Source organism: Carettochelys insculpta, chromosome 32 (assembly GCF_033958435.1).
Source record: "Carettochelys insculpta isolate YL-2023 chromosome 32, ASM3395843v1, whole genome shotgun sequence".
NCBI classification, from domain to species: Eukaryota; Metazoa; Chordata; order Testudines; family Carettochelyidae; genus Carettochelys; species Carettochelys insculpta.
In genome coordinates this window covers 647,681-719,769 of record NC_134168.1, presented here as the reverse complement: position 1 = coordinate 719,769, position 72,089 = coordinate 647,681, and the positions used below count along the sequence as shown (strand labels likewise).

The following is a 72,089-nucleotide window of genomic DNA, read 5'->3' as shown; positions in this document are numbered from 1 at the left end:
ATGTTATTTCATCCTTTGGCACAGAGACTGTATAGTCTGTCCAGTGTATGGGAAGGAGGGGCCTTGCTGGCATTTGATGGCCTATATCACGCTTGTAGATGAGCAGTTGTATGAGCCCTGATGGTGTGGCTGATGTGGTTAGCTCTGTTACGGTGTCACTTGCAAGGATACATGACCATGGTCAACAGTGGGGTTTCTGGCAGGGATAGGTTCCTGTGTTAGTGTTGCTGTATTGTGGTGTGTGCCTACAGGTAAGTACTTTCATGAGGGAGGTGAGTGACTGTCTGCAGGAGAGATCAGGCCTGTCCCCAAGGGTGTGTGGGACTGAGGGATTGTTTTCCAGTATAAGTTGTAGCTTGTCAATGATGCACTGGAGGGTTTAGCTGGGGGCTGTCGGTGATGATGAGGGGTGTTTTATTATTTTCATTGTTGGATCTATCTTGAAGTGACTGAATTAAAAGTACTCGTCTGGCTCTGTCAATCGGTTTCCTTACCTCCTCGGGTGAGCAATTAATTGTCAGGAATGCTTGATAAAGATCCTGTGTGTGTTCTTCTCTGTATGTGGGACTGGAGCAGATGTGGCTATAGCTGTGTGTGGACAATGGGTTGTGTGATGTGTCCTGAATGGAAGCTGGGGGAATGCAGGAAAGAGCAGAAGTCAGTAGGTGTGATGGGGTTTAGGGGTTCCCAAGCTCTGCACCCCATCCTCAGGAAGGAGTGACTCTCACTCAGCAGGAGAACAGTGGGTTTATTAGCCGAGAGCACAGAGTGTCGTACAGAGGGGTCAGTGCAGCCAGCAGAGACATCCAGTCCCATCCATGCTGGGGAGAGGAGGCCCCCAGGGACCCTGGAGCCAGGGTCTTGCCCCCTCCTTTGTCTCTGTCTCTCTCCCAGCCCAGACTCACTGCTTCCAACTCCCAATTCAACCCCCTCAGGCTCCACCTCCCCCTTTGTCTGCAGCCCAGAGGTGTCACCTGGTCACTTCAGTTACTCTCAGCAGGAGCCTCACACCCTCTGTGAACCACTAATGTAGACACACAAATCCCCCATTATATCACAGTAGGTTTCCGGCGTAAGATGGTGTTCATGTGACCCTCTTTCATTTGTACAATAGTGTCCAGGCAGTTGAACTCTTGTGTGGTCTGATCCCAGCTGAGGTTGATGATTGAGTAGAAATTCTTCAAATCACTGAGGAATCCTGCAAGAATCTTCTTCCCCTGGGTCCATGGAACTACAGAACGCTAGACATAGATGGGACCTCGAGAGGTCTTTGAGACAAGATCTCCATCCTTATGGCAAGACCAAGCACTGTCTAGACCATAGATGATGTCATCAACATAGCATACATAAAGGAGGAGTAATAGGGGACTGGAGATGAGGAAATGGTAGTCTAGGCACGGCATAAAAGTGTTGGTTTATTGTTGGGCCATGTGATGGCCTATACATGCGCTGATGGCTTGGAGGTGTAAATTGTCCCCAGATCATTCATAGTTCTGGGTGAGGACAAAGTCATGCAGCTCAGCCACCTTCAAATTCAGTAAACGTGCCAGCTAAACTCTGCATCTAAACCCCTCTCCAGCTGGTCGCAGAAGGCTCCACAAGGTTGCGTGGTGTCTGCCTCACTTCCATCTTTCAGAAATGAGCTGCAAGGCGCAGCTGTGAGGGTGTGGGGATGAGCAGCCTTTGGCTCTCGTGCGCCCATGTTCTCAGCTTCCCATTACAGGGTTTTTTGGGGCTACCTGCAGCTTTAAGAATGGCTGGACGCAGGGACCATAAAGCGCAGATTGCTGTGGACAGAACTTCCCCGGGGCAGCTGCCCGATGCCATGGAGGACTTTTCTGTTGATGGAAGGTCCCCCAGAACATCCGAACTGGCTTTCTGTTGACAGATATTTACCTCATGGGGGAATGGCAGAAAGCTGTCAACAAAAGTGCCATGTTGTGTTGATTTACTGTTGACAGAATGCCTTGGTAATGTGGATGCTTTGTGTTTTTTGTCAACAAACTCTCTAGTGTAGATATAACTTCACAGAGAAAAAAATGCGCCTCCTCTACAGCCTATGCTGAGAGCCAGGTGACTTTAACTCTAACCATAGAGGCTCCTGAAGTAACCTCCAGAGATTCCAGGTTCAATTCTGCCTGTAGCTCATTTCATTTCACCTCTGCTGCATTAGCTTCCCCATTCATGGGGTGTGTCTATCCTAGCCGACTACTTTGAAGTAGCCAACACAACCTTGAAATAGTATGTGTTGCATCTACACATGCCGTGCACTATTTTGATGTTGAAATCAACATTAGGAGATGAGATGTCGAAATCGCTATTCCTGTCCAAAGATGGGAATAGCACCCTACTTCGACATTCAGCGTCAAAGTAGGGCATGTGTAGACGATCTGCGTCCCGCTACGTCAAAATAGCGGAGTCCTCCATGGCGTCCATCAGCTGAGGGGTTGAGAGACACTCTGTCCAGCCCCTGCAGGGCTCTATGGTCGCCGTGTGCAGCCGCCGTTAGCCCAGGGCTTCTGGCTGCTGCTGCTGCTGCTGCTGCAGCTGGAGGTCCATGCTGCGTGCACGGGGTCTGCAAGTGGTTGTGGGCTCTGCAGACCTCGTGCTGTGCAGGCCAAGTGTGTCTGGGAGGGTCCCTTTAAGGAAGCAGCTTGCTGTTGCCCCGGAAGACCTACTCTGTCCTGTGACCCTGTCCGCAGGCTTTCCTAGCCCCCTTATTCCGATCGGGGCTGCTTTTGTGTGTAGATGCTCTCCTGCGGGGTTCATTTTGATGTAGCACTTTCCTATGTTGACATTCAATGTCAACGGCACCAGCCCTGGAGGATGTGTGGGTGCTACATGTTGAAATAGCTTATTTCGATTTCACTACATCGAAATAATCTATTTCAACATAGCGTCCCAGTGTAGGCATAACCATGACCTGTTGCCAGCTGCACTCTAAAACAGAGCCATCCTTCAGATTTTATGAGCTAAAATTACAGATTTTTCATTATGTTTTCTAATCTCTTTCGCTATTGGTAGATTTTTACCATCTCAGTTTATTAGGTTAGATCCTGTCTGGATCCTACTGCAGTTTTCTCCGTATTTTGCTGTCCTTCCCTCCAAAAGAAATTAATGTCTGTCCTGTTGGAGAATCTCTTCCTTTGACCTCCCTTACTCTTGTGGGGTTGGACTTGAAGACCTCCTGAGGTCCCTTCCACTCCTAGGATTCTATGAGTCTTGTGATATTCAGGAGTATAAGGGTTGACTGTGAACCTTAGGTACTTTGATTTCTCACGTCCCCCATAGGCATGCAGATCGAACCCTTGCAAATGAACCCTTACCAGGCTGATCTTCTGCATGATGAAGATATATCCTCAAGAGGGCGACAGCAATATCAATATGCAGTAGAGAAGTTAACAGGAATGGGGCTGGGGAGAGTGACAATCAGGGCAAAGTTGAAAGGTGTAAGTTTCATCTGGTAGGTGTTAGATCTCCAGAGTTTAAAGACTGGGGTGAGATCACAGACGAAACGATCAGTTTCACTTGGGCCACAGAAAGTCCATGGTGACACCAACAATACGATGGTGCTCAAAGCAGGAAATGCACAAATGAAAGAGCCACAACTTGCTAGTTATAAGGGTTGCGTACAGCAGGGGTTAAATATCACAAACTACTGCTCATAAGACGTTGCTGCCAAGTGGTTACTTTCTGTAGCTACCAGAAAACCAAAGAAATTCAATCGCACAAATTTGATTGCAACTATTTCCCTAAGAAGACTGGCCAACAGCCTGGGCAGCATGTGTAGCACGTCACCAGGCAGGACAAGCTCCCCAGGGAGAAGCTCATGGGGGTTTGCCGTTGTGGCTCAGACACAACTAGAGACACCCGTGAGGATCTACAGTTCAGGGAAATTTCTGACTCCTAGGAGGATGAATTGGTCAATGATAGTTTGATTCCCCCTTATGGTGTTTTTTGTAACGTTCATTTGATTCTGGAGGTATTAAGATTCCCATCTCACTCCTGTTTTTTTGTCCAAGAGCTGAGCAGGAAAATGATTTTCCTTGAACTTCAACTGAATCAGCAACCCTATTTCTGTACCCATGTGGCCTTTCACATGGCTTTCATATGTCTGAAAATCTAAATTCCACACGATATAATTTTATTTCTGTCCTGATAGCCCCTCTCCTCTGATGAGTAATTTCTATTTGGTTTCTTTTCGGATCCAGCTGCTAACGGGAAGAGCATTTTCAATTCACCTGAAATCCTAGGCCAGGTCTACACTAGACATTAAAGTCAATTGTAGGTACGCAATTCCAGCTACAGAAATTGCACAGATAGAATCAATGTGCCTGAACGATGTCTCTTACTCCCCGTCATAATGAGAAGAATAGGGGTCAGCTGCCAACACCAGGTAGTTTGATATCATATGTCCCTTGTAGGTGGGTGAAATTGAACCCCAGAAGATCAACCCCTACCTCCTGCCCCTCAATGTACTATGGGCATCTTCCTGCCTTTAACATTTTTGAACTTTAGCCACCGATCCGAAGTCCCAAAGGGAGCACTGTGATCACTCAGTCTGACTTCCTTTCTAAGCTAGAGCATTGATTTTTCCCGGATATTTCCTAGAGTGGACCTTATAAAAGAACATCCCTTTTCCATCTAGAAATTGTCTCTGATGTAGAATCTTCCATGAACCCTGGTCAATTGTTCCAATGGTTAATTCCACTTATTCTTAAAAAATGTCCACCTTATCTCCAAGCCTAGTTTGCCTCTCTTCATCTTTCAAACAGTGCATGGATTCAGAGTGCCCTGTCCAAGGATGAAGAGCCCAGCATTAAATTCTTGCCAGTTTGCTTTGCATTGCTCCGATCTTTAAGAGGCAGCGGGCTTTGTTGCAGGGAAAGGTTCCAGGACTGGTGTTCCTGGAGTAGAGACTGATAGCTATACTTATCTACACCCTTCTAGTTTCCATCCTGCACACATGACTAGATCCATTGTTTACAGTCAAGCTCTTAGGTACAATCACATTTGCTCTGATCCAACTGACAGACACCAAAAACTACAAGAACTTTACCAAATATTCATAAACCTGAATTACCCACCAGCAGAAGTAAAATAACAAATCGACAGGGCCAGACAAATACCCAGAGACCAGCTACTCTAAGATCGGCCCAATAAAGCCAAGAACAGAACACTACTGGTCATCACCTACAGCCCCCAACTCAGACCACTGCAACGAATTATTAAAGACCTACAACATATTCTTAATCAGGAAGCTACACTCCAGAAGGCCCTGGGTGACAGACCTGTTCTCTCCTACAGACAACCTCCCAACCTCATGAGGATCCTCACTAACAGCCACAGTCTATACCCCAGGAATACCAGTCCTGGAACCTTTCCCTGCAACAAAGCCCGCTGCCAGCTTTGTCCACATATCTTCTCTGGAAATACCATCACTGGTCCTAACCAGGTTACTCACAGAATCACGGGCACTTTCCCATGCTCTTCTAATAACATTGTATACGCTATCATGTGTCAACAATGCCCAGATGCTTTGTATATTGCACAGACTTCTAACTCCCTTAGACAAAGGGTCAACGGGCACAAAACAGACATCAAAACATTCCAGATCCACAAACCAGTTAGTCAACATTTTAATGGAATGGGGCATTCTGTCAATGACCTAAAGGTATGTGTGTTACTGAAAAGGAATTATCACACTGTTCAGGAAAGAGAAGCAGCCGAGCTGGCTTTTATATTCAAATTCAGCACATGAACACATGGTTTAAATTGTGATGGAAACTTTCTGAGTCACTATAGGGGCTCGTCTGCATACTTGGCTCAATCTAATTCTTGATCTTCCCCCCCACCCCTGCACTCTCTGATTTGCTCACCTTGATTATCTTTTCCTGACTTGTCCTCCTTGCTTACTGTTTTTAGTTCTCTGTGTCTTAAATATTGAGTCTGTTCTGGTCTGGCTATGGTCTGAAGAAGTGGGTCTGTCCCACGAAAGCTCACCTAAGAAACTATTTTGCTAGTCTTTAAAGTGCTACTTGACTGCTTTTTGTTTTGATAGTGTATAGACTAGCACAGCTTCCTCTCTGTTACCATTCTTAGATTATGTTTAGAGCTCCAGGTGCAGAGATCCAACTGATCTTTTCAGGAAGGGAATAACAAGACAATATCCTAGAGGTGCTTTGGGATGCAGATTGGAAATCAAAGCTCACTGTATTGAGATCACCAAAGAGTATCAACAATAAAAGAGACTGGCAAATGGAGTGCAAAGGCTATCATCTTATCTCAGATAATCAGAAGGAAGGGAAATAATAGATTCATAGAATTCTGGGGCTGGAAGGGACCTCAGGAGGTCACCTAGTCCAGCCCTCTGCCTAAAGCAGGATCAACCCCAACAAAATCATATCAGCCAGGACTATGTCACGTCAGGACTTAAAAACCTCTAGAGATGGAGATTCCACCACCTGTATAGGTAACATATTCCAATGCTTCACCGCCTCCTGGAGAAGCAGTGTTTCCTAATATCCAACCTACACCTCTCCCTCTTTAACTTCAGACTCGGGCTCATCTGGAAATTTATCAGCGGTGTGAAAGATAAACCTGCACAATTGAAATGAAACATCTGATTTAGAAAAGAAAAGAAAAGAAAAGCTCTGTATCCACCATATCTGGTAGAATACGATTGCTTCTTCAGTCTAAGGGGAAAGCAAACAAAAGATTATCAGTTATTGGAAATAATGTCTAAGAAAGAGCAATAAATAGCTCCCCAATACACAGTGTAGGAAAGGCCATGTTGTGTCCAACCAAAAGTCCCTGATGCTCAGTGTTCTTTCTTCCAGCCGTGGCCAGTGCCGGGTGTTTGCCAGATCCCATTCCCTGTCAGATATTCCCAATTTCTGGCAAACACACACCAGGGACACTCCCCTCATCCATCCTTGTTAATAACCATTAATGGCCTTATCCTCCATGTATTTACCTACTTTAGTGGTTCCTTGGAAACAGATTCTGTGTTTCATCATGTGCTTTTTATTACCGGTTATAACATGGAAACAAGAAATGCCTTTCTTCCCTGCATTTGTTTGTCTAGAGAACAATTATTCACATACATTCACGTTGCACCAATGTGAACGGGCCATCGCTACTCTGGTTGTAGACGCCGTTAACGTGAGCGCAACATAAGACAGTAGCTGAAGAGACAAGCAGCTATGATACATCAGGAATTGTGTAGGGGAAAAGTGAGAAACAGACTTCATATTTATTGGCTCTCATGCTACTGCAGTAACAGCCTGGATCTTCTATTTCTCTTTCAACGGTCTTGTAGTTTCATATCCGCTACATCTGAGCCGTGTCTACACGTGGCGAGTGCTATTTCGAAGTTGAAATCGACATAAGGCGGCGAGACATCGAAGTCGCTAACCACATGAGGGGATGGGAATAGCGCCCTACTTCGACATTGAACATCGAAGTAGGGAACGTGTAGCTGATCCGCGTCCCGCAACATCGAAATAGTGGGGTCCGCCATGGCGGCCATCAGCTGAGGGGTTGAGAGACTCTCTCTCCAGCCCCTGTGGGGCTCTATGGTCACCATGTCCAGCAGCCCTTAGCCCAGGGCTTCTGGCTGTTGCTGCTGCAGCTGGGGATCCATGCTGCATGCACAGGGTCTGCAACCAGTTGTCGGCTCTGTGGATCTTGTGCTGTTTAGTGCAAGTGTGTCTGGGAGGGGCCCTTTAAGGGAGCGGCTTGCTGTTGAGGCCACCCTGTGACCCTGTCTGCAGCTCTTCCTGGCACCCTTTTTTCGATGTGGGCCGCTTTGGTGTGTAGACGCTCCCCGGCAGCGCCTACTTCCATGTAGTGCTGCCCAACGTCGACGTTGAACGTCGACGGCACCAGCCGTGGAGGACGGGTGGACATTTTTCATCGAAATAGCTTATTTTGATGTCTCTACATTGAAATAAGCTGTTTCTATGTAGCATTCACTTGTAGACGTAGCTCTGGAGACATAAACCATTGCTACTTGAGTCTCTCTCAAATATTGTCCCTCTTTGTCTTTATATCTCTTCTTTTCTCTCCCATTTCTTATTTCTCTCCAGACACATTTTCCTTTCTGGGTGAAAAAAGACTGTCTTTTTTGGGGTTTTCACGCTGTTTTGCCAACATATGTTCACTTGGCTTTGGATCCAGAGCTCATTTCTGCTTATTGCCCTTCTGTAAATCCACATGAACCTGATGAAGTTTACCTTGCAGTGAGTGAGAACAGAAAAGACCCAGAGCTGCATGTCATGGGTTTTATTTATGTTTTTTTTAAACATTCTCAGATGTAGCTTCGAATCAGGCTTTTTTTTTTTTTTTGGCTGTTGTGCAGCACAGAAGAGCAAGAAAGATCTTCAGACTGTTCTCAACCTCTTTGTTGGTGTGTAATTTCCTGCTCCTCTAGAGAGACGCACACCATTTTTGATTGAGCTACTGTGCTCATAATAGCAATAACTGCTCCAGTCCAATGACATCAGAGATCCTGCAACCACAGATATGTGTCTTTCCCAATCCACTGCCTGCGCTCCTGTGTTCTCACCCGGGTTCCTCTCATTACTGATGCAGGTTTCTAGCACCATAACCAACTGCACAACCTGACCCTAAGCACTCTAAAATACTCATTCTTTTCTCTTTCTAAATATATGGAAGGAGGAAATCAAACTTCCATTACAGAATTAATCCTGTTAGGATTAGGGGATGGCCCTGACCTGCAGCCCCTTCTCTTATTGCTGTTTCTACTGATCTACATGGCGGCAGTGGCTGGGAACCTCCTCATTGTTGTGCTGGTGGTGTCTGATCAACACCTTCACACACCCATGGACAACTTGGTGGCCAGCATGTCCCGTGTGGAGATCTGCTACATCTCCACCACCCTGCCCAGACTGCTGGCCAGTCTCCTGACTGGGGACAGAACCATTTTGCTAAGGAACTGCATTGTGCAGTTTGAATTCTATGGTACCCTGTCAGCTACAGAAGCTCTGCTGCTCATGGCAATGTGCGACGATCGGTACTTAACTATTTGCCACCCACTCCGATATGCTGCTCTGATGAACGGCCGGGTTTGTTGCCACGTAGTGTCAGCGTCCTGGCTCAGCAGCACTGTGTATACCATCATGTTGTACATTTGCATTGTGCAATTAATATATTGTGGTCCCAGAGAAATTGACCATTTCTTTTGTGATTTTGGAACCATTACAAATCCGTTCTGTGGAGACACCCAGGCTCTGCAAGGGATGATATATTTTTTTCTGTTATAGTGGCACTTGCAGTCTTTCTACTGAACCTGACGTCCTACATTTGTATCATTGTGGCCATCCTGAGAATCCCATCCAGCACTGGGAGGAAGAAGGCCTTTTCCACCTGCTCCTCTGACCTCATTCTGGTCACCGTTTACTATGTGAGTGTAATGACAGTAACTATGGTTCCACTGCTCAATCCTCCAGCAATCCTCCACAAAATATTGTCCGTCTTGTATGTAGTCCTGATCCCCCTGATCAACCCTGTCGTCTACTGTATGAGAAACAAAGCATCTCTGAGAAAAGCAGTTCTCAGACTGATTGCAAATAGGCTTGGAGTATGAAAGGACAAGTTTTAGCATACGTGAAATGGAGATAAACTGATATATTTTCTGAGATATGGCCTGTTGGATTCCTGAAGAACAAGGTTACGTCCCGTTGATGGTACCTCAGTTTCTTTATTACTTGCCTTCCTTGTCGTGTTACTCTACTAATTTCTGAGCACTGACCTTTTACACAGGGGTATATTGAGTAGACATACAGAGGTGTATATCATTTGTTTTCTTATTACTGTCTTATTCATCAAGCTTTGTTTGGATGAATCGTTAATATGCGACCAAAATGATTCATGAATGTAACTCAAATTAGCTCAATATCCTTATCAAGAATTTTTGGAATTCGTTCAGAACTTATTTGGTTGACAGCAGCCTGACCCCTCTCTATTTAACCTGGTTGTTAGACTGTGGGTGTGTGGGTATGTTTTCAATATCCCTTCTCCACACAACTGAGGGGCAAGTTTTCAGTCTGCCATACTGGGTCCAAGTGCACAGGTTTATAGAACACTCTCCGTGCATTCTCTCGCTCTAATAAAAGTGGTTCCATTTTGTTGTAAAATATCATTTACAGAGGTTGGACTTTCACCTCCCACGGCCAAATATGCAGAACTACACACACGATGGCTTTTTTATCAAGGTTGGGTCTTCTATCATTAAGAAAGTGGTGGGAGCATCAGGTGTTTTCATTTCTCTTCACAGATTCACCACCAACTCCTTGTCAGCCTGAAAGTTTGTCAAAAACAAATTCATCTTTATGCAGAATTTGGTGAATTGATATTTAGGTTACAATGACCAGCTATCACATCCAGACTTTTCTGGGGCCTGCAAGTAAGCTGGGGAGCTCTGTTTGGAAATACGCTCAGGTGGGTGTGAATTATTCTGTATGAGCAAGCACTGAAAAATGCCTTTGTGTTTTAGGGAGCAGCTTGTTTTTTTCTCTCAGATGCTGTGCATCATATTCATCTGACTTGTTGGAAATAAGGCATTGTTACTGTTACATTGCAACTTTTGCCTGTATTTTACCTCTGGCTCCTATTCTTTTAACTTTAATATCCTACTTCTTCATCAGTTCCACCATCTAGAGAGTACGTTCCATCACACGGAGAGAAGAAAAACCTTTTTCCTCCAGCTTCTCCTACCTAATTTTTCTTACAGTGTTCTAGGGGACTTTTATCGTTTTTCACATGTTGACCACTCCCAACTCACTGAGAGACCTGAACAAAAAGCTGTCTGTCTTCTGTACATTTCTTATTACTCTGGTCAATCTCGGTAACAGAGAATCAAGGATGTTTTCTTTTTGTTTTGTTTTTTTCTAATAAATGAAAGAGTGCATGAACTGCCCTGAAGCTATATATCTGTATTTTAGAAGCAGGAAAGACATTAAGTTCTATTGACTGGAGTAATAATTTAATACACAGAGAAGTGTACTTTCTATTTCAGGATATATTCGTATCCCAAAATAGTAACCCCACAGCCAAACGCCACACTTAAAATAGCAGGGCAATTTTGAGTTTCATATTTCATGCCTTTGTATTTTAGGGAGCAGCCTGTTTTGTCTTTCCATTTTTTGTGCTTGTGATCTTATAGGTCTGACTTCTAGGAAGTAAAGAATTGACCCATTGGAACTTTTACCTGTATTTTTACTCTTAACTTTATCATCCCACATCTTCATCACCTCCAGCCTCCTGACAATGACATACACGACAGGGAAGTAAAACACAGCTGACTGTTCCAACCCCCTTGAGCTAATGTGTTTGCAACCACTGGTGAAATAACTGATGTACAACACAATAATTCCTTAACGTACCCTCAACTGTGTCTTCACTGACATATCCCACTGGGTAATTTATTAGGTGATGAGCTTTCATGGGACAGACCCGCTTCTGCAGACCATAGCCTTTTTGGTTCTCTGTGCCTTAAATATTGAGTCTGTTCTGGTCTGGCTATGATCTGAAGAACCGGGTCTGTCCCATGAAAGCTCATTGCCCAGTAAATTATTTTGCAGTCTTTAAAGTGCTACTGGACTGCTTTTTTGTTTTGATAGCATATAGACTTGCAGGGCTCTCTCTCTGTTCCTATATCCCACTGGGGATGGAGTGTTTGCAGGTAGGATCTCTGGGTATTAATTAACAGCAACGTCGATTCCATCACATCCTCTGAAATATTGCAAGCAAGTTTCACTCAGTTTTCAACAGCACGGTCCAGTTGTGCCCTGGTGTAACTGCTCTGTATTCCCTGGGGTTGCACCAGGAGCTTGTCTGTCAACGAGGACTTCAAGCAGGCTCTGATTACAGACAGGCCGAAGGAGTCAGTGGGAACTGCACTTTATTTACAGCGCTATTCCTGGGATGAGAATCCGGGCCACTGTGCACAATGTTCTCCAGCATTTCAACACAACGTGATAAAATACTGCTGCCTAAAGGAGAAAACGCAAGAGTTGCTACTTGCTGTTCTTCCATTGTAGCCAGTCTTGCCACAGTTACAACGCAGGACATAAAACACACAACCAGAGCTGAACAACTGGGTTCAGAGAGCTGGTTCCTTATTTCCAAATGCTCTGGAGAAGATTTTTACCAGTGTTTATTTGTATCAAGAGGCAGAGGGGAGCTTGATAAGATTTTCGGAAGGAGCATTTCCTAGTGGGCTGAGGATCTGGCCCTAGACACGAGCAGTGAAGCCTAACACTGGGTGCCTGGACATACCCTTCCCAGCGTTCCCTCATCTAATTCACCTGAGCAGCCCATTAGGGTTGGAGGTGAAGGAGGGACTCCCTTGATGTTTTTAGCGTAGTGGTTAGAGTGCTCAGCTGGGACGTCAGAGATCCCTGATTCGAGATCCTCTGCCTGCAGAGAAGAGAAAGGGGGCTTTGACCAGGACTTTGTTACTTCTGAAGAGCTTGTCCTCAGCACAGGTGATGGGATATTCTGGTGTGTTTTGGGCTTCTAAGTGGTATGTCAACATTACTTGGATGACTGACCCAGTCAGGGCCAATCTTCCAGGGTTCAGTTTTTCGCACCTGGTAGGGACATGAGAAATCGAACTATCTGGGTTAGCAGATGAGCCCTGTACTCCTCCATATCATGAGCAGTAACGGAGGTCAATGGAAGAGTCTCTCATTGACCTCCCTTTGAGAGGACGGCCAGTTAAGTTGATTGTGCATAAGTCAATTCTAGCTACGCAATTGCTGTAACTGGAATTGAGTATTTAAGATCAACTTTAATGTCTGGTGTAGATCTGGCCTCTGTCCCTCCAGTGGCAGAAGTTCCAGGGGGGAGACCTGATTGAAGAGCTGGTCAGTGAGAAAACCAGGAAGTACGAGAACGACTCTACGGTCTGCTGGTTGGTGGACACCGCTCTTAGAAGGAGAATGAACCCTTCATCACAGTGGCACATGATTTACTCCTGCACCAGAGAAGAACATTTTAGACAGTTCGGACGAGAACATTACACATGACAGGACAAGAACGGAGGTGCAGATTCCCCACTGCCAGATTCTCCTGAGAACACCACACTACAGGATCATTCCATAGACATTGTGCAAGGGAACATGACTTGTTCCCCTACCTAGAAGGACCTCTCTTTGGCATGTTATCACACCAGGCCTTCTGCTTTTGCTGAGAATTTTGCAAATTTCCTTTAGGAGGGTCAAAGAGTCTCTAACGATATTTTGTAGGTTGTTTACAAAATCTAGAATCTTAGTTCCTGCAGGAGGAGTAGCCTGTCAGCTCCATCTGGGTCTCCGGTGCTGTGGTGTCTGGGTACACAGATTGGTCCCTGGTAGGAGGCTCGGGAACCAGGTTAGATATGGCGGTCTGAGACAGTGCTGGCTGCAGTGGTTCCGCACGAGGAAGGACACCTTCGTGGAACTCGGCAGGTGACTCACCCCGAGTGCCCCTCGCCAGGACACCCACCTACAGCCCGCCGTGACTGTGCAGAAGAGGGTGGCCATTGCCTTCTGGAGACCACCCACCACACACAGCTACCGGGCTGTGAGGCAGCAGGTTGGGGTGAGCAAGGTGACCATGGACACTGCCCTCCTCCTGGTAAGAACTGCCCTGCTTGCAGGCCTGACTGTGGGAGGGGTTGGGGGGGTGTGGCTGGCAGTGGAGCAGCCATGTGCCCAGCCCTGAGGGTGCCTGCACTCCATCCCAGACAGGTGACGGTGGCCATTACCCACACGCTGCTCGGGAGGTCGGTGCACATTGGAGCCCTGGATGAGGCGGTCGTAGGGTTCCTGGACCTCAGCTTCCTGCACTGCTTTAGCACACTCCACGCAATGCACACAACTATCTATGCTCCCTACAGGGTCCCCGACCACTACGTGACCCTCGTGGGCTATCGCTCTGCCACGCTGCAGGCCCTGGGGGACCATCAGGGCCGCTTTATGGACCTCTGCGTGGGCAGCCCAGGGCTGGCCTCTGAGGCACACATGTTCCACAGCTCCGCTCTGTACGGCAGAACGGAGGCTGGGCCCTTCATCCTGCAGTGTAAGGGCTTGCTCAGGGACGTGAAAGTGCCCAAGTGTATGGTGGGCAACCTGGGTGCTCGCCCCTGTGGAGTACGCCATTGCCCACTTGTGGGCATGATTCTGGGGGCTCCTGACATTTGTGAATGTCGGGGTGGAGGACTTCCCACGGGTTGAGTTGACCTGCTGCACCGTACAGAACCTCATCGAGGGCGGGCGGGCCCTTTTCCCCAGGCCTGGCTGGAGGTGGCTGTGCCCACCTACGAAGAGCCCCCTGGGTGGCCGTGGCTGGCTCCTCATGGCTGCTAGGTGCTCTGCTACCTCAGCCCTGGCAGGCCCCCTCAATGCTCCTCCTCTCACCCTGGCTCACCCGCCCTGGAAACCGGGGATGTGAGGGTGCTGGCTCCCCAAGCAGGGTTTACGTATGTTGCTGTGTTGGCCCTTTCAGGGCACTGGGTACAGTAGCTGGCTTAGATAGTTCTTTGAATGCAATAAACAAGGCCACTGACACATCACACCATCATTGGGCTGTGCTTTTCCTTCCCATCTATGCACAAGGGTGTCCAGTCTCGTTTGAGAGTGTTGTAAAAAGGTGATGGGGATGCAGGTCTATGTGCGGGGAGGTCTGCTCAGCATGCCTGCCTGGGACCCATAAGGGTTGGGAGGGCAGCGATCCATCGACTGGCAGGATGGGAGGGTTTCTGTGGCCCTTGGGTGGTATGGCAGCCTGGGTAGGGGAGACAGTACATCGGCTGGGTGGCTGGACACAGGAGCACATGCTCCTGGTCCCCCCCAGGAACCAGGTTGGCAGATGAGGGGTTGCCCAGACACGGGGGGTCCCCACATGGGTGGAGTGTGGGTTGTGCATGGCTCCCTGGAGTCATGCAGCTGTGGCTGTAGGCATTGGCTGTCGTGAGTGTGTGTGTGCAGGCCCACATGCTGGGGAGGGACTGCTGCATGGAACTCCTTGGATCGAGGTGTGGTTGTGTGGCCCGCCTGCCAGGGGGTGGAGTTTGCTGTGAGCCCACGCCTGTCCCCCTACGTGGCCCCTTGGCGTATCAGGGCTGTGGTGTGCTGTTGAAGGGGGTGCGGGTGTCTGCCCACAGGTTGGTATGGGGAGGTGTCGGCTCCCAGCCCATGTCCCGGCTCATGCATTGGTATTGCTTTGGTGAGCCAGGATCTGTAGGACTTGCTGCCAATTTAAGAGCAGCTGGAGCACCGGGCCATAGAGCTCTGGTGGGGCTGTGTAGAACATCGCCACGCTCCCTGCAGCCACTGCCATCGAGGACTGTTCTTTCGGAAAAGGTGCTCACCAACCATCTACATGCACTTTCCTCCAGAGGACTCTTCCAGAAGAGGATTCTCTTCTTGAAAAGGGAGCAGTGTGTAGACTCCGGAAGAGTTGCCACATTCTTCTGCAAAAACGGCTTTTGTGCTTAGATGCTCCCGGGATCTTCCAGAAGAGGGCCACCTTCTTCCAGATGAATTTGCCAGCGTAGACACGGCCGCAGTGCGTGGGTTACACACTTCCCCTAGCGGTGGAAGGACATACAGGGCTTTGGTGACCTAGCGGAAATCCTGGATGATCCCCAGTTTTAACCACCTACAGACAAACTAAAACCTGGCACCTCTGGATGTTAGTGCAGGAGCTACAGATTGAATGAAAATCTGATGAGCTCTCATCCCAGGTGGTAGAGCAGACTCATTCTTTCTCTGTATAAGTGGTCTAAGTCCCACTCCCTGCAGATGCATATTTTATACCTGCTCAGGAATTCACCGTATCCGAATGGAGACAGGTTCTTTAATCCAGGGCAAAAGTGAAAGACATTTGTGTGACTAAACCCTGTCTTTATACATCTGTCATGATATGATCATCGCATAAATACGCTAGGTTTTGTGCAAAACAGGTATTTAAAGTGTTACTGGAAAAAGATGTGAACCACTGAATATGATTATCCTGTTTGTATTTATGCATCTGTTTTGTATCTGGCAGTATAACTATAGAATATATCTCCAATCCCCATCGAGCTACACCTGGATAACTCCTGCTGGACAGGGTGCTTTCAGGCTAGTCAGACTGTTGCATAGGGCCTATTTAGAGTAATGAGACATCAGGGAAAAGAGAAGGTTTTAGCAGAGGCTTTTCCCCCACTGGGTGAGCCTTCTTGATTGGACTCTGCAGAGTCTATAATTAACGCTTGCTCTGAGTCTACAAGGGAAGGTGATTAGCGCACATGACTCTGGGTTATGTGTATTTTTCCACAAATTGCTCTGGGGACCATGTACTCGAAGAAAGGGTCCCCACCCTATGTTAAATCTCCATAAGTCAAGGAGTGAAATACTCAATTCTTCTGCAATCCTTGCACAAGATGACGCCTGGAAAGATCTGAGGAACAAAGACTGAACTGGGGGAAGTGCTGGAGAAAGGGAAAAATATTTCTATCCAGTGTATGTGAACCTAAGAATCCCCAACTGCTTCAGCCATGAGCATCCGCCAGATTCCAGGTGCCATCAGTCAGGGTGAGAATCTGAATCCGGCAAGAGGATTATGCTGAGTTTGTGGATTGTTGATTTGCTAGATAATCGGCTTTGTTGTGTTTGTTATCCTTAATCCTAAAGTCAAACCCATTAAGGTTCGGTTCTGGGTCCTGTTCTGTTCAACATATTTATCAATGACCTGGATTGCACCCTCAGCAAGTTTGCGGATGACACTAAGCTAGGGGGAGAGGTAGATACACTGGAGGGTAGGGATGGGGTTTTGACTTGATCAGTGAGGTACAGCTCTGATGTTATTGACTGGGGAACAGGTGTTTAACCTGACTGCAGCTTTCCTATTGTTGGTTCATGCAGTGGTTGGTTGGAGAGCCTGCCTATACCTGTGACCAGGTGTGTCCCTACCTGTGTGAATGCTGTATGGACTATAAAACTGGGAGGCTGTCCAGAGCTTGCCACAGCAGCACTGTCGGGGAGGGAGTCCCGACAGGGTGGGTCTGAGGCTCAGTGGAACTCCAGTTCTAGGAAGACCCTCAGGGGAGCCCCTTTGAGAGGAGATTTAGGAAAACGTGCCTAAGAGAGAGCAATAAATGGTCTTCAGATTTGGAGTCAATGAAGACTAGAACTGCAGCGATTGAGATTCTACCACCAAACAGTAGAATAGTAATATTCAGCTGGTCCAAAGATCCATAAGAACATAGGAACGGCCATACTGGGTCAGACCAAGGGTCCATCCAGCCCAGTATCCTGTCTGCTGGCAGTGCCCAGTGCCAGGTGCCCCAGAGGAAGTGAACCGAAAACAATGATCAAGCGATTTGTCTCCTGCCATCTGTCTCCAGCCTTTGACTAAAGGCTAGGGGCACCATATTTTACCCTTGGCTAATAGCCATTTATGGACCTAACCTCCAAAAATTTATCAAGCTCTATTTTAAACTCTGTTAGAGTCCTGGCCTTCACAGCCTCCTCCAGCAAGGAGTTCCACAGGTTGACTGTGCGCTGAGGGAAGAAAAACTTTCTTTTATTAGTTTTGAACCTACTACCCATTAATTTCATTTGGTGTCCTCTAGTTCTTATATTATGGGAACAAGTAAATAACTTTTCAGTATTCACTTTCTCCACACCATTTCTGATTTTATATACCTCTATCATATCGCCCCTCAATCTCCTCTTTTCCAGACTGAAAAGTCCCAGTCTCTCTAGCCTCTCCTCACATGGGACCCGTTCCAAACCCTTCATCATTTCAGTTGCCCTTTTCTGAACTTTTTCTAATGCCAGTGTATCTTTTTTGAGGTGAGGAGACCACATCTGCACGCAGTACTCAAGATGTGGGCGCACCATAGTCTTATATAAGGGAAGTAAGATATTCTTTATCTTATTCTCTATCCCTTTTTGATTATTCCTAACATCCTATTTGCTTTACTGACCGCCGCTGCACACTGCGTGGATGTTTTCAGAGAACTAGCCACTATAATTCCAAGACCCCTTTCCTGATCTGTTGTAGTCAAATTTGCCCCCCATCACATTGTGTGTATAACTGGGGTTATTTTTCCCAATGTGCATTACCTTACACTTATCCACATTAAATTTCATTTACCACTTTGATGAAATTCCAGGATCCTGTCTTCTAACATTGGCCAGTGTCAAGTCTTCCAAACTGAATGAATGGCACTGGAAAACGTGGTGCAAAGACTGCAGGGTTTGGGGTTAAGGTTCAGCTGGCAATATGTCATCAGTGTGAAAGGTAAAGCAGAATAATTAAAATAAAATTCTGCTTTAAAAAATAAAAACAATATGTGCTGGGGCATCCAGCATGTCTCAAATCATAGGATTATTTGTTCATTCCAAGGGTAAAGCCAGCACATGTAGATGGGTTCCTGCAAAAGAAGCCGGGAAAATGGGTCTCCGATTCAGAATGTAAGAATGGCGATATCGTGCCGGACCAAAGGTGTCATATCTTCCCACCACGGCCTGTGCCATGTGCCTTAGAGGGCGTGAACGGAATCCATTCCTTATCATGCAGTCACAGTTTCTGGCAACCACGCAAAAGAGTCTTTTCTGTACTGTTTAATAGCCATTGACTGACCTAGCCTCCATGAATTTACCTACTTCGTTGGCTCCTTGGGTGCATGTTTTATTTTTCACCACATGCTTTCGATTAATGGTGAAAAATTGGAAACAAATGCATGGTCTTTCTTCTGCTGGTGTGCGTGTGTGTGTGTTTTTCTTGATTTAGATGTTTGTATCTTACGTTTATGTCACGTTGGGAAATCAAGAACAGATTTCTTCTCACAAACCACATGTGGCACCCTCAGCTGATCAGAGATCAGACTAAGATAAAGTTATTCAACTCTAGTGCTAAATGTATCTCACTATATGGAGCTGAAACTTGGAGAAGTAAGAGGTTTGTCAAAAAATCCAGACATTTATTACTAGCCACCTCTGTAAAACCTTCCAGACCCTTTGGCCATACAGCTTCAACCACCTAGACCTGTGGGAACTGACTCACCAACTTCCCGCTGAAGAAGAAATATGGAAGAGAATATGGTGATAGATTCCCAAAAGACATCCTGTATGGCGAGCTAGCCTCTGGCAAAAGACCTCCCGGACGCCCCCAGCTGTGCTACAAAGATGTTTTCAGGAGGGACCTCAGGGAGGTAGACATCGAGCCGGCCAGCTGAGAGGAGCTGGCAGACGATCGCAGCAGAAGGAGGCAGGAACTATACAAGGGCCATCGGAAGGGTGAGATGAGGATCAGACAGCTAGCAGAGGAGAAGCGAGCGCACAGAAAGCACAGTAAGGAACTGCCAGACACCCATAAAACATGCAACAGATACAGCAAGGACTGTCACTCTCATGTGGGTCTTCACAGTCACAGTCGATGCTGCAAATGTTGATCCCAAATGGAACTACGAAGGGCGCGATACATAGTCTACGTAGACTGAAGGATGCCTACTACTATGGTGATAGATTGCACATACCCTTAGAAAAACTACCACCAACATCACGAGGCAAGCCTTAATTTGGAACCCAAAAGGAAAACAAGGTTCCCAAGAAACACCTAGCTTACAGACCTGAAAGCAGACACTAAAAAGATGCAATACACCTAGTCAAAGCTGGAAAAGATCTTCCAAGACAGGCTGTGCTTGGCCCATTGTTGTTAACGGGCAATGATCCAAGCTGTAGGTGTGGAAGAGGATTACTTCTACTACTACAAAAGCCAATGGACCATTTCCACCCCAGTGTAGACCGACTTTATCAGGACACAAAACAAGTCAATGGGTGAGGAGATAGGCAGGTACGACACATTGGGAGGTGTGTAGGGGAAAAGCAAGAAAGAAATATAAGGTTTATTACTCTGATACTTTTGAATAGGTCTCCTACTTCTCTTTTGATGTATAAGTGGTTTAATATTCATTACGTTTGGTGAAATAAACCATCTCTATTTCCCTCGCTCAGTTTTTGTCTCATTCTGTCTCTAGATCTCTTCTTTCCCTCTTCGCTTTCTCATTTCTCTCCAGGCACATGCTCTTTTCTGGATGAAAAATGACTCTCTTCTTTTGCAACGTAAAAGAATAAATGGATGTAAATCAGACATCAGGAACGGCAACATGCAAAAACCTGGAGGAAAACACTTCAAATCCCCTTGGACACTCAGTAACAGATTTAAAGGCAGCAGTCCTACAATAACAAAAATTCAAAAACCGAATGGAGAGCGAAATCTCACAGCTGCAATTCATTTGCAAGGTTGACTCCACCAACCAAGGATTAAGCAGAGACTGGGAGTGGCTGGGCCCTTACAAAAGCAGCCTCTCTCCCGTGGAAGTTCACACCTCCACCTTAGAATCTGACAATGGGCCACATCCCCCCTGACTGATCTGACTTGTTTTTTCTCCTCTCTTGATGTACGATGCTGACAATGGGCCATTTCTACCCTGACTGAATAGACCTTGTCAGCTCTGGCCCTCCCTTTTCCTGGGACCCCACTCTTTAAATACCTCTTTGGAACCCCTCTCACCCCCATTCATGCATCTGATGAAGCGGGTCTTTGACCACGAGAGCTTATGCTCCAAAATATGTTAGTCTATAAGGTACCACAGGACTTCTTGTTGTTCATTCTCTTTTGACACTCTTTCTTGTTTAACTTATATTTCTTTCTATGAGGTTGAATACAGAGCTCATTTATGCTTATGTAAATCCACAAGACCCTGACACAGTTTACTCTGGAGTGAGTGAGATCAGACACCAGCCCATGATGTGTGTTTAGGGTTTTTTTGAATGTGTGTGTCCTTGTCTCTTCTGAGCTGCATCTTGGATATGTTGGGACAGAGAAGAGCTGGGAAGACCTTCAGAGAAACTTCAGCATCTTTGAGCTTTCGTGGGACAGACCCACTTCTTCAGACCATAGCCAGACCAGAACAGACTCAATATTTAAGGCATAGAAAACCAAAACAGTAATCATAGTTGACAAATCAGAAAAAAAAATTATCAAGGTGAGCAAATCAGAGAGCAGAGGGACGGGGGCAGCGGGGGAGAAGTCAAGAATGAGATTAAGCCAAGTCATTAATAGAATGGCCCGCTCCATGAAAATGTAGACTGACTGGTTTGTGGATCAGGAATGTTTTGATGTCTGTTTTGTGCCCATTAACTCTTTGTCTAAGAGAGTTTGAAGTTTGTCCAATATACAAAGCATCTGGGCATTGTTGGCACATGATGGCATATATGATGAGGGCTTTGTTGCAAGGAAAAGTCCCAGATACTAGTCTGTGTTTTATTGAAGAAGAATTTCCAGTCTGCTTTACAAAGAGAAGCTGCTGAACTCTCTTTCATATTCAAACTCGACACATTAACTCATGGTTTGAACAGGGTTGCAAACTTTCTGGGACATTATAGGGGCTCTTTGGCACACTTGGCCTAATCTAATTCTTGACTCCCCCTCCCCCCGTCCCCTCTGCTCTCTGATTTGCTCATCTTGATTTTTTTTTTGATTTGTCAACTTTGACTACTCTTTTGTGCCTTAAATATTGAGTCTGGTCTGGTCTGGCTGTGGTCTGAAGAAGTGGGTCTGTCCCACGAAAGCTCATCGCCTAATAAATTATTTTGTTAGTCTTTGAAGTGCTACTTGACTGCTTTTTTGTTTTGATACTATATGGACTATCATGGCTCCTTCTCTGTTACTATTCAGCATCTTTTGTTTTTTTGCTTTCAACCTCAGAAGTATAATTCCCTGTTCCTCCAGATCAATGCATACAGACTTAGATTGACCTATGATGCCACTAAGAGCAATGTAACAGAGGGGTCACTGTGAACTAGAAATGTCTTTCATTTCCAATCTATTGACTTCTGTCAGATCCTGTGGATTAGCTGATATGATGCTGATGTGATGAAGAGATTTGAAAATCCCAAGATAAAAGTATTTATTTATAGTTTAAGAGAGCTGCTGCAGTGAGGTGAGACATTTCTGTAATTTACTAAAGTTCATGCGATCTTGATTAATGTCTATTGCAAATCTCACATGAATTTTCCTCGCCTTATTGGCAAATTCACTTTCCCAGGGGACAGATGTAACAGCATGAGATTACTGACCCAGGTTTCATAGAATCATAGAATGCTAGGACTGGAAGGGACCTTGAGAGGTCATCGAGTCCAGCCCCCTGCCCTCATGGCAGGACCAAGTAATGTTTAGACCATCCCTGATAGATCTCCAGCTCTTAACTAATCTGTTCTTAAATATCGCCAGAGATGGAGATCCTTGGCAATTTATTCCACTGTTTGACCACCCTGACAGTTAGGAACTTTTTCCTAATGTCCAACCTAAACCTCCCTTGCTGCAGTTTCAGCCCACTGCCTCTTGTTCTACCCTCAGAGGCCAAGAAGAACAAGTTTTCTTCCTCCTCCATATTACACTTTTTTAGATATCTGAAAACCACTATCATGTCTCCACTCAGTCTTCTCTTTTCCAAACTAAACAAGTCCAGTTCTTTCACCCTTTCTTCACAGTTCAAGTTCTCTAATCCTTTGATCATTCTTCTTGCTCTTTTCTGGACCCTTTCCAATTTCTTCACGTCTTTCCTGAACTGCGGTGCCCAGAACTGGACACAATACTCCCAACTTAGGCCTAACCAGCGCAGAGTACAGCGGAAGAATGACTTCTCGTGTCTTGTTCACAGCACACCTGTTAAGGCATCCCAGAATCATGTTTGCTTTTTTTGCAACAGCATCGCACTGTTGACTCATGTTTCTAGCAACATAGTCACCAACATAATCTGATTGTATGTAGTCCATGAAATATTGAATGTTCTTCTATTTCTAGATACACACGATGGAGCAAGCGGAATTAAGAAATGAAACTCCCATTACAGAATTAATCCTTTTAGGATTTGGGGATGTCCCTGAACTGCAGACGCTTCTGTTCCTGCTGTTTCTAATGATCTACATTCTGGCTGTGTTTGGAAACCTCCTCATCGTTGTGCTGGTGGTGTCTGATGAGCACCTTCACTCTCCCATGTACTACTTGGTGGCCAACTTGTCTGGTGTGGAGATCAGCTATGTCTCCACCACCCTGCCCAGGCTGCTGGCCAGTCTCCTGACTGGGGACAGAAGCATTTCTCTTAAGAACTGCATCATGCAATTTGACGTCTATGGTATCCTGTCCACTTTAGAACCTCTGCTGCTCACGGCAATGTGCTACGATCGGTATTTAGCAATTTGCCATCCACTCCGATACGCTGCTCTGATGAATGGCCGGGTTTGTGGCCAGCTAGTGGCTGGGTGCTGGATAAGCAGCCTCCTGATCTGCACTATAGTACATATTTTCATGTTGCAGTTGAGTTATTGTGGTCCCAAAGAAATTGATCATTTCTTTTGTGATTTTATTCCCATTAAAGTTCCATTCTGTGGTGTCTCCCGGATTTTACACCTGCTGCCGTTTGTTTCGGGTGTCATAGTCGCAATTGTGCTCTTTCTCCTGGCCTTGACATCCTACATTTCCGTCCTTGTTGCCATCCTGAGAATCCCGTCAAGCAGAGGGAGACAAAAGGGCTTTTCCACCTGCTCCTCCCACCTCACGGTGGTCACAATTTACTATGTGAGCCTAATTACAATCTACGTGGTGCCACACTTCAACCCTCCTGCAATCCTACACAAAATATTGTCTATCTTGTATGCAGTCGTGACTCCCTTGATCAACCCTGTCATCTACTGCCTGAGAAACAAGGAGGTCAAAGAGTCCATGAGGAAAGCAATTCTGAAACTGATGGCTTTCAGAAACAAGCAAGGAGTGGCGAAGGACAAATTTTAGCATGTGGTAATATACAGATGAACCGATGTTCCACCATGTCAAATGGGACACGCTGTACCACAGCACGTCTAACTCCTTGCAGTCATTTTCACCCAGGACAGCAGCAAGGTGAACCACCACAATAGGATGAATGTACAATCTGATTCCTTCTCAATGGACTTTTCAGTGGAGGGATACAACAGACAAACAGAGTTGACCTCCTCTAGCACGGATGACAAGTGGAGAAAAGAGAGGTACAGATTCTGCAAAAAACGTCTAAAAACATTTGATCGTCACTTAGAGCCTACGAGAAACACACTGGGGTGGAGAAAACAATAGACAGTTCTGTGCATTTCCCAGTCAAGGGTTTAAGGATTTAAGGGTGACAGTTCTGAAACAAAATTTTCAAAAATGAAATGGAGAGTGAAATCTCTAAGCTGCAATTTATTTGCAAATTTGACTCCATTAACCATGGATTAAACAGAGACTGGGAGTGGCTCACAGCATACAAAAGCAGTTTCTCTGCACTGGATGCTAATAGCTCCCCATTAGACTCTGACAAAGGCTCACATCCCCCCGTCTGATCTGACTTGTTTTTTCCTCTTTTGATAATTACTGTTGAAGCTGGGCCATTTCCACCTCGCTGAATAGACCTTGTCAGCTCTGGCCCTCCCTCTGACTGGGACCCCACTCTTTAAACACCTCTCTGAAACCATCCCCCCACTCATGCATCTGATGAAGCAGGTGTTTGCCCATGAAAGCTCATGCTCCAAAATATCTGTTAGTCTATAAGGTGCCACAAGACTTCTTGTTGTTCTCCCTTATAACGTCCCTTCCCCAGGGCAGGGGACCATTCCCAAAATCAGGCTTCTCATGTGATCCAAGACTTGGGCCAAGCTTAACCTCAAACCCAAGCCGTTGAGCTACCCAGCAAAACCTCAGCTGCATGCAAGGCCTTCTGTGTGCTAAGCTAAGGTCAGTCAGGAGGTGCTGGCCTTTCAAAAGCAGACGTGCTCCTGCTGTCAGCATGTGAGGTCTTCTCATAAGGGACCCCAGCTAGTGCAGAGAAGGCTCAGCTGCAGCTCCAGGGTTTAGACACGCCTTCAAAACCGCAATGCCCTACTCTGCTGAGCTCCACGCAACGTCTGGGCTTGAGCTATTGTGCTGAAAATAGTATCGTGGCCCCGACTGCCCCGACTGGCTGCCCCATCCCGGTCCCATCTGAGGTCATAGCATGGACCACATATGCAAGTGGTCCCCCCGAGCCGCTCTCTGGCCTGCTGTCTTCTCACGGCTAGTTGTATCCTGCTAACGAGAGCAAAGCTAGCTGAAGCTGGGAATTCACAGCTGTCGGGGAGACCAGGGCTTGGCAACCTGCAGCCGCATGAGGCTCATTAAGGAAATACGTACAGCTCCGAGCACTGCGGCCGATGATTCCACTTGTGGCTCCAGAGGCTGCCGCCACTTGAACAAAAAAACAAAAGTCAGTTGGTTTAATGAGCAGATCATTCCTGCCATTAAACTGAATTTAGTTGTTTTTGTTGTTGTTTTTTGTTCATCTGTTTGGTTTTTTTTGATGAAGCAGCGGCAGCCTCTGGAGCTGCTCAACGCTCTGCGGTGGCAGGGAGCCCTGAAGAGGTCGGCTGGCAAGGCAGGGAGACCCAGAGGAGAAAGCCTGCAGAGCAGGGACGGACCCCCCCGTGCACCTGCCAGAGAGCTGTGGGGAGGGGAAGCTGAGCCTGCCGGAGCCACGCTGAGAAGGGGGAAGCAGTGGGGGAGAGGCAGCCGCTGGGAAGGTGCAGCAGCAGCCCATGTAGCATATGCTCTGAGGCAGGTTGAACTCAGAGATGTGGGGTGTGCTTTGGGACTGAAGGAGTTAAACCTGGAAACGGAGGAGGGGGCTGTCTGGGGCTCAAGGGGTTAAACCTGGAGATGTGGAGATGAGTTTGTGGGATGGGGGATAAAGCTCAGGGAAGGGGATAGCAACTTTCTAAGTGGTACAGCTCCTTGTGCATACACTGTTCTGACAATACAGCAAACGAAAAGCAGGCTTTGATGTTATTATCTTTTACGTACTTATTAAGGACGCTGGTACTCACACGCATTTTAAAAAAACGTGCTGGCTCAAGCAATTGTTTCACTGAGGGAACAATTTCAGGAATTAAAGTGTTTGGATGAAACCTGTTGCTTTTTGCACAAAGTATCCAAACTGAAAAAAACGACTCTGATAATAATTTGCTCAAGTGTCACAAAGACCTTGAACTATTGCTGTCTGAGTTTCAAGAGCACTGAGAAAGTGACATTGACCGATTAAGCCTGTTTACTGAACTTAAAACGTTGTCACGAATAATCCCCAATCATTGATACAGCTCTGGATGCCTTGTGATAGATTTGTGAGAACCATTTCATAGAAATTATGCCAAATATTTATATTGTGCTGAGAATTTCATCGACTGTGCCCATCAGTGAAGCTATTGGTGAATGCAGTTTTTTCCCGCTTAAAACTTACGAATGTTCAACAATGTCACAAGGAAAGCTGGTTGATCTTGTTACTACTGCAATTGAAAACCCCATTGCATCATCCCTGGATTATTCCAGTTCAATCCCCAATTTTGCGAGTTGTAAAGCAAGAAAAAATCAACCTCAGGTTGTTATAAATGAAACAAAATTCCAAACGAGATAGTACACTCAGAAGAATGGCTTTTAGTTTGAAATCAAGTTTGCAGCTAATAAATTTCTCTGCGTTTTTGCTTCATAAAAAGTTAAAGGCAAATGATTGATCAACTTGGAAAAATGGGAACAGTCGCTGCCCACTACGGAGAAGGCAGGCGGGTGTTAATCCTTTCTGCCCTGCCCTGCAAGCTCCCCCTTTGTAAAAGCAGCTCAACGACAGCCACCTCTGCCTTCACTCACGGCACAGTGGTTGGGATTCGCATGTGGCAAGCCCCCAGCCACTTTTTGTCTGAAGTCCTGCAAGAGGTGAGATGGTAGCAGGTGGGAACTCAGCTGGCACAGAGGAGGGGTGAAGGAAAGCCACGGTGAAGGAGGGGATCTGGTATGGAGGATGGGGTCTGCCAAAAGAAATTTGCCCAGCTGCTTAGGACTGTCCTTGAACACCACAAGTTGACTGCATGAATATGTAATGCTTTTCTGTTTCTTGATGTGCTTTATGGAGCAAGCAGATGGAAGAAATCAAACGTCTATCATGAAATGAATCCTCTTAGGATTTGGGGGCATCTCTGTACTGCAGCCCCTTCTCTTCCTGCTGTTTCTAGTGATCTACCTTGTGGCTGTGGCTGGGAACCTTCTCATTGGTGTGCTGGTGGTGTCTGATGACAGGCCCAGCGGGCTGGCTCTGAGGAGGACCCCTTTGCTGATGAAAGGCCCCCTGGAGCATCAACACAGCTTTTTCGTCGACAAAATCTGTCGACAAAGGTGATCTGCCTTGTGGGGAGAGGCAGAAGGTCAGAGATGGAAATGCCTCATTCTGTCAACTTACTGTTGACAAAACACATTTTATCGCCAAAACTGCCTAGTGTAGACGTAGGCCCAAAAGGAAACTGAGGGGTTTTATTTCATTCACTGGCTTGTGGAAACAAGTACCTGAAGGAAATTTGTCATATGCCCCTGGACACACTGGTGCAAATTTCCTGTCATGCTACCTCAATTGGCAACAACCAAAATCCCTCAGTCAGTCATTTTCCAGGAAGTTCTACCATCATACCTATCTCATAGAACCGGGAGGGACCTTCAGAGATCATTGAGTCCAGGCGCCTGTCCGCTTGTCAGCACCAACCACCATCCCCATCGTTTATTCTTTAATCTATTTGCCCCAGATCCCTAAATGCCCCCTCAAGGATTGAATTCACAGCCCTGGGTTTAGCAGGCCAAACCACTCAACGTCATCTGTGTTTTCTATATGAAATTCATTATGAGGATTTACGGACAGTGGCAAATTGTTTTACACATAGGATCATAGAACGATAGAGCTGGGAGAGACCCAAAAAAGCCATCGAGTCCAGCCCCCTGCTCTAAGTAGGACCAAACCCATCAGATCAGACCAGCCAGGGCTCTGTTGAGGCGAGACTTAAACACCTCCAGGGATGGAAACTCCACTACTCCCCTGAGGAGACCATTCCAATGCTTCACCACCCTCCGAGTGAAAAAGTTTTTCCTAATGTTCAACCTGGACCTTTCCAACCGCAACTTGAGACCATTGCTCCGTGTTCTGCCATCCGTGACCACTGTGAACAGCCTCTCTCCAGCCTCTTTGCAGCCTCCCTTCAGTAAGTTGAAGGCTGTTATCAAGTCCCCCCTCAGTCTTCTCTTCTACAGACTAAACAGTCTCAATTCCCTCAACCTTTCTTCATAAGTCATATGCTCCAGGCCCCTAATTATTTTGATCGCCCTCCGGTGGACCATCTCCAGTGTATCCACGTCCTTCCTATAATTGGGTGCCCAGAACTGGACACAGTACTCCAGATGCGGCCTCACCAAAGCCGAATAAAGAGGAATAATCACTTCTCTGGATCTACTGGCAACCCTCCTCTTGATGCAACCTAATATGCCATTAACCTCCTTGGCTACAAAAGCACACTGTTGGCTCATGTCCAGCTTCTCGTCCACTACAACTCTCAGGTCCTTTTCTGCAGAACTACTACTGAGCCAGTCGGACCCCAGCCTGTAACAACGCTTGGGATTCTTCCGGCCCAAGTGCAGGACCCTGCACTTGTCCTTATTGAACCTCATCAGATTTCTTGCAGCCCAGTCTTCCAATTTGTCTAAGTCACTCTGGACCCTGTCCCTACCCTCCAGTGTATCTACCTCTCCCCTCCAAGCTTAGTGTTATCTGCAAACTTGCTGAGGGTGCAATCCAACCCCTCATCCAGGTCATTGATAAATGTGTTGAGCAGAACAGGACCCAGAACTGAACCTTGGGGCACTCCACTAGAAACCGACCGCCATCCCAACATTGAGCCATTGATTACTACCTGCTGGGCCCGACCTAGCCAGCTTTCTATCCATCTTACCTTGCTGTTGTCGTGTCTACACATGCACGCTACTTCGAAGTTGCGGCACTAACTTTGAAATAGCGCCCATCACGGCTACACGCGCTGGGCGCTATTTCGAAGTTAACTTCGACGTTAGGCGGCGAGACGTCGAAGTCACTAACCCCATGAGGGGATAGGAATAGCGCCCTACTTCGACGTTCAACGTCGAAGTAGGGACCGTGTAGTCGATGCGCGTCCCGCAACTTCGAAATAGCGGGGTCCGCCATGGCAACCATCAGCTGAGGGGTTGAGAGACGCTCTCTCTCCAGCCCCTGCGGGGCTCTATGATCACCATGGGCAGCAGCCCTTAGCCCAGGGCTTCTGGCTGCTGCTGCGGCAGCTGGGGATCCATACTGCAGGCACAGGGTCTGCAACCAGTTGTCAGCTCTGTGTATTTTGTGTTGTTTAGTGCAACTGTGTCTGGGAGGGGCCCTTTAAGGGAGCGGCTTGCTGTTGAGTCCGCCCTGTGACCCTGTCTGCAGCTGTGCCTGGCACCCTTATTTCGATATGTGCTACTTTGGCATGTAGACATTCCCTCGCAGTGCCTATTTCGATGTGGTGCCGCGCAACATCGAAGTTGAACATCGACGTTGCCAGCCCTGGAGGACGTGTAGACGTTACTCATCGAAATAGACTATTTCGATGTTGCTACATCGAAATAAGCTATTTCGATGTAGGCTTCACGTGTAGACGTAGCCTGTGTGTGAGGAAGAATGGGGTTTCACACACAACACAGGGAGTCTGGGGCTGAGGCATGGAACAGCACTCAAGGCTCATGATGCTAGTTCTCGTACGTCCTGGCTGTGGGGCTTACACCACAACTATAAACTAGGAGCGCTGACTCCCAGGCCCACATGCTCTAACCATTATACATCACTCCTCTCCCACAGTGTGGACCAGGACCCAGGAGTCCTCACTCCCAGATTCCACCACACCATATGTCCCATTTCCCTCCTGGAGGCACAGACCCAAAGCCCAGGACCATCAGGGAGACGGTTCTCCTTGGCTCCGGTCAGTTTGCAGCAGGACCAGAATCAGGATGAGTTCCCAGGAGCATCACAACAAACTGTGTAGTCAGAGGAGGGCCTGACATATAAGCCCCTGGATCACAGGGCTGGTGCAAGGCCTGAGGTCTAGTCCACAGTGGTCAAAACTTGGCTAGCAGAAGCCCAAAGTGAAGCAGGAGCGAGCGTACGGCGCTGCTCACAGAATCTGGCATAAACTAGGTGAATGATGTAGAACACTAAGGGTGGGAGACACAGGCTGGGAGCACATTCCAGAGGGGTCGTGACGAGACAACTTGTGAGGGAACATCTCAGTGCCAACATGCTCCTCACAGAAAACAGACAGACCAACCCAGGGTCAGGACAGGGGCTAAACTGACAGGAAGAGAGATAACAATCAACCCTCCTGTGCAAGGGAATGGAGGGTACCTAGGTAACCTCCGAGAATGGCACCTTGATACCTCAGCAGTGATGTTCAACATGATTGTAGTTGGGCATAAAGAAGTACTTAAGGGGAGGCGTCTTTGTCTGGGCTAGGGGTCAGTCCTGGATCCCCTGATACTGATTAAGTCTAGTTCATTGTCTGGGTCACATATTCTTAGCCTATCTGTAGACATCTCACCCAGGGATGCTGTTATAATGCTTTATTTATGTAAGCCTGGCCAGGTGCCTTCAGTGTGATCTGATTTGTAGTCTGGAAGCCTGTCTAAGAGTTTGTGGCCCAGTCTGTCTGCACAGGGCTGGTATGACACATGGAGGGACATGCACGCCATCAAGCGATCATCATCATGGGATAGCACAATGGATAGCCGTTGTTTCTGACCTGCAATAAGCAGACACAGTGGGAGGGACTCATTCCCCCCAGCAAAGAACGATACTCTGGTACCTGATAGACTGAGCATCTCACTGACTTAATTTCCCCTCCCATGACTCTGACATTCGGTTGGTTGTACTCCAAGATGAGGACCAGTGTTATCAGGGTTGCTGCGCATCGGAACCCCAGGAGGCATGCTTTCAATGCTCTCACTTAGGAGAATTCACTCTATGGAAAAAAAAGTGTTATCAATGCAGTCGGGACGTCGATAACACACAAAGGCTACGTCTACACGTGCAGCCAACATTGAAATAGCTTATTTCGATGTTGCGACATCGAAATAGTCTATTTCGATGAATAACGTCTACACGTCCTCCAGGGCCAGCAACGTCGATGTTCACCTTCGACGTTGCTCAGCCCAACATCGAAATAGGCACAGCGAGGGAACGTCTACACGTCAAAGTAGCACACATCGAAATAGGGATGCCAGGCACAGCTGCAGACAGGGTCACAGGGCGGACTCAACAGCAAGCCGCTCCCTTAAAGGGCCCCTCCCAGACACAGTTGCACTAAACAACACAAGATACATAGAGCTGACAACTGGTTGCAGACCGTGTGCCTGCAGCATAGATCCCCAGCTGCCGCAGAAGCAGCCAGAAGCCCTGGGCTAAGGGCTGCTGCCCACGGTGACCATAGAGCCCCGCAGGGGCTGGAGAGAGAGCATCTCTCAACCCCCCAGCTGATGGCCGCCATGGAGGACCCAGCAATTTCGACGTTGCGGGACGCGGATCGTCTACACTGTCCCTACTTCGACGTTGAACGTCGAAGTAGGGCGCTATTCCTATCTCCTCATGAGGTTAGCGACTTCGACGTCTCGCCGCCTAATGTCGAAGTTAACTTCGAAATAGCGCCCGACGCGTGTAGACGCGACGGGCGCTATTTCGAAGTTGGTGCCGCTACTTCGAAGTAGCGTGCACGTGTAGACGCAGCTAAACTCAGCAAGACAGGCAGCAACAGTACAGAAGGAGCTGAGTGTCAAAATACTTACACTGCCCTTTATAAAGTGTTAGGAAGCCGCTACGCCATGAGCTAAAATCAACTTTATTAACAGTGATTGTTTAATGTTGGGTTTTATAAATTTGACTTTGGGCAGCCTCACCTTCCAAAAGGCTCCCCACAAATTCGACATTGCAGCCACGCACAAGTGGCCAAACATCAACCGTTGCAGCAGTGTATTGTGGGTGTCTATCACACAGTTCCCTGGGCACCATCGTATTCTGGGTATTTTCACTGGTGCAGCACGTGAAAAAAATGACCCTCATGTGGCTGTAGGTATCTCACATCTTCCTACATTTTATTTTTCTCATTCCCCTGCTGTGTTAAGCAAATGTCCCTTTTTCCAAGTGGAGTCTGGCTTATAAAAGTGATTTGCTTGTTATAAGTGAGGTGAGAACCTGGGGGAAGTCGGTTTAGGACAAGTAGAGATACGAGACAAAGAGATTCAATACTGTTGAGTATCCTCATCACGCATCTAGAGAGAGCAATGGACAAGATCAAGGAAGAGGGCTAAGGGGGATCTGTGCATGGGATAAGAATTAACAACTTGTTGTTCACGGATGATATAGTTATCATTGTGGAAGATGAGGAGAAGCTAGTGAAAATGGTGTGGGTGCTAAACTAGGAAGGGAAGTGGTATGGACGGATTACGAACATCGATAAAACAAAAAATGGTATTTGGAGATAAGGAAATAGGAAGGAAGATCAGTGGAGATGGTATTGAACTAGAAAATGTAGAGAAGTTCACATATCTGGGTAGCAACATAACGTATGATCTAGACTGCAAGAAGGAAATAGAGACTAGAATAGTGAAAGCAAGAGCGAGTTGTGTCACTGATGGTCAATTTTAGTTCACAGAATTATGCAAAATCATTGAGTCACGTCACCTGTCCATGACTTAAGGTCTTTCACTTCCCCCAGCTGCTTCAGCTGTTCCTCTCTGCAGGGCTGTGGTAGCCGCCTGGGCACCTGGGTATTCGAGTGCCAAAGTGGGGAGGTGATACCTATTCCTGCAGCAACTTCACCCTTTCTCTCCACCAACAAACTCTACAACCACACCCTCCTTTTCTTTGGAGGTAGTTTTTATGAGTCCAGACTTGTAGGGCTCTTGTGTTTCTGCTGTCAGTTCCTCAGCCCGTTACTTTCTATGCAACTGGAAAGGCTGCAGGGCTTTGCACTCACTGAATGGGTTACAGGTCACTCACACACATACACACGTACACAGAAAGTTGCCCGTGTTTCACTCATGGGATACAGAGGCCTCCATATTTCTTTTCCTTTTGCCCTGTGCACCCGTGCCATGAAAGCCAAGACAATGGGAGATAGAGGAGGTCAGACTAGAAAGCAGGGGATCTCATTTGTCTTTCAACGTATGTCTACCGGTCAGGATTAGGTACACCATACAGAGGTGACCTGTAGTGTTTGGAGTGAAGCAACCACCAACAGGGTGGAAATAAATCTCAGAGATAAACAAACAGAATCTCCAGATACCAAGCAGTGCCAGAAGAGGTGGAGAGCTTATCCTTTTAATTTGATTGCAGGCAAAGACGCTAATTCCCGTCCCAACTCAGGAGGGAAACCATGATCGGAGACAGCTAACGTAGCTTGCATCATCCTTGTTGTTCTACCTACAATGTCTCTTCAGGAGCCCAGGAGAGGACGCTTGTGCTCCTGAAGGTGAATTCTTTGTGTCCTTTTTTCCCAGGTTCTAATTAAACACATGGGACTCATTCACAGCAAGATGTGAGACCTGCATCTCCCCCTGAGAGCTCAGCTCCCTTTGCAAATCAAGCCCATTCTGAACTGTGGTGGAAAGAAAATTACCAAAGACCATACCAGGCCCAGACTGACAAATAAAAGTTAAAAAAAAAACACTAGTGAAAATATATGGGGAATTTTTACAGGAGGTGTGAAAAATTGGTGTAGTGCTGGAGGAATATGCTCTGTTGGGTTTAATAAATAGTCCTTGCTGCTCTGAGGCTGGGCCTGAATGCATGTTGAAGGATTATTCACCCATTTCCAAGCCTTCCAGCCCTTCCACTGACACTCTACATCCCTAAACCTTCAAATCACATCTGGACCTTCCGACCATGTCCTACATAGTTACTCCTTCAACCCCCACCAGCCTCTCCATCCATGTCCTACACCACTAACCTTTCAACACCCATCCTGGTCCTTCATCCCCTCCAACCCATGTCCTACGTCCTCAGTCCTTCAACTTCCATTCTGGCCCACTGGCCCTTCTTTCCACACCTACACCCTTTACCCCAAAACCCCAAGCCAGGCCCTCTGGACTCTCCATCCGTGACCCACACCCCTAACCCTTCAATCCCCATCCATGCTTCCTAACCCCCATCCATACCACACAGGCCTAATCTGTCAGCCTCCATCCGGCCCCTCCATACACACTCTACCCCCCTAATGCCACAACCCCCATCCAGGCACCCTGCCCGCTTCATGCACACTGCACAGTCCTAACTCTTCAACCCCCACTCAGCATGTTCAGCTCCTCCATCCATGCCCAGACCCCAAATCCTAAAACACCCATCTTGCCTATAGAAGCAGCATAGAGGGAAAACTTGTGGTTAGTTGGTCAGACAGTTGATAGAGAACTGGCTTGGTAAAGAGGGCTGCCAGGTCCCCCGTACCAAGGGGCCTGATGCCATTGCAGGAAATAGCATTTGGTCCATCCAGGCCAAACAGCTGGTGACTCTTTGAGTGTGTATCTCCAACAATGTGGATCTCATAATGGCTTTGTGCTTTTCCCTTTGTTTAGCAAAGGACAACCTATCCTCCACACCCAGCATAGGTCTACACTTAGCTGCGTTCATAAAGCCTCTTTGCCCTTTGACACCTGGTACAGGGCACAGTGGAGATGCTGCAGCTGCTGGGGTGGAGCAGATGGGTGACCCCACAAGCAGCTACTCTGCCCAATGGATCAGAGAGGTAGCCGTGTTCATCTGTATCTTCAACAACAAGAAGAAGCAAGAAGTTCTGTGTCACCTTGTAGAGTAACAGATGTTTTGGAGCATAAGCTTTCGTGGGCAAAGACCCCCTTCGTCAGATGCATCTGACGAAGGGGGCCTTTGCCTGTGAAAGCTTATGTTCCAGAACATCTGTTAGTCTACAAGGTGCCACGGGACTTCTTGTTGTTTCTGCCCAATTTGTAAATGCAGCAAGCTCTGGGGTGCGGGGAGCTTGGAGACAGCCTTGAAGTGAAGCTTTGGAGAGATGGCTTGCCTGGTGCTGAGATGCAGCCAGCTCCGGGGAGGAAAGGCAGGGAAGTGGCCACACAAAGATAACAGAAGGAGACGAAGCACTCAGCTTTGCTGCTGCTGCTGCTGGAGAGAGCGGACTGCACTCCCCGGGCGGGGCGAATAAGAGAACCCAGCACCTCCTAGAGCTGTGCAGGTCTGAAACGCTTTCCTTCTCGAACCCCACAACGTGCTGAAAAATCTCCGTAGCCCACCTGTGCTGCAACGCAATGCTCTTGTCTGAACGCAACAGCCAGGGCCAGCATTTGGGTGATGCCAGCAGGCCCATTGCCTGGGCCCCATTCTGCAGTGGGACCCAAGACACTAAGCAGCTCGAGACTGGACTGCAGCCCATGGAGCTGGGACTTGGGATTCAGCCCCTGCTGGTGGTTTTTGGCTCAATGTGGGATCATCCTGGAGTCTCCAAGAATTGTCCTGGGTCGCTATGGAAATCAAGTCTGGAGTGTTTATTTGCATGTATTAAGCAAATGACCTTCTGTCATGTTGGAGGAAACCAACCTCCTGCAATAGCTCCTGTCAGGGTTGGACACCTGCTGTCCGTTCTGAGCACCAGCAGGTCTGCTTGGCAGAGGCCAAGAAACCCACTTGTGGCCCTCCAGGAGACACCAGGCCCTTGGTTTTGAACCCATGACCTACAGAGCAGAGTATGGCCCTAGTAATGCTGGCTCGTGGCTGGGTTTCACCGCATCTCTGAGTGGCTGGGGCTTTTAGTGTGGCTTGATCATGACACCCACTAAGCCCTGTGAGATGGGGAGGTCCCTGTGTGGTGGGGCTGGACTCCGAGGAAAGCTGTGTGTGAGGAAAACAATGTTTCAGGCTGTGTGTGTTTGTGTGAGAGGAAATCCGTGCCACTTTTTTGTGTGTGTTTGTGTGCAAAGATGGGAGGGGTTTGGCCTTGCAACTTACGGTCCCCTGGGTGCCTACAGCACGTTCAGGCATCAAATCCAGATCTGGCTTCCCCCCTGCTCTGCAGAGACCAAAATCCCAGGGACCCAGTGGCCGAGAGAACAAATATAAGCCACTTCTCACCCCTCATCCTTCACAGAAGAGGCCAGGAAAGGATGAGTTGTCCCAGGCAGGTGGGTCTTCCCCAGGGATCCTCATTTTCCCATATGAAAAGCTCCAGAATTCTCCGAGACAAACCTTAGCAGGCAGCGGTTTTCCTTGATTAAAATGCTAGGCTAAATATTAGTTTCCCTAGATGCCAGAAAATGGAGCCCCATTTATTCAGTCGAAGTGGGACCAGGCTCGGATGGCATCATGAGAAATTCACGTAATCTGTAGAGCTTCGCCCCGGTTCTGTTAACACAAGATGGATAACGGAGGCTTGCCCAAGGAGGGTTCTAAGTGACCGATCCCCTGTCATCTATTCCCTGCTTTTGGTACCTGTAGGATAGGAACATCTCTGCACATCCTGGGTAATAGCTTTTGATAGGCTGCTTGTCCATGAATTCATGTAATTCGTTCTTGAACCCTGTGACAGTCATGGGCTTCACTACCTCCCCAGGCAGAGCTCCACAGGTTGACTGTGTGATGTATGAAGGAAAACTTCCTTTTGTTTGCTTTAAAACATCCTCAACATCATTATCATGAACGACAGCCACAGGCTCAGAGGGGTTGGTGTCTGATGACTCTCTCACTATTTCCTTCCGTCTTTCCCTGTCCAGTGCAGCGTGGCTTAGTTTCTGTAGACTAGCTCCACACCAATCTACTCTATCTTCTACCCATTCTCTCTGGGTTCTGCCTTTCCTATTCGAGCCATCCATTATGCCGAGCACCAGGGTCTTGTATCGGAGGGGTAGCCGTGTTAGTCTGGATCTGTAACAGCAACGAAGGGTCCTGTGGCACCTTATAGACTAACAGAAAAGTTCTGAGCGTGGGCTTTCGTGAACACAGATGCATCTGATGAAGTGAGTCTGTGCTCACGAAAGCTCACGCTCAAAACTTTTCTGTTAGTCTATAAGGTGCCACAGGACCCTTCGTTACCAGGGTCTTGGTTTTTCATTCGTCGTTCATTCTGCAGGTATGCCCAAATAGCTGTAACTTCCGTTGTATAACCTTCTTCGGTAGGCGCTCTTCCAGCTGTATCTTCCTCTGTAATTCCTTGTCAGTGACCTTGTGCCTTCATGTTATTCTCGGGATCTTTCTATAATAAGTTCGCTTGAACACCGATATCCCCTTCTCTTCGAATCTTTCATTATTACCCAAGTCTCATATCCATACAACATGCTGATGAATAACCATGTTTTCAAGATGTTAAGCTTTGTTCCTTTGCTAAATCTGTTCCCTATTAATTTACTTTGGTGATGCTTCATTCCTGTGTTACAAGGAGGAGCAAATAACATGCCTTTATTTAGTTTCCTGATACCAGTCATGATTTTACAGACCTCTATCGTGTCCTCCTTGTTGCTCTCTTTTTCAAGCTAAAAAAACTCCTTTTTATTAAGCCTTCTTCGTATGACAGCTGTTCCAAGCCCCTCATTCTGGCTACCTTTTGCTGTATCTTTTCGATTTCCAAGGCACCTTTTTGGAGATGAAGGGCTCACACCTGCACAAAATATTCCAGCTGTGAGCACAGCATGGGTTTATCTAGCAACAAGCCTAGGGAGGATGTGGAATTTCCATCAACGGAGATGTTCAAGGGCAGCTTAGACAGACATCTATCAGAGATGGGGCTTGGTCCTGCCTTGAAGGCAGGGAACTGGACTTGATGACACCTTGTCAGCCTCGCCCACCCCAGTGGCTTCTCTCCCTCTTCAACAGAGCTGCTAGGGAGCTGGGCCCTTCCTTTTTCACTACTACCCATTCAGTTCCTGTGGCTGATGACAGTGATGGAGAAAGGCCCTCCATGCAAATTCTAACTCCTATGCAAATTTAATGGAAATTCGAACCTCTTCATCTCTTCAGTGCAGGTATTAGTGTTCACAGCAGTGACCCAGTAAAACCAGGAATGACCACACGTTACAGCTGAACCCATTTCTGCCTCAACCCCCATATCACTCAAGCTCTGAATGGAAACAGCTATAAGTTAAATTGATATAAAAGGTGTAATGGGGTGTTCTTAATTCCATTTAAATCCCATTACTCTGGTTTAGGATAAATCAATTAGAAATAAGTTAAAAGAAACAGAAATCAGCTTCTCTGAGAGCAAACTAAATGTGCCCACAAAGTGTTTTAATGATACCAGTTTAAAAGTCAATTCAACTTACACCAGTTACTAAGGCCTTCATTGTTAATAGCAGCCAGTAAACTTCCTTGTAATGTTCTTCAGCAAAGAGCGGATTTACAGCTAGAAAAATAGAAAAGTGTGAAGATAGATAGACAGATAGGTAGATAGATAGATAGATAGATACGGTGTATGGAGTTAGATAGATAGATGTTTAAGAGAAAGAAAAAATGTTTTTTAAAAGTTTTATGTGGCCACTGTTTTCTTTTTCGTAAAGAAGCAATAAAATAACAATCATTTATAATTTCTTTGTAGATCATTTTCAGAAAGATATTTTGCTCTGTGGTGTGTTTTTGGCGCTCTTATGATCACTCCAGGATATTGTCTCGTTTTCTCTGATTGCCCGAATTTACACAGGATTATTACAATGAAACACAGAAATCCATCAAAACATATTTATTGATTTAACTTTTCCATTTTTCTCTTTGAATCTTACAAAACTAATTGCTCAATAACAGACAATATATCTACTGCTTTAATATCTGATTTTAATGTATAATTTAATACAATAAAGTGTTCATACAATATTTCAACTGATTTTAGAAATTTGTTCTATATATAACTTTTAGCTCCATATTTTAACTGACTTCAGATGTAAAAAGTTAATCCTTATATGTAATATTTTTAAACAAAACTAAAAATTGCCATTTATATATGCATATATATATATTTTCTTAATATTTCAACCACATCTAGGCATCACAGCTTATCATTCATAACTTTCTAATTTAATAAATTCAGGACAATAATATAAAATGTAATTATTAATCTAATACTTTAATCAAATTTAGAAAAATGTAATATATAATTCATAATGTGTTATGTGATTTTAACATTAAATATGAATATATCATTATTATTTATTTTATCACTGTAAGAATTAATACCCTATGCAATTCTTAATTTACAAAGTGAAGTGAATCTGAAAATCAATGCAGTATGGACTTAATATTGCTGAGTAACTCTCATAATAATGAGAGAATATTTCCTCTGAATATAAGAATGAATACATTATTCAATTCTTTTTTTTAACCATGACAGTAAATTGTAGAATTTTTTTTATTATTTCCATTGAAGGTAGAAAGGGATAATTTATACATCTGATAGTTTAGTTAAAAAAAGGTCTTGACAACATAGGTGCTCATTAATTTTAATTAAAATTAAAATGAAGTTAATTTTTACATTTTCTTTAGGTCTGGGAAATTATACTGTATGCAATGCTTAATTTTACATTCTGAATTTCAGAGTTAATAGGTCCTTTAATGTGATTGATCTACCACTTTAATTGAATTTGGGAAATACTATGTGCAAATTGCACACAGCAAGGACCTGCAAGTTACAGAGGGGGAGGCGTAGGTTGGATAGTAGGAAAAACTACTTCACCAGGAGGGTGGTGAAGCACTGGAATGCGTTGCCTAGAGAGGTGGTGGAATCTCCATCCCTCGAGGTTTTTAAGTCCAGGCATGGCTGGGATGGTTTAGTGGGGGTTGATCCTGCTTGAGGCAGGAGGCTGGACTCGATGACCTCCTGAGGTCCCTTCCAGCCCTAGGAGTCTGTGATTCTATAAACTTGTTTTACTTCTCTTTTGCATCAATTGGCACAATAAAGGCCTGACCTATGACTGGGGATCCTGGAGTTTACCTCATTAATAAATGAGCAATAAATAGTATCATTGTTGACTGACTTCACAAACTCACTTTGCATGCACTGGATGTTTATTGAGCTTAATCACAGTGCTTAATCTATTAATCACAGTGCTTAATCTATAAATCACAGAGCTTAATCTATTAATTTAGATTTTATTATATTAGCTCTAGATTTTCCACCGGCAAAGCCTTTACAGACTCTCTCTGGCTGGTGATGTTCTCAGATTAAGGAATTTTAAAAGTCTTCCCTGTTCCATTACTTTTTACTCCTTAATTATACAGGGAAAAGCTCTGGGGCAAAATTTTCCTACATACTCCAGTGGTTTAGGAGTCTAATGACCTTTCCAAAGGGGATTCAAGACAAAAATATCAAAGAGCATTGCCTAGAGGTGCAACCCAATCCCAGTCCATTTCACTTTCGCCTTGAAAAGTGGGGAAACAGGAACATTAAATAAGTTCCTCCTGCTTCTCTGAGCGCCATCTGCTGTGTTAAGCGGGACTGATGGGGTTTGTGGTCCCAGACAGAGCCAGAGAGGCTGATCCAACTATGGAAGGAGGAGCGAGCGTTCCCCGCCCAACAAGAACACCTGGCCAAATGTCTCCTTGAAGGATCTTAAACCAACCCAAAGGATTTCCAAAGGCGGAATTAAAAACCAGCTTCAGCATCAGATCCCAGGGAGAGTTTGGAATGTGACACAGGTAAGAGCGAAAGATGGATCATGACATATATGAGTTTGTTATTCCCCTTCTGTCCCAGATCTTCGATTACAGTCTTGCTGTCCTCTTGATTATTTCCATTCATCTTCCAGAACCCCTGATGAATCCAGCCAACAGCTCCAACCCAGAGATCCAGTTTATCCTGCTGGGGTTCCCCTCCCTGGGTCAGCAGAGCCGCATCCTCCTCTGTGCCCTGCTCTCCGTGGCCTACGTCGGGACGGTGGTGGGGAACTTCTGCATCGTCTGGGCCGTGCTGCGCGATCCCCGCCTGCACCACCTGCCCATGTACATCCTGCTGGGGAACTTCTCCTGGCTGGAGATCTGCTACATCTCCTCCACGGTGCCACGGATGCTCTCTGACCTGCCCTCTCCTGGCGTCCCTATCTCCTTCCACGACTGCTTCCTGCAGTTCTACTTCTTCTTCTCGCTGGGAACCACTGAGTGCTTCTTACTTTTGGCCATGGCCTTTGATAGGTACTTGGCCATCTGCCACCCCCTGCGCTACCCCATCCTCATGTCCCTCCAGCTCTGCTGGGCCCTGGTCGCCTCCTGCTGGCTTCTTGGCTTCCTGTGGTTCATAGCTCCCATTGTCTTCATCTCCCAGCTCTCTTTCTGCAGCTCCAACAACCTGGATCATTTTGTCTGTGACCCAGGCCCATTGCTGGCTGCTGCCTGCTCACCACCTCCCTGGACTGAACGGACCTGCTCTACCCTAAGCTCCTGCATGGTCTTCTCCACCTTCTTCTTCATCCTGGCCTCCTATGGGCTGGTCCTCAGGGCAGTGCTGAGGCTGCCCGCAGGGGCCAAGAGACACAAGGCCTTCTCCACCTGCACCTCCCACCTGGCTGTTGTGGGACTGTTCTATGGCTCCATCATGGTCACCTACTCCATCCCGACCGCCTCGGGGACCACCGGGAAGGTGGTGACACTATTCTACACAGTGGGGACCCCACTGCTGAACCCGCTGATCTACAGCCTGAGGAACAAGGAGATGAAGGATGGTCTGAGGAAGACGCTGCTGGGGGAGCGGTAGGGGGCTCTGCTCTCTCCGCATCTTCAGGGACCGGCCAGTGGAGGGATGGGCTCTGGGGTATGGGCTGTTCCCCTCCTGGTAGTGCTAACTCCCATCCTGCCGCATTTTGAATGATGTACAGGTCATATAAACATTCACCAATGCTACAGCCAGAACACCAGTGTGTGCATTTGTGGGCATCCTTATGGGATGCTGTAAGTCCTGCTCACAGAGTGTTTGCAGAGGGTTGGACCGAGTCGAAATGTTTGCACAGGAAAGCGGCTCTGTATCTCTGACTCTTTTCTGCAGAGCCAGAAACAAGAAGGTCTCCAGATCTGAGACATGTGAGGTACTGGAACAGCCTCCCCCTGGCATTTGGGAGGGAATAAAAATGAATTATATGAATGGAGTGTCAGATACTTCAGTGAGCGGGGCTGTAAGAAGTCTGATGTCCCTGAACAAGCCAAGGCTCCAGCTGGGAAAAAAGGATAAACAGGTGGCAACATTTGCAGATGACACAAAACTACTCCAAATGGTTGAGTCCCAAAGCAGACTGTGAAGAGCTGCGAAAGGATCTGAATAAATTAGGTGGTTGGGTAACAAAATGGCAGATGAAATTTAATGTTGATAAATGCAAAGTAATGCACTTTGCAAAACATAATCCCAACTGTACATATAAAATGATGGGGTCTGACTTAGCTGTTACCATTCAAGAAAGAGATCTTGTGGACAGTGCTCTGAAGACATCCACTTTGTGTGCAGAGGCAGGCAAAAAAGCTAACCAAATGTTGGGAATCATGAAAGGAACAGGTAATAAGACAGAAAATGTCATATTATCTTTATATGAATCCATGGGACGTCCACATCTGGACTACTGTGTACAGTGAGTAAGGAAATGATGTTTACTCCTCCTCGCAACGCAAGAACTAGGGGTCACCAGATGAAATTAATAGGCAGTAGGTTTAAAACAAACAATAGGAAATATTTTTTCACACAAAACACACAGTTAACCTGTGGAACTCCTTACTGTAGAATGTTGTGAAGGCCAACACTATAGTAGTGTTTAAAAAAGAACTAGATAAATTCATGGGGGATAGGTCCCTCAATGGCTAGTAGCAAGGACGGTCATGGACGGCATCCCTAGCCTCTGTCTGCAAGAGCTAGAAATAGGCCACAGGGAATTATCACTTTGATTACCTGTTCTGTTCATTCCCTCTGGTGCACCTGGTATTGGCCACTGTCGGACCTATGGTGTGACCCAGTATGGCCGTTCTTATGTTCTGAGTCACCGGCACAGAAAGGGAGGTTCCCACACAGACACACAAATTCTGGCTTTGGGAAGTAGAGTTATTTGGGTTGCTGTCTTCATGACCTGACACATTGGGCTCTCCACCCAGAAGGGAGGTAGGACACTGGGGTGGCCATACTTCCTTGCCGGTGACCCTTATTAAAATCAGTGTGAAAGCCAGAACACCCACAAGCCATACAGCTAGGAATGATACACCACTGGGGATATCCTTGGCATCATTTTCAGCATAGGCTCTCCTATTGGCATACTGCCATCTTCCCTTGAGAGCCTGACAGTAAGAAACAAACACACCCATCCTGACTCTGCATTGCCAGATGACTATGACAGTCCAGCTTCTTCAAAGCCCAAAACCTCTGGTCGATAACGTTAGAGGTGAGGGGTCAGATCACAGAAAGGGCTCCCATCCCACAGGGGTTTGCCTTTATATATCTGGAGCACCAACGTAAATATTCATGCTCATGCTCAGCCATCCACCCAGATCTAACTTCATCTCCCTCCTCATACTGGCTGCATGGACCCTATAGGTTAATTCTTTCATATATTTTATGCCATTTAAGTCATTGTCTTGTCCTTTCCCTCTTGCTTGGACAGATTTGAAGTTCTCGCTTCCATGGTCCTGCATTTCCCTTCACTGTTAGGTTCCAGCTTCTGCTGTACAAAAAAGTCTTCCTAATGTCCCAGAATCCCAGGGTAATAGCAGGTGTTTATCAGCGCTACATAACACATACAGGCCTATTATACCTGACTATGCTTACGATGCTCATAGGTTTGGCTAATGTAGTATAAGTTACAGCCCTGAAAGTTCACAGAATCATAGATTTGTTGGGCTGGAAGGGACTTCAGGAGGTCTAGTCCAGCCCCCTGCCCAAAGCAGGATGAACCCAACTAAGTCATCCCAGCCAGGGCTTTGTCAAGCCAGGACTTAGAAACCTCTAGGGATGGAGATTCCACCTCCTCTCTAGGTAACACATTCCAGTGCTTCACCACCCTCCTGGGGAAGTAGTTTTTCCTTATACCCATCCTATACCTCCCCCTCTGTAACTTCAGACAATTGCTCCTTGTTCTGCCACCCGTCACCACTGAGAACAGCCTCTCTCCATCCTCTTTAGAGCCCCTTCTTCAGGAAGTTGAAGGCTGCTATTAAATCACCCTTCAGTCTTCTCTTCTGCAAACTAAATGAGCCCAAATCCCTCAGCCTGTCCTCATCGGTCATGTGCTCCAGCCCCCGAATCATTTTGTTTTCCCTTTGCCGGACCTGCTGCAATGCAGACACATCCTTTCTATACGGGGGACCCCAGAACTGGATGCAATACTCCAGCTGTGGCCTCGCCAGCACCGAGTAGAGGGTGATTATAACGACAGGGGTACAAACTTGTCACTGTGTGGGGCAAGGGGCAGGAATTCTGTCCCAGCTCAGACTGGCCACGAGCTTTGGGTTTTTCACTGTCCTCTGCGGCAAGTGGTGGCAGGTCAGTGGCCAGGATCACCAGTGAGTGTCTGTTTTAATTACATCCCTGCCTCTGTGGGGCCTCAGGGCCTGAGACACTTCAGCCCCTGCTGTTCTTTGCCAGAAGCACTTAACCCTGTCACCACCTGAGGTCTGTCATTCCAGATGCCCAACCCCACTGCCCTGCCCCGATGAATCCCACTTCCCACTTTCTCCCAGAGCCATGGGTACATCCCAGGCAATCACACCATGGGCGCGGTGGGAGGTAGGGCTGACTCTGTGCCTGGAAGGGGCGGGGTCAATAAAGGAAGGGGAGGGGCCAAGTGTGGAGAGGCAGGGCCAAGGGCAGCCAATCCTCAGCGCTGCCTGTACCTTATCGCTGGGCCTCCCACCACTCCCTAGCAGCGGCAAGCAACCGGAGCAAAGCTGCTGTAGCATTGCAAAGGGACCACTGCCTCTGCCAAAGGAGCGCTAGTGGTGACAGGAGCTCCAGGCCCCTTGGAAATGCTGGGAAAAGGGCAACTGCCCCCTTGGCCATCCCCTGTTGGTAGGGTGACCTCATTGTCCTATGGCAAATATGGGGCACCAGCCTCCAGGGAAGTGGGGCAGTTGTCCTATGTCAGGACTCCTTGGAGGTGGGGGATGCTGCTCCAGGGGGAGGCACCAGGGATGACAGAGAATGGAGGACGGGGCTTCCAGAACCCCCTGGTGGAGGTCTGGGGGTGCAAGGGAATGACGCATGGGAGGCGGGGGAACAAGGTAGCTGATCCATGGAAGGGATCCCTGGTAGCGGGAGCTGCCTCCCCTAAGTGTAGGGCACCAGGGACCGAGGCAACTGCCCCATTGTGAAGTTCACCACCAGATGGGGCTGCCCCCAAGGGGTGCCAGCGAAGCGGGCAGCTGCCCCACAGAGGAGCTCCCCTGCAGCAGAAACTGCTGCCACAAGGTGCAGCGATCTAGGGAACAGGACAGCCACCCAGAGGAGGAGGTCCCTAGCGGGAGAGGCTGCGACCCAAAGACACAGGGTGCCTGGGGGCAGGAGCCCTGCAGAATATGGGACAATTTGCCTGTTTTCTTTTAGAAAGTCAGGATGCCTGTGAGACAGCTTCAAAAAGAGGCTGTCCCGGGAAAAACAAGGATGGATGGGCACCTGAGCTGTTGTGGGCCCTGACTGCACATCCCTTGGTGCTCCAACCTTCTCTGAGAGCTGGTAAAGATCCCCAGAAGCCAGGACTGGCTGACCACTGGCTGACCCAGAAGCTGGCTGACCACTAATCTGCACACCTGTACCCTGTCCACTCCTGGCACAAGCAGAGGTTGTCCACCTCTGTGGCTTGACTGCCTGGTATCCCTAATGGAGTCCGAGCCACGGAAGGAATCCCACAGACCAGAGTGGAAACACCCGGCTGGAACCAGTTGTTCTGACGGCTGAACATTTCTCGCCTGGGGTATTGGTGATTTGGGCCTTTGGGGAAGCCAATAAAGAGCTGAGCGGAATTGGATGCTGGTCCCTGCTTGAAAAGTTGGAGTCAGGTAACAGGAAGCAAAAGTTATCTCCTCTCTTGTGAGGCACCAGCCCAGATCCCAGCACTGGGAGAGGGGTGGGGGCTATGGGTCAGGACTAGGGGTATGGGCAGAGAGGGGAGCTGAGTCCCCAGTGTCCATTCAAGCTGGTGCTTGGTCCTGCCAAGATGGTAAGGCATTTCATGGGGATGGATAGATTTGGGGTTTGAGCATTGACCTGCTAAACCTGTGGTTGTGAGCTCTAGCCTTTAGGATGCCATTTGGGGTTTGAATCATAGAATACCAGGCCTGGAAGGGACTCTGAGAGGCCATGAAGTCCTGCCCCAATGGTAGGACCAAGTACAGTCTAAACAATCCCCAATAGACATCTATTTAACTTGTTCTTAAATATCCAGTGATGGAGATTCCACAACCTCCCTTGGCAATTTATTCCACTGTTGGACCACCCTGACAGTTAAGAACTTTTTCCTAATGTCCAACCTAAACCTCCCTTGCTGCAGTTTAAGTCCATTGCCTCTTGTTCTATCCTCAGAGGCCAAGAAGAACAAGTTTTCTCCCTCCTTATCACACCCTTTTAGATACCCGAATACTTCTAACGTCTCCCCTCAGTCTTCTGTTTTCCAAACTGAACGAGTCCAATTCTTTCAGCCTTTCTTCATAGGTCACATTCTCTAGACCTTTAATCATTCTTGTCGCTCTTTTCTGGACCGTCTCTAATTTCTCCACATCTTTCTTGAACTGTGGTGCCCAGAACTGGACACAACCCTCCAGCTGAGGCCCAACCAGCGCAGAGTAGAGCGGGAGAATGACTTCTCGGGTCTTGTTCACAACACACCTGCTGGGGCAAATAGATGTCAGGGATGGTGCTTGGTCCTGCTGAGAGGGCAGGGGTCTGCATTAGATGATGTCCCAAGGTCCCTTCCAGTTCTAGGAGATGTGCATCTCCAACTATTTATTAATTAATTCATCACTGGTCTCTTGCCATAACCAGAGCTATGGAGTCACAGGTCCACGTGGCTCCCTGCCCAGCTAAGAACTAGTGCACTTGTCACACTGGGCCACTTCACAGAGCAGACGGTTTTGTTCCTGCCCTGGGGCGAGGAGGAGGTGCAATGGAAGAGGCTTTGATGGGCTTGGGGGCTGGCGGGTGGTTTCCTAGTCTAATGAATTTCAGCAAGGGGAACACCTGCCCCTGGGGGTGTGGAGAGAGATCACTTGAGGGTACGTCAACTCATCTAGCTACTGAGCTAGATAAACAGGCTGCACGCAGAGCACTAGCCCACTCAAATCTCACATGGTTTATACTGTGCTACAGCCTGCAGGTCAGTGGACTGATTGATGGTGCAAATAAAAAGGCGGAGCAAATCAGCCATTTGTCAGGGCTGTGGTTCTTCTGTGTCCGTACGTCTGATCTGGAAACAAGTCGTTAAAAGTGAGGTGAAACTCGGGGGTTACAACAGACAAATCCAACTCCTGAAAGACTACAGCGGTCTGGGAAATGGAGCACCATTGTTCTAGCGAGATTTCTTCCCCCCTGGGATCCAGCCTTCGGGCTCATTTCCCGGGGAGCCAAGGGGTGTTGAAGTGGGCATGGGGAGATGGGACCATCCTAAGCTGTGAAAGCCTGGGAAAAGGGGGAGGGTCTCTGACCCTCTCCATGTCAGGGGTCACCTCCTTGTGAGCCCCCCTCTCTCTGCCTCACACCTCACCCCTACCAGTCTCCCTTGGAGAGGGACCATCCCTGTTCTGGCCACAGATGGCACGCCCGCCCACATGTGCCCAAGTCCCTCTCCATAGGATGAGTGGCCACGTTCATCATGCCCCTGCCTTCACCCCATGGCGTGGCTACACAAGCCTTCACCACTCCAGTCCATCCATCTCCCCCAAGCCTGGCCCCTCTCCCTCGACACCACCACCAAGACCCCTGAGCTCCACTCTGTCCAGCCACTGCAACCAGGTCCCCCCTACTACTTCCAGCCCTGCCATGCCACCAGCCAGTCCACTCTCTCTTGCCTCTTGGCCCAGAGCATCAGTGATTTATCAACCTGCTAGTGAACTCCTATGGACGTGTAACGAGGCGTCGGTGGAATATGAGACCCTCAGTAAGGAGAGCCCATAATGGGATTTGTTTGTGCCTTGGCTTTCCAAGGAAGAAACTCATCATCTCCCTCCCACACAAAGTCTACACCCAGCCTGCAGCTTCACTCTTCCCCTATCTTTACACAGCATATGTAAGATGCAGCCAGCTCTGGCGTGGGATTGCTCAGTAACAGCCATGCAGGGAGATCACTCCTCTCGTGCTAAGATGCAGCCATCTCTGGGGAGGAAGGCAGCAGAGCAGTCACTAGAGGATGGCTCATCTTGTACTGCTAGAGGGCACAAACCTTGCTGAGATAGAAAGAACCCAGCACACTCCAAGGGCACTGGTTTCCAATCGGTGTGCCATGAGACATGTCCAAGTGTGCCATGACATGTCATCAATTTCCCCTCCCCACGCCTCTACAAAGAGCCAGGGCAGGTGAGAAATTGACAAAACCCATGTCAGCTGGGGCGCAAGCAGCGAGGTCGCCTGCGTCCCAGCTGCCATGGGAGCTTGTCAATTACCCCTCAGGGCGGTGCTTTGCAGAGCTACCGGGTGGCAAAATGCCAACCCTGCAGGACCCCATTCACGCTGGGGGGTAGCTGAAATGCTGCGTCCTGGCCTGAATGGACTGGAGGGGAGCATAAAGTCCCCTCCTTACTTTGGCAAACGAGTGGGGAGGGAACCTCTTGGATGTGGGACACAGTTTAAACTCCATGTCCTGGCCCCAGTGGGTTGGAGGGGAGGGGAGCCTGCTCGCTGAACCCACCTCCCCCACCTGTGAGTAATTGACTATCGCTGATATTTTCTTGGTTCCTCGGTTGCTCAACATCCCATTTGCTCCCTGTTTAGCTTGCTGAGAGCACTGCTACCCTGCAAGCCTCTCTAGCAAGGCCGTAACCACAGCAAATGTAAGTGAGTGTGACGTTTGGGAGCAATCGAGTCAGCTGAGAAGAGAGGTTGTGCTCTGGGATTGTTTGTCTCCTTGAAGTGTGCCGTGTTACTGGAAAGGTTGAAATTCGTTGTCCTAGGAGACTGAGCAGTGCCTTAGTATTACCAGCCCCTGGCTCTGATTTGCTCTTTGCCCCAGGGGCTGGCACCTGGGATTTCAATGTAGCCTTCTTAGTACTCCTCTGGGTGTCTGCAAACAACTCAAGCATAAAACCCAGATCCGTCTGCTCCCACCCACTACAGAGAGTGAGTCCCAGGGCCTCAGCAGCTCAGCTGATATCAGCTCGGGTCTTCTGGCTCCCTTCCCAACCAAGGTGGAACGCGATCTCACAGCCCGGTGGGTTGTCACACATGGCTCTGTTCTTGCTCCGACGCTTTCTTGGCCACTGCTCTGTCCTTCGCCTGCCCCTCCCTGCCCCACTCCCGACTCAGCCAGGCACGAGTGGGAGCTACCTGGGGGTTCTATCTGTCAGAGGCAGGATGTCGGGCAGCAGCCTCCCAGTAGTTTGAGCAGGGGGAGGCAGTGTAAGGAGAGACTCACAGAAACGGATCAGGGAACTGCTTGTGATGGTGGGAACCAGGGTCCTGCTGCCCCGGCCTCAATTCCAGGTCAATGTTCTAGATTCATCAAGGTCACGCTTCAGGCTGCAGGATGCAATGCTCCAGATGTGGCCTGACCGGTGCTGAACAGAGAGGAATAATCACTTCCCATGATCTGCTGGCAATTCTGCTACTAATGCACTCCAATAGGACATTAGCCTTCTAAGCCACAAGGGTCATATTCAGCCTCTCATCCACGGTAGTCCCCAGATCCTTTTCCGCAGAACTTATGCTTAGTCAGCTGGTCCCCAGCCTGTAACAATAGTTGGGATTCTTCCGTCCCAGGTGCTGGACTCTGCACTTCTTCTTGTTGAACCTCATCAGATTTCTTTGGACACAAATGTCCAATTTACCTAGGTCACTCTGGACCCTTTCCCCACCCTCCAACATATCGACCTCTCCCCCAGCTTAGTATCTTCTCTGAACTTCCTGAGGGTTCAGCCCATCTTCTCATCCCACTACCCTCAATACCATCTACCAACTCAAATCAAATCTTACAAATTGATTTTAACTTGGAAATTGTACAATATGTTCTTCTTAACCCAATATTTTACCAAGTCTAGAAATGCGTCCTGTACAGAATTATCGGATTTATTTGAACTGGCTCTGGATGTTAAAAAAATAAAACTGTGCATGATATATTTTAAACAAATATAAAAATATATGTTGTTATCAAGTGAATATTTAATCAAATCTAGGGATAGATAGATAGACAGATAGATACAGTGTATGGGGATAGATACATAGATACATAGATAGATAGACATTAGCTTAACGTTTTAACTGTGTCTGGAAAGCACAGTATTCAATTTTTAAAATATTTTAATCTCATCCAGGCATAGTACAAAGTATGCTTATTAATTTAATATTTCAATTAATTCTAGACAAAAATAATACAGGCTTCCCAATATACTGTATCAGAGAGGGAGCCAAGTTAGTTTGTATCTTCAGAAACAACAAGAAGTCCTGTGGCACCTTCTAGACTGAGACATATTTTGGAGCGTAAGCTTTTGTGGGAAAGACCCGCTTCATCAGATGTATGAGTGTGGGGGGTTTCAGAGAAAGAATTAAAGGGGGGGCGGTTCAGTAAAAGGGAGGGCCAGAGCTGATAAGATCTACTCAGTCAGGGTGGATGTGGCCCGTTATCGGCAGTTCGTGTGGGGTTGTGAACATCAAGAGAGGAGAAATCAGTTCAGTCGGGGGATGTGGCCCATTGTCAGTTGCTAATGTAGAGGTGTGAACATCAAGAGCGGAGAAACTGCTTTTGTAATGGGCCAACCACTCCCAGTCTCTGTTCAATCCGTGGTTGAGGGAGTCAAGTTTGCAAATGAATTGTAGCTCGGCAGTTTGTCTTTGCATTTTATTCTTGAAATGTTTTTGTTGTAGGTCTGCTACTTTTAACCCTGTTACTGAGTGTCCAGGGAGATTGAAGTGTTCTACAGGTTTTTGTATGTTACCTTTCCTGATGTCTGATTTGTGCCCATTTATTCTTTTACGGAGAGACTGTCCAGTCTGGCCAGTGTAAATGGCAGTGGGGCATTGCTGGCACGCGATGGCAGATATTCTATTAGTAGCTATGCAGGTAAAGGAGCCCCTGGTGGTGTGGTTGATGTTAGGTGCTGTGATGGTGTCACTGGTGTAGATACGTGAGCAGAGTTGGCAGCGAGGTTTTTTGCAGGGATCGGTTCCAGGTTTAGAGTTACTGTGTTGTGGTCTATAGTTGCTGGTGATAATTTATTTAAGGCTGGGGGGCTGTCTGTAGGCAAAGGCAGGCCTGCCTCCCAGGGTCTGTGAGAGTGAAGGAACGTTGTCCAGGATGGGTTGTAGATCACTGATGATGCACTGGAGAGGTTTGAGCTGTGGGCTGTATGTTATGGCCATTGGTTTTCTTCTGTTTTCCTTGTTGGGCCCGTCTTGTAGCAGGTGGATTCCGGGTACCCGTCTGGCACTGTCATTCTGTTTCTTCACTTTCTGAGGTGGCTATTGTAGTTTCAGCAAAGCTTGGTATAGGTATTGTAGATGTTTGTCTCTGCCTGAGGGGTTGGAGCAAATGTGATTGTGCCTTAGTTCCTGGCTGTATACAATGGATTGTGTCGTGTGCCCTGGATGGAAGCTGGAGGCATGTAGATAAGCATAGCGGTCTGTGGATTTTCGGTGTCGGCTGGTATTTATGTGACCATCACTAATTTGCACAGTAGTGTCCAGGAAGTGGATCTCTTGTGTGAATTGGTCCCGGCTGAGGCTGATGGTAGTACGGAAACTGTTGTAATATTATCAGAGAGGGAGCTGAGTTAGTCTGTATCTTCAAGAAGTCCTGTGGCACCTTATAGACTCATGCATCGGTTGAAGCGGGTCTTTGCCCATGAAAGCTTATGCTCCGAAATATCTGTTAGTCTCTAAGGTGCCACAGGGCTTGTTCTCTGTCGTAATATTAGTAATTACAAAATTTCACTGGATGTTGCAATGAATAGTATATCTTAATTTATTGTGTTATTAATAATGGAATTAATATATTATATACTCATCTATTGCTGAATTTAATTGCAGGAACGGATAGCACAGATAGTTCTATTTAAACAGTGGATTTGTCAATCAAAACGGTAGGATAGTTCTAAACTCCACCTACTAAACATATTCAGAAGTGCATACAGGGTACAACGGATTTTAAATTCTGTCTCTCACGCTCTCATTTTAATCTAACTTGGAAAGCGCATTGTGTCAGTTGGATAGGTCACTACACATTCAGGCCCTGGGGTGGAACTGGGACTTCAGGAAGTTACTTCAAGAATAAAATATAAAATGGTGAATGAAGAATATATCAGTTGACTCCAAACAATCACTCCACGTGTAAGGCTGGTTTGCAGAGTCAAATCATGTATCTCTATTAATATAGATTTGACTGTAGTTGATCTAGATTTTCCTTCTGCAGAGCCCTAGGAGACAACCAGGGACAGATGTCGTCTTTGGCTCTGTTCAAAGGCAAGGTGAGAAATTTTAACTTGTCCCCTGGATCCAGCCCCTTACGCCTCAGCCCATATGCCATGGCTCCTTCCCAACTCTAGCAAGATAAATGCAGAGGTGGGGGCCAGCAAAAGTACCTTCGAAACATTATCTACCAGGTTTTGGTATAAACTTCCCCCCCAAAGTCCTAAAAGCCTTAGATTTTGGGGATAAAATTCGCTGCCACCACTCAAGTAATAATAAGGAAACCAGGGAGAGACTCCTTGGGAAATCTCAGCCCAAAAGTAAAAACCAGGACACCAACTTTAACCAATACCCGCTTAATAAAAAGAAAAAGAGAGAACTTTTATTATTACAACAGTATTTGTGTTGCGAGCCTCATGGCTAGATGGAAGAGTCACAAAGTAAAACACATGGGGAGTCTCCACCACGCGCCTAGAAGTTACAAGGAGAGTACAAGAGCATTTCTAAAAAGTGCCCAGATATCAGACCCCACTTCCCAAACCATAAAACAATAAAGCCTAATGGATCTATCTAAACTTTACCCTACTAGATTGGAGGGCCTGTTCTTGGAGGGAGATATTCTGTATCTGTCTCCCTCATGGCTGGAAAGAAGAAGGAAAAAGACAAAGAACAGAAGAGGGAGGAGCCAAAATTCAATTCTTCCCTACATTCCTTTAGGCCAACCCCACCTGGCTAAGGAGGTTAACCCTTTTACTCCCAGGCTGCTGGCTAACCCTAATGATCGTGACACCGTAGATGGAGGAAAGTTTTAGGAGCCTAAGGCCCTTTCTAAAAGGAATCAAAGTGGGCCAGGATTCTTATCCCATTCCCATTAGGAATTTCAGAACTGACTGCCAAAGGGACTTAGGTGCCTAAAGATGGATTCCAACTTCAGCAATTTCTTTTCAGCCTTGAAGTCTGGGGAAGAAGGGCTGTGAGGCAGCTTCTCTGGGCACCATCTGCTGTGTTGGGCAGCACCAATGGGGTTTGTGATCCTAGACTGATCCAGAGAAGCTGGTGGAAGTAGGAGCAAGCGTTAAGTCCCCAAGAAGAGCTCATGGCCAAATGAGTCAGAGAAGGATCTGTGCCCAACCCTAGAGGTTTCCAAAGGGAGAAGAAACCTGGCTTAAGTGTAAAACGTGAGCTTAGTGAGTGAGTCTTACTGGTGGTGACTCCATCTGCCTGCTGTTATGAAAGACCTCCCCAGCCAGATCTCTGGGGAGGACCCTTGCAGCCCTGTTGATTTTTTCCATTACCTTCCAAGGTCCCCTGATGAATCTGGACAATGGCTCCATCCCAGTGACCCAATTCGTCCTGCTGGGGTTCCCCTCCCTGGGTCAGCAGAGCCGCATCCTCCTCTGCGCCCTGCTCTCCATGGCCTACGTCGGGACGGTGGTGGGGAACTTCTGCATCGTCTGGGCCGTGCTGCGCGATCCCCGCCTGCACCACCTTCCCATGTACATCCTGCTGGGGAACTTCTCCTGGCTGGAGATCTGCTACATCTCCTCCACGGTGCCACGGATGCTCTCTGACCTGCCCTCTCCTGGCGTCCCTATCTCCTTCCACGGCTGCTTCCTGCAGTTCTACTTCTTCTTCTCCATGGGAGCCACCGAGTGCCTCTTACTCTCGTCGATGGCCCTGGATCGGTACCTGGCCATCTGCCACCCCCTGCGATATTCCATCCTCATGTCCCTCCGGCTCTGCTGGGCCCTGGTCACCTCCTGCTGGCTCCTTGGCTTCCTGTGGTTCATAGGGCCCATCTTGCTTGTGTCCCAGCTCTCCTTCTGCAGCTCCAACTCCCTGGATCATTTTCTCTGTGATACAGGCCCATTGCTGGCTGCCTCCTGCGCTCCTCCTCCATGGATTGAACTGACCTGCTCCACCATGAGCTCCCTCATGATCTTCTCCACCATCATCTTCATCCTGGCCTCCTACGGGCTGGTCCTCGGGGCCGTGATAAGGCTGCCCACAGGGGCCAGCCGGCACAAGGCCGTCTCCACCTGCACCTCCCACCTGGCCGTCGTGGGCTTGTTCTACGGTTCCATCATGATCACCTACGTCAACCCAGCTGCCTCAGGGGGCGGCGGGAAGGTGGTGACGCTGTTCTACACAGTGGGGACCCCACTGCTGAACCCGCTGATCTACAGCCTGCGGAACAAGGAGATGAAGGAGGCTCTGAGGAGGACGCTGCTGGGGAAGCGATAGGAAATTCTAATGTGTCACCAGCCTGCAGGACTGGCTGGTCGGGGGGTGAGAAGTATGGAGCTGTTCCCCTCCTGGGGCTGTTAGCTCCATCCCCGCACAGGGGAAGCACACCCAGCATTTTGTGTGGCCTGTAGGGACCTCTTATGGTATTAACAGAGGTGGAAAAAGTACCCAAAAAGTTACCTGAGTAAAAGTACAAATACTTTCAGGGGTATGTACTTAAGTACAAGTCACCGGTGTCCCTCTGGAAAAGTATCTGAGTAAAAGCATATGCACATATACATGTATCAGAGGGGGAGCCTTGTTTGTCTGTACCTGCACAAACAAGGAGAAGTCCTGTGGCTCCTTATACACTAAGAGGAAAAGCTTTCAGGGGCAAAGGCCCACTTTGTTCGATGCATCACACACACACACACAAAGGCAAACACATAACATCTTTATTGTACTCAAGTACCCAGAAGTGACAGAAGCTGCACTTCACTCAAGTAACATTTGGGAGACTTTTCCAACCTCCAGGTACAACAACTGACCGAGACTAGTATAAGAACACAGAGAGTGTAGCAGGGAGAGGAGTAGGAACAGTTGTGTCCTTGCTGAAGGCCGTTAGCTCTGCTCAATGGATATAGTTGAAGGGGGTAGGACAGCAGGCTGGGGCTGTGCATCTGGGGAGGCTGGGTCCCCGACTGTGCAACTGGGTATCAAAATTGTTCCCTGACTAAATGTGGGCTCTTAGTTAGATCCAGAGGGCTACAGTAGGTTCTCTTTTTCTCTACATTCCTGAGACTGACAACTGACAACCAAATCACAGTGACGTTATATTTGTATGAGCCAGCTGACGAACTGGGTCTTTCCCCATGAAAGCTCATGATCCAAAAAGTCTGTTAGTCTATAAGGTGCCACAGGGCTTCTTGTTGTTCTCAAAGATACAGACTAACATGGCCACCTGCGTCTAACCCATGAGACCTCATGCTTCCCCCATAGCAAGGGTAGGAGATGAGAAGATATGGAACCATTTGGAACCACCTCTCAATGGGAGTTGTTGGGGAAAACAATTATTTTACGAGCAGAGATACATTCCACTTTTGTTGTGTGGGTGGGCCAGCTTGTGTTACTGGTTTTCTTTCCTCTTCAACATCAGGGGTGGCCTCTGCTGGAAATGGGACAGTGGATGGGGTGGACCAGGGCTTTGAGGTGCCCCTCCCCACTCTGTGTCCCCGGTGCTTGGTCACCATGCCAGGAACATGGAAGTAAATCCACACCCAGGCTGATCAGGTCAGCCGTGACTGGAGAGGGGTTGCATCTGCCTCTATAGGGCAGTATGCATCTCACACATCAGGCTTATCTGAATATATTGTTTCCTGACCTTGGTGAATATTGGTCCATGTTCTTCTCTGCCTTTGGCACACAGACCTGCTGATGGGGAGTGGCGGGGGGGGAGCACAAAGGTAGCAGCTTCCCCAGGCCCCTTTGAACCATCATGGCAGCACAGTGCCACCACTCCACGCATGGCTCTGAGGATGGTTGGTGGTCTGTGACCTACAGGACAACCCAATTGACTTGATGGTCCCCTCTGGCCTTACTCTTTGACCCAGCAGTCCAGACTTCCAGACCATGCATTCCACCTTCAAACTCAATTCCAGAGCAATGTGTCCAACCCAGAAGTCCTGGCTGGGATGACTTAGTTGGGGTTGATCCTGCTTTGGGCATGGGGCTGGACTTGATGGCCTCCTAAGGTCTCTTCCAGCCTTAGGAGTCTATGATATTTACTGCCCTACATTGACCCACTAGGCCCCACTGCCCTCCAAGACCTAAGAATAGATTTCAGGTGTGTTAAGAACTTTCGTATCTCTGCTCTAATCCACTGGGTCACTCCGCCTTCTGAGTGGGGGACAAAGAAAACCATCCACCACAGTAATGGAGAAGTATTCTTCCTTCCAGGGCCTCATCAAAGGCTTTCTAAACCTCCAATATATTGGATCCATGGGATCATCCTTGTTCACGTGGTTCTTCATCCCCCCTCACAGAATTCCTACCAATTTCCAAGTCAAGATTTCCCTCTACAAAAGTTGCACTGACTCTTCTTCAATAAACTATGTTTGTCTAATCCTCTTCCTCACTATACTTTCAAGCAATTTGCTTGGCTCTGGGCTATAGGATCACCTCTGGCCATTTAAAAATAGTCCCTCCAGTCACCTGGTGCAGAGGAGGATTTAAATGATAGGTTACATAGTTCCTCCCGAACACTGATGATCTTTCCAATTCTGATCAGGTGTCTGGTGGGTTGGGAGTGCAGGATAGAGATTCCAGCCTCCTAGACATGAGCCCTGGTGGCAGGAATGGAATTGAAAGTAGTAGATTAGTGCAGATGGATGTTACCCAGGACTGCTGGGTTTTAACCCCAGATCCATGATGAGGTTGGTTCTGAAATTTGTGTTGGTGGAAGGCAGGGGGGAAGGACCCAATGGATCTATTTTCCATTGTGAATAGAGAGTGGGTTAATGCAAAAAGACTCAGAGCTCCTGAGCTTAATCATAGACTCCGAGGGCTGGAAGGGACGTCAGGAGGTCATCTAATCCAGGCCCCTGTCCAAACCAGGATCAACCCCAACTAAATCATCCCAGCCAGGACTATATCAAGCCAGGACTTTAAAACCTGTATGGATGGAGATTCCACCACCTCTCTAGGGAACACATTCCAGTTCTTCACCTCCCTCCTGGGGAAATAGTTTTTCCTAATAGCCAACCTACACCTCCCCCTCTGTAACTTCAGAGCATTGTTCCTTCTTCTTCCATGTGTCACCAATGACAGCAGCATCTCACCATCCTCTTTAGTGCCCTCTTTCAGGAAGTTGAAGTCTGTTATCAGATCACCCCTCAGTCTTCTCTTCTGCAAACTAAATAAGCCCAGAATTAATGATAAATAAGCAGGAAATTTTCTGTGGGGCCCAAGGGCATTAGGAACCCATGTCCTGTTGAAATACCACAAGATCTTGTGAATGTATTCTAAAAGAATGTGTATGTGCCATGAGCACAGAATGAACATTAACTTGGCTCCTGCGGGATAATTTCTTCCTCTTCTGTCATTTTGGTTAGATCTGGTTAAATATTTACTGGTACTTTTTTAAAGTTTGCAAGCAAAATTGTTGCATGAGAATCTTTTCCCTGTCATTTTGCGGGGAAGGAGTTGGAGTGCAGAGGTTTCAACAACAGAAATATGTGGTCCATGTGTGGCCCAGAAAAAAATAAATCTGGTTGTGGAGGTCTGTATGCAGGCAGGTGTTTATGTGAGTTTTTGTGAGACACCTTTAATTTTTTCCAATGAAATTTGGCAATCAGCTCTAGATTTGACAGCACAAAGACTTTATAGGTTAACAGTTTCAAGGCCAGGTGGCATTACTTACATGATCTAATCTGACCTTCAAGGTAACAAAGGCTTGAGAATTTCCTGAAATAATTCCTGTTTGTTCTATATTTGAAATATTTGCCCAGGATCTTTTCAGGGGGATAGGGAAAAACATTATATTTATTGATAATGTGATACTATTCTCAACATACACTTTTGGTATACTGCTCCCACCTACTCACACGTACACACACACACACACACACACACACACACACACACACACACCATCTTGTCTGTTAACAGGAGTGTGGTGAGCAAGACACAAGAAGTCATTCTTCCACTCTATCCTCTGCTGATTAGGCCTAAATTGGAGTGTTGCATATAGTCCTGGGCACCACATTTCACGAAAGATGTGGAGAAATTGGAGAAGGTCCAGAGAAGAGCAACAAGAATAATAAAAGTTCTAGAGAACATGAGCTATGAGGGGAGACTGAAAGAACTGGGCTTGTTTAATTTAGAAAAGAGAAGACTAAGAGGGGACATGATTGTAATTTATAAGTAGCTAAAAGAGAGTTATAAGGAAGCGGGAGAAAAAATGTTCTCCTTGGCCTCTGAGGGTAGGAGAAGAAGGAATGGGCTTAAACTGTGCAAGGGAGGTTTCGGTTGGATGTTAGGAAAAACTTCCCACCTGTCCGGGTGGTTAAACACTGGAATAAATTGCTGAGGGGGTTGTGGAATCTCCATCCCTGGAGATCTGTAAGAGCAGATTAAATATACATCTATCAGGGATAGTCTAGAAAGTACTTGGTCCTGCTGTGAGGGCAGGGGACTGGACTCAATGACCTCTCGAAATCCCTGCCAGTTTCAGTGTTCTATGACTCGATGTTATAGTTTCCAGTCTTGCTCGCATTTATTCATTGTCCAGAGGACAATTGTCCAAATGGAAGGAAAGGGAAGGAACAGGTCTTCAGCTGGTCTGGACTGATGATCTGATTGAACTTCACAAGACAAGACCAGAAGACTTGTGCGAGATGTACCATCCTTTATGGGACTTTTCTGTCATTCAGCTCTATGCAGTTTGCTCTGTCCGCTCTCAATCAGTCACAATCAGCTTGTGTAACATCTGTTTATCTGGAAGTTGTCTTTCATTGTCATCCAATATCAGGAAATTGGTGCCTCCTTCCTGGTGTCGTTTCAAGTTTGTCTTAGTTAGGGCTCATTGTCTTTAACTCCAAGGCTATCTGGCCTGTGCCATTCTCCTTTTTACGAAAGGCCCATTCGGTAGCATCTTGGCACCCCCAAGTCTGCAGCTCCGACTATGGCCATTGGGACAACGAGGTAACCTGCAATTTTTTATCTCACTTCAAACGCTCACATTCCACGCTCCTTCCCTCCTCACATGAGCTACCTAATTGCTTCACATAGACAAAGAAATATAGTTGTGTTGGTAAGATGTCCAGTCTCATTCTAATACAAGCTTTCGTGAGCACAAACTTTTAATTACTTCTTACGACTTCTTCGCACCACAACCTATATCCTAGATATTCCTAAGAGCAACAGTATGAATTGCAGGGCTCCCTCTGAGCTCTTTCTGCCCTCACATCAGAAATACACAGTTTCCTTGCTGCATTTCTACCCGCAGCCTAGAAGACATTCCTTCCTGCTAACCACAGAAGTGTGACTAGCAGAGGTTTGGTTCCCTAACATTTACTCTCGCACTGAGCATTGAACTACTTTCAGGGGCTGAAAGGCTGTATATGAGTAAGCAGTGTGCCTTTGTAGCTAATGGCACATTGGGCTTCACTGGGAGAAGCATTTCCAGCAGATCTAGAGAAGTGGTTGTTCCCCTCTACTTGGCACTGGTGAGGCCACATCTAGAGTATTGCGTCCAGTTCTGGGACCCCCGTTATAGAAAGATGTGGATGTGCTGGAGCAGATTGAGCAGAGGGCAAGGAAAATAATTAAGGGGCTGGAGCACAAGACCTGTGAGGAGAGGCTTAGGGATTGGGTGTTGTTTAGTTTGTGGAAGAAAGTTTGTTAAAGAAAGAAAGAAAATTGTGAGCCTGTTCTCAGCAACTGCTGGGACTCAAATGGGCCATGTCTAAGACATTGTATGGGTTCATCTCTATTTTGCTACATGTCACAAATTGTCCTTTCATATTCTAAGGCTGTTTATTAAAGAAAAAAAAAAGCTTCAGGACTGCTTTCCTCAGGGACTCGTCGACTTTCTTGTTTCTCAGGCACTAGTCACGTTCATCTAAAGGGGAGAACATGCCTGGAGAAAAATGAAAGAAGGCAGGGAAATACACACAAAATGAGATGAAAAATACTGAGTGAGCTTTGCTGTTTATTTCTTCCAAATCTCTGAGCAATACAATGCAGAAATGTTTAAAGAAAAGAAGCCAACCCTTGCAGTTAATGCAAAAGTCTGAGAACCTGACTTTCCTGCTACACATTTCTTAGAATCCTAGGGCTGGAAGGACCCTCAGGAGGTCATTGAGTCCAGCCCTCTGCCCAGCAGGGGTGAGGTGTAATTCTGAGCTGCAGTAACATACACTAGCTTTGATCAAGCCAGCAGAATAAAACTGGCTATTAGAACAAGGCAGCCCAGGCAGTGTCTTGGAGCAAACACCTGTGTAGGTAACAGAGAAAGCCATGCTAGTCTATATACTATCAAAACAAAAAAGCAGTCCAGTAGCACTTTAAAGACCAACAAAATAATTTCTTAGGTGATGAGCTTTCATGAGATAGACCCCCTTCTTCAGACCACAGCCAGACCAGAACATATTCAATATTTAAGGCACAGAGAACCACAAATAGTAATCAAGGTGGACCAATCAGAAAAAAAAATTATCAAGGTGAGCAAATCAGAGATTAGAGGGGCAGAAGGGGCAGAAGGGGGCAGGGGAATCAGGAATTACTTTACGCCAAGTATGCAAAAGAGCCCCTGTAGTGACCCAGAAAATTCCCATCCTGGTTCAAACCACATGTTAATGTGTTGAATGTGAATATAAAAGAGAGTTCAGCAGTCTCTTTTTCAAGATTGTTGTGAAAATTCCTCTTCAGTAACGTGCAGACTTTTAAGTCATTAACAGAATGGCCCACTCCATTAAAATGCTGGCTGACTGGTTTGCGGATCAGGAGTGTTTTTATGTCTGTTTTGTGCCCATTAACTCTTTGTCTAAGGGAGTTTGAAGTCCGTGCAATATACAAAGCATCTGGGCATTGTTGACACATGATGGCAATTACAATGTTAGTTGAGGAACATGAGAATGTACCCGCAATTCTGTGAATAACCTGGTGAGGTCCAGTGATGGTGTCTCCAGAATAGATATGTGCACTAAGCTGGCAGCGGGCTTCATTGCAAGGAAAAGTTCCAGGACTGGTGTTCCTGCGGTATAGACTGTGGTTGTGGGTGAGAATCCTCCTAAGGTTGGGAGGTTGTCTGTAGGAGAGAACAGGCCTGTCACCCAGGATCTCAGATAAGATTGTGATGGGGCTGTTACTCCATACTGCTGAGGCTCCATGGCCATTTGTAGCACAATCACTCAACCAAAGATAGTGTGTGTGACACTTGCAAGGCAGGGAATGACACATTCAGGATTGAGGACAGCTACCTCCTTTACAACAAAAGTCAGAACACCAAAGACGTTTCCTACAACAAAGAGACTTTAACAGCAGATTACAAAGGGAGACGTGTGAACTGGAGTTCATGCTCGAATTCGATACATTGCTACATTGACGCTTGGCCTTAACACAGATAGCAGTTAACTCAGGCATTACAAAGACCATATCCCTACCTTGGGTGTTCATAATGATCTCAGGCAGGACACTTAGCATTTCACACCCTTGCCTTCAGTTCTATGCATATGATCTGTCAGTTTTTATTTCAGGGCTTTTTTTCGAATCTCTGTGTTACAAAACCATCAGTGGTGCACTTGAAATGTTGTATCTCCAGATGTGAGGAAGTGGGTCTGCCCAACGAAAGCCACCACCTAATAAAAATTATTTCATTAGTCTTTAAAGTGCTACAGGACTGCTGGCTTGTTTCTGCCACAGGAGTCTGTCATGGGAGTCCGCCATGAGTGACGGTGCTCCATCTGGGGGAGGTGGGGCAGGGCACCTCTGAGGCTGAACGTTCACGGTGAGCCTCAGCTAGAGCTAGAGACAGCGTTTCCCAAGTTTTTATCCCTTAGCTGTTCACAAATCTGAAGCCAAGATTACCCTGTCTGCTCATTCTCAGCTCAAATGCGGGTACCAGGGCTGGTATGGCTATTTGGTATCTATTTTTGCGGGTTGTAGGGCTGCAACAGGTTGGAACATCAACTTTCTGGTGGCCTAGTGATTAGGTCCCATCACTTTCACTGCTGTGGCCTGGGTATGATACCCAGTCAGGAAGTACAGCTTACTTGGGGGCTGGACCAGAAGACTTCCTGAGGTCCTTTCCACCCCTAGAATTCTGTGATAGGGATGGGAACATGGCTGTAGCACAGGAATGGATGGTCCCACTCGAGCCTGCTGATTTGTGACACGACAACAGGGAGTTCCAAAATCAGAAGTGAGATCTGAATCCACACTCATGCGAAGACATGGAAGTGAAATAAAAATGAGAAGTCGTCAAAGGAGAAAGATGTGAGGGTTTTATTTATTTATTTATTTATTTTTGAGGAAGAAAGAACGTGCCTGGAGAGAAATGAAAAAGTGGGGCAAGAAGAAGAGAGGTAGAGACAGAATGAGACGAAAACTGGGAGAGTGAAATGGAGATGGTTTATTTCTCAGGTTGTAATGAGTATTATACTGCAGAGAAGTTGAAAGACAGGTAGCCGATCTAGGCCATTGATGAAAAAGTATCAAAGTGAGTAAGTCAGAAATCTCTTTCTTTCTCTTCCCCCACACACTCACTGATATGTCACAGCTTCCTGGGGAAAACCGAAATCGGAAGAACACACGCGGAGGAAAGAAAGACTTTTTGTTTTGTTGCCAAATTATTAAAAGCAATAAAACACACATGGTGAAAACTAAAATACTCACCCTAGGAGACAATAACCTACATGAATCAACAAAGGAAAGGTTCATGGAATAACAGAATCCTAGGGCTGGAAGGGACCTCAGGAGGTCATCTAGCCCAGCCCCCTGCCTAAAGCAGGATCAACCCCCACTACAATTAGTTAATCAATGGCTATAAGGCGAGGTCACGAATGACAGCCAGGAAAGGGTTAAGCACTTTGGACCAAGCAAAGACTCTCGGGGTGGGTCAAGAGCCAGTGAAATGAAGCTCAGGAGATTCCAACCTGAACACCACACAGCAGGTGGGGCCCAGTTGCGTCAGAGTCACAGATTGGATGGGGGAACATAAGTCCCCTTAGAAACACTCCCCCCAGATCACCAGTACTACGTAAGGAGGAGAAAGCATGTAGAGATATGCTTATTACTCGTTCGGCTAGGTTGAGAAATGGTTTTGACTCCATTATGCTTTGCAAACCTTCTTCACTCTGGGGTGCAATCTCCATGATATATTAGTCCATTAGGCATGCTTGCATATACGGCTTTTGTTTTATTCTTGTTTAATAAAGTACATTTTGTGTTAAAGAAAGAAAATTATAAGACCGTTCTCAACAATTCATAGGTTGCGTGTGGGCCATTTGCATCACAGAATACCAGGTCATGACTATTGTATTATACATTACAAATTGTCCTTTCATATTCTAAGGCTCTTTCTGAGGAAATCTGGTTTCAAAATAGCTTTCCTCATGGACTCGTTGACCTCCTTGTTTCTCAGGCAGTAGATGACAGGGTTGATCAAGGGAGTCAGGACTGTGTAGAAGACAGAGAACATTTTATGTAGGACCTTGGGCGTGTTGACTTTTGGAACCACATAGACAGTGATCAAGGTCACATAGAAAATTGTCAGCACAATGAGGTGAGAGGAGCAGGTAGAAAAGGCCTTTTGCCTCCCGGTGAGGGATGGGATTTTTAGGATGGTGATGATGATACAAATGTAGGATGTTGCAGTCAGTAGAAGGGGCACAAATATTCCTGTAGCAGCAACAATAAATAATAACAATTCCAGAATCTGTGCGTCGACACAGAGCAGCTTTATCATGGGTGACATATCACAGAAATAGTGGTCAATTTCACCGGAACCACAGAACGTTAATTGAAATGCAAAAATATTGATTGTGCTGGTTAACAGAAAGCTGCAAATCCAGCACCCAGCCACTAGCTGACTACAAACCCGACCATTCATCAGAGCAGGGTAATGCAGCGGGTGGCATATCGCTAAATACCGATCATAAGACATAACCGAAAACAGCAGACATTCTGTACATAAACATGTACCAAATGAATATGCTTGTGTAATGCAGCCCTTAACAGAAATGGTCCTCTCCTCAGTCAGGACACTGGCCAGCAACCTGGGAAGGATCGTGGAGGTGTAGCAGATCTGTAGCCAGGAAAAGTTCCCCAGTAAAAAATACATGGGTGTGTGAAGATGCTGATCAGCCATAACCAGAGCCAGGATGAAGCTGTTCTCAGTTACCAATGCAATGTAGATGACTAGAAAGAGCAGGAAGAGAAGGGGCTGCAGCTCAGGGTCATTCCCAAATCCCAAGAGGATGAAATCCACAATGACTGTTTGATTTCTTCCTTCTGCTTTCTCCATCATAGGTATCTAGGGGAAGAAAACCATCGAATATTGGTGAAGTCAGGCTGTTACACGGAGAGAAACCTGGACTAAGTAATCTTGTACCACTGCAGCTCACCAAGAGAAGATCACAGGTATTAATAATCAAAGGAAGACTCGTTTCATTAAGACAGTGAACTTCCAGGAGAGATGAACCACAGAACCACACTTGAATGGGAATCATAGAATCATAGAATATTAGGACTGGAAGGGACCTCGAGAGGCCATCGAGCCCAGCTCCCTGCCCCAATGGCAGGACCAAGCACTGTCTAAACCATCCCTTATAGACATCTAGCTAACCTGTTCTTAAATATCTCCAGTGATGGAGATTCCACAACCTCCCTTGGCAATTTATTCCACTGTTTGACCACCCTGACACTTAGGAACTTTTTCCTAATGTCCAACCTAAACCTCCTTTGCTGCAGTTTAAGCCCATTGCTTCTTGTTCTATCCTCAGAGTCCAAAAAGAACCAGTTTTCTCCCTCCTCCTTATGACACCCTTTTAGATACCTGAAAACTGCTATCATGTCACCCCTCAGTCTTCTCTTTTCCAAACTAAACAAGCCCATCCAAACGGGAGAATGCGCCTGGAGAAAAGTGAAAGAAGGAAGAGCTACACAGACAAAATCAGATGAAAATACCGAGAGAGACATTGTTTAGTTCTCCCAAAATTCTGAACAATAACTTTCAGAAATGTTTAAAGAAAAGAAGCCCATCCTTTCAGATAAAGCAAAAAAAGTCCGAGAGCCAGGCTTTCCCTCTACAGATTTCTTACAAACATTGAATTCTAGGGCTGGAAGGGACCTCAGGAGGTCAACGAATCCGGCCCTCTGCCCAGCATGATATAGCCTTACTCCTTATCTCTGCATCCAATGATGTAGGAAACACCCCTATAAACTAAGTCCATACTGACAGTAGCTATGGTCCTTTAACACCAATGCAACCTACATTTATGATAGAAAAATGAAAATCCACAAACCCAGACACAGGACGGAGACTTTTTTGTTTCAAAATTTGTACGAACAGTAAAACTCCAAGGGTGAAAAAATACACTCACAATGAGGCTGTCGAATAGACCGTTCGATGGATGACGTGTCCTGTTACCCAGCGTGGATGCGGATGGTGCTACTAATGTCTCTTTTCCAGTCGTTTGGAATGAGGGAGTGGAAGGGGTCGGCTGAAGATCACCTGCTCTGTCCTTTCCCGCTGACGTATCAGACCCGGTAGCGCTGTTCTCATATTGCAAATGGGAGAGACATTCATTGCTCTTTCTTAGGCATGTTCTGCTCCCACGTGTTTTGCTATAGCAGCCAGAAATCCCCTTAGCCTGGATCTGGCACTTCTCCTAGGTCCGTCTTTGCTCCTCAGGTCTGTGCATGTGTCTTCTTGAGTGCAAAACAACTGGTGAAATCACAGCCTGGCTTATTTAAAGGAGCACAGGGCATAGTTGGCTCCTAGATCAGTTTGTCAAAAAAATACACAGACATCCCCTGTTGTAGTCTGGAGTTATGTTGTTTACTGCCCGGCCCTTGGAGAGTTACAGCCACCATTCATTACAGGCTCACTGGTGTGTCCTCAGTGAGACCCCCCTGGTGGGAGCTAAACCTCTCCAAAGCCATTTGTTCATTACCCTGATCCCTTCCCGACTACTGATCTTGAGTGAAAGCCTCTTACCAGGTGGAAGTTACCCACAGGCCCCTACACTGGATATACAGATACAGAGGCCATCTTCACAACCTCTGATGCTAAAATGATGGATGCAAATTGGATAATCATAGCCAGAAAATCATAACTTCTCAATGAGATCCGAAACAACCAGCGTTCTATCAACTGTGTCATAACAACCTTTCCTCGATCTCAGCAGAGAGGTAGCCATGTTAGTCTATATTTTATCAAAACAAAATCTCAGTTCAGTAGCACTTTAAAACTAACAAAATAATTTATTCTGAATGAACCTTTTTCCCACTTCAAAGGATTTTAAGGTGACTTCTTCATCACAAAGTCACCTGAAAGTGAGAAGAGACATTCCCATGGTGCTTTTGTAGCTGGTATTGCAAGATATTTCTGCACGAGATGTACTAAATAGTAACTCCTGTAAGTGTAAAGAAACTTGTTTATCTTAGTGATTGGCTGGACAAGAAATAGGACTGAGTGGACTTGTACCTGCTAAAATTTAATGATATCCAGTTTTTCATACAGTTATGTAAAAATAAGAATTTTACATTTGTAGGTTGCACTATCATAGTTAAGAAATTGCATGACGATACTTGTAAGAGGTAAACTGAAAAAGATTGCCTCTTGTTTTTAAAGCACAAATATTTTTAATAAAAATAATGAAGTGCACTCTATTCTATGTGGTCACTGAAATCTATATATTTGAAAATGTAGACAGCATTCGAAATATTAGACAAACAGTATGCTATTATTAACAGTACGATTCTTATTTTCATCATCGTATCTTCATCATCAACAACGACAACAATGGGACTCAGCTCCCATCGGTGTCTGATGCCTCTCTCACTATTTCCTTCCATCTTTCCAGGGCAGAGCGGCTTAGCTTCTGTGGGCTAGCTCTGCACCTGTCCACTATATCATCTGCCCATTCTCCATGGGGTCTGCCTCCCCTATTCAAACTGTCCATTACGCCAAATACCAGAGTCTTGATTTTTCATTCGTCATTCATTCTGAGTCTGATTCTAGTTGTGACTAACTGTGTTTTTTTTAAATCTCAAGATGAATCACATTCTTTTTTTTAAATCTTCTAGCTGTTATGATTTTAAAGAAATTACAATTTCCATTAGGAAAATTTTTCATCTGTAAAGTTTCAAATAGCTTTACTGAGAGGATATTGAAATGCTGAGACTTATATTTTATCGTGGAGTTAATGAGAATAATACACACTGCTCGATGAATTACCATTTCTGCAAGACTTGAATAGAGCTGGGTGCAATTTTTTGACCCCTAACCCTTCTTTTTTTACTGAAAAATTCAGACTTATAGACACATTTTGACAGTTCTGAAATTCATCATTGTGATTTGGTGGGATAGTTTTGGACACCACTCACAAAGTTGGCTTGGAAGATGGTACACATGTCTACCAAGAAAACTCAAATGAAATGGAGAAGACCCACACTCAAATCCCCCATCTGGACCAAGTAACTCATTCCACATTCCCTCCTTCCTCCAAAAGTTCCTCACCCACCAGACTTTTAGGGATGGTGGGTTGGTGCTAGCTTTTTGTCACCTGTGGGATACATTCCACTTCCCATTAAAAAAAAAAACAAAAACCTAAACTAAACTTAACAGAGGTTGGGGCAGTTGGGTTGGGACATCTGGAGCCCTTGCTTCAACGGATTGTTAATTATATAGGCAAAGCCGACCAGCTTCAATAAGAAAGACAGAGAAAGGGTGGCTCCAGAATGTCCACCAGCCAATGATTCAGGAATTCATGTGAGGACAGAGGCTGAGTTTACATCTGTTCCAGAGCAGGAATTCGTAGGTGGGCGTTCACGAGATGACTGAATATCAGTGGGGAATTATTTTTTGCTTCATTCTGCTTATTTTTTTAATACTCCAGCCCTTTGTTTCCTTTGATTGTATTAAAATGTCCCAAATGAAAGAGTTTGGGTCAAACAAAGCTGCTCATATGACCCCAGAATGATTGTTTCTTAGGTTTTTTTTTTTTTTTTTAATTTGACAAAAATCTGATGAAGTCATTTTCAGTTCGGGTCAAACCATTTTATTTTATGCTGTGGACTAGCTGGTGATCACATTTATGTTATGTGCACATGTCTTGCCTTATGTATGCTCATTTCTCAGAATTCCAAAGGCGGGGAGAATGAGGATCAAAAATTGTTCTCTGTCAAATTGAAACTGTTACCGAAATCTCGGTCCGCCTAGCTGAGAGCCAATAACAACTAGACAGGGATAAGGAAGTTTTCTTTATTTCTGCAGAAAGAATGGAGAGCCAAGTACGTTGGTATAAAGACTCTGCCTGGATACAGAGCTGTAGATTCATTTATAGTTACGTTGAGAGAAACTCTAGCCCAGCTGGCATCCGATTGGCCTTCTCACAGTTCCTCAAAATACTCTTGTCGCTGTATAAGCATAAATAAGCACAAGGACAAACTGGCATCAACAGCTAGTTTTAACTGCTTCTGTGGTTATTGGGGGGGTGGGGGTTAGTTAAAAGGTTGAAGGCACTGTGTATATGATCTTCCCGCTTCTAGACAATGGCTATTGTTCTCGGCCTACAGCCCTGCCTGTCTCCTGTCACAAAACCAAAGCAAAAGACCTTCCCAGAGAATTGCAGATAGAAACACAAAGACTTTTGTAACAGTTTTGGTCTTGAAAAACACAAAGATATTTTGAAACTAAATGTGAGAGCCCAAGGGTCAGTTTTCAGGGTTCATTTCCGTGTGCCTAGTGGGGATGTGTGAAATCAAACTACCAAGAGTTGACAGTCAACCTCGATACTCCTCATTATCATCTGGAGTAAGGGAGGTCCATCAGAGGGTTTCTCCCACTGACCTCCCTCAGTGAGGATGGCCAGGTAAGTAGACCATATCATAGAATTATAGAATCATAGAATCCCAGGGACGGCAGGGACCTCAGGAGGTCAGCAAGTCCAGCCCCCTGTCTAAAGCAGGATCTACCCCAACTAAATCAACCCAGCCAGGGCTTCATAAAGCCAGAGCTTAAAAAACCTCTGGGGATGGAGATTCCACCACCTCTCTAGGTAACACATTCCAGTGCTTCACCACCCTCCTGGGGAAAGAGCTTTTCCTAATATCAAACCTACACCTCTCCCTCAGTAACTTCATACCACTGCTTCTTGTTCTGCCATCCATCACTACTGAGACCAGCCTCTCTCCATCCTCTTTAGAGCCCCACTTCAGGAAGTTGAAGGCTGCTATCAAATCACCCCCTCACTCTTCTCTTCTGCAAATTAAATAAGCCCAAATCCCTCAGCCTCTCCTCATAGGTCATGTGTTCCAGTCCCCCTCATCATTTTCAGCTCTCTCTGCTGAACCTGCTCAAATGCATCCACTTCCTTTCTATATCGGGGTGGGGTAGGGTAGGGCGGGGTGGGGGGCAGAACTGGATGCAGTTTTCCAGATGTGGGCCCACCAGTGCCAAATAGAGGGGAATAATGGCTTCTCTAGATCTGTTGGAAATGCTTTTTCTTCTCATGCACTCCAGTATGCCTTTAGCATTCTTGGCTACAAGGGCCCACAGTTGCCTCATATCCAGCCTCTCATCCACTGTAATCCCCAGGTCCTTTTCTGTTGCACTGATACTTAGCCAGTAGGTCCCCAATCTGGACCAATGCTTGGGATTCTTCCATCCCATTTGCAGGACTCTGCACTTGTCTTTGTTGAACTTCATCAGATTTCCTTTGACCCAATTCTCCAATTTATCTAGGTCACTCTGGACCCTAACCTTACCCTCCAACATATCTACCTGTCCCTTTAGCCTAGCTTCATCTGCAAATTTACTGAGGGTGCAATAAAAGGATTGGTAACAATCTGGTCACGTTGGTAAAAAAGAAGGGGACAGCTCCCCAATTTGTGTAAATTAGAATATCTCCATTGACATATCTGAAGTTACTCTTTGTCACTTGTGTCCTCCTTCAAAAACACAATGGTTACGGCTGTTTGTATTCTGCTTTTCAGACATGCATCATACACAGCACATGTGTAGAACATCCTGGGATAGTTCTTTATTCTAAGCACATAGAGGATCTACGTAAATAGAACATCACTAAAACTGGAACACGTATAATGTCACTCTCCATTTTACCGCATGCCCTGACGCAATGAAGAATTTTTACTTCATTTGATTTCATTTTAGATTGAAGGCATTGGGAAATTCATAAACACAACATTACATCTATCTATCTTTCTATCTATCTATCTATTCCCATACACCGTATCTATCTATCTATCCGTCTATCTATACCTATACACCATATCTATCTATCTATCTATCTCCATACACTGTATCTATCTATCTATCCCCATACACCATATCTAGCTAGCTAGCTAAATCATACAAACCCCTTGCACTCTCTCTTTCTTTCTCCACTGAAACTCAACAACGAAGAAATTGTATGTTTCAAATGTAAATCACAATTCTTTCGCATAGCACCATAGGTGCCCCAGTGCAGTTCCTGACAAAACAAAGGCTAAGTTCTAAGTGTAATTCAAATAGGAAAAAGGAGGCAGAAGTCTGGATGAGGTTACTGCTGTATAATGGGCCCAAATGTGTTCCAATAGAACTTAATTGCAACACTGGCGTTCAACAAGAAGTCTTGTTGCATCTGATGAAGCGGGTCTTTGCCCACGAAAGCTTATGCTCCAAAATATCTGTTAGTCTATCAAGTGCCACAGGACTTCTTATCGTTTTTGAAGATACAGACAAACTCAGCTCCCCCTCTGATGCATAGGCATCAACAGGGTGGCCCATTTGGCTCAATTCCTTGCTTCTCCACGAACGAATTAGCTAGGATGTTTGGCTCACCCGCTAGTGCTGTTGGCAGTTCCTCTTCTACAATGCCATGTGCTGTGGTATGTAGACTCTTCTTGTACAATGCTTGATGAGTTTAAGTAACATCCGCAATAAGAGAATTTGTGGTGTTTTGTGTTCTATCATGGTCTGCACCTCTCCAAGGCTCCCCTTATCCCTGTCACAATTCAGATGCAGAGAGCTTAGGAGTGAATTCCAAGGCTAATATATAGGTCACTAGGGGGATATATTTTCCCAGAGCAGTTCAGGCTAGCTACTCCAGTGTGGGCTGTGTAGGAAAAGCAAACATATACTTACATCGTAAATAACCAGTTTGATTGGGCGATGGCAAAAAGATAACCCCATGTTATTTAAATGTTCAGCCTGGATTCTGGTGGCTGAGTCTTCAAAAATTATATCTATCAGTCTTTGGAGAAGGGTTTTCATCCATACCTATCCAACAGCATTACTAAGGGTGATAGTGGTTTTATGCCAATTTTATCTATAGGGAAGCTAACTCAAACGGAGACCTGAAAGGCCAGTGACATAAGGAGACCAGGATGAGATCTGATGATTCTTGATCAGTGGCCTAATCACTGGACCATGTTGCCCTTCACTCAAAAAAGGCAGACGTTATTCTGGGATGCATTCACTGGAGCGTTGGGAGCAAGAAGTCATTCTTCTGCTCTACTCAGCGATCATTAGGCCTCAAGTGAAATATTGAATTCAGTTCTGGGCACCACATTTCAAGAAAGATGTGGAGAAATTGGAGAAGGTCCAGAGAAGACGAACAAGAATGAGGAAAGGTCTAGAGAACATGAGCTATGAAGGAAGACTGA

General features: G+C 46.5%; 2 protein-coding genes across 2 annotated transcripts; both read left to right on the top strand.

Annotated features, from left to right (window-relative positions):
* Nucleotides 1-40,724: 40,724 nt before the first annotated feature.
* On the top strand, nt 40,725-41,657 carry LOC142005083 (olfactory receptor 11G2-like). Its single transcript, XM_074982776.1, has one exon. The coding sequence runs from the start codon at nt 40,725-40,727 to the stop codon at nt 41,655-41,657; it is 933 nt and encodes a 310-aa protein (XP_074838877.1).
* A 12,087-nt stretch (nt 41,658-53,744) lies between these two features.
* On the top strand, nt 53,745-54,716 carry LOC142005082 (olfactory receptor 11G2-like). The gene has a single exon (XM_074982774.1). The coding sequence runs from the start codon at nt 53,784-53,786 to the stop codon at nt 54,714-54,716; it is 933 nt and encodes a 310-aa protein (XP_074838875.1). The 5' UTR covers nt 53,745-53,783.
* The last annotated feature ends 17,373 nt before the right edge of the window (nt 54,717-72,089 follow it).

Bases quoted from the DNA above. Each gene is read 5' to 3' on its own strand.
- LOC142005083 (XM_074982776.1), top strand. From the start codon at position 40,725: ATGAATCCAGCCAACAGCTCCAACCCAGAGATCCAGTTTATCCTGCTG.
- LOC142005082 (XM_074982774.1), top strand. From the start codon at position 53,784: ATGAATCTGGACAATGGCTCCATCCCAGTGACCCAATTCGTCCTGCTG.